This window comes from Cornus florida, unplaced genomic scaffold (assembly GCF_030987335.1).
Source record: "Cornus florida cultivar Cherokee Brave unplaced genomic scaffold, ASM3098733v1 CherokeeBrave_3.0.0_Hap2_Chr06, whole genome shotgun sequence".
In the NCBI taxonomy this organism is placed as follows: domain Eukaryota; kingdom Viridiplantae; phylum Streptophyta; class Magnoliopsida; order Cornales; family Cornaceae; genus Cornus; species Cornus florida.
The window spans coordinates 95326449-95398537 of NW_026775576.1; the positions used below are offsets into that span (position 1 = coordinate 95326449).

The 72089-nt window shown below is 33.7% G+C and overlaps 5 protein-coding genes and 1 pseudogene across 7 annotated transcripts in view; 3 read left to right on the forward strand and 3 right to left on the reverse strand.

Annotated features, from left to right (window-relative positions):
- Window positions 1-4438: 4438 nt before the first annotated feature.
- Window positions 4439-5294, reverse strand: LOC132315043 (protein S40-4-like). The gene has a single exon (XM_059813805.1). The coding sequence runs from the start codon at window positions 5163-5165 to the stop codon at window positions 4662-4664; it is 504 nt and encodes a 167-aa protein (XP_059669788.1). The 5' UTR covers window positions 5166-5294; the 3' UTR covers window positions 4439-4661.
- A 1776-nt stretch (window positions 5295-7070) lies between these two features.
- Window positions 7071-7875, forward strand: LOC132313049 (large ribosomal subunit protein uL11). Its single transcript, XM_059811663.1, has one exon. It carries the CDS (start codon window positions 7132-7134, stop codon window positions 7630-7632), a length of 501 nt encoding a protein of 166 aa, XP_059667646.1. The 5' UTR covers window positions 7071-7131; the 3' UTR covers window positions 7633-7875.
- A 10049-nt stretch (window positions 7876-17924) lies between these two features.
- On the forward strand, window positions 17925-39777 carry LOC132313051 (aquaporin PIP2-2-like). Of its 2 annotated transcripts, none has more exons than XM_059811665.1 (4): window positions 17925-18344; window positions 18614-18909; window positions 19010-19150; window positions 39575-39777. In XM_059811665.1, the coding sequence occupies exons 1-4, from the start codon at window positions 18047-18049 to the stop codon at window positions 39686-39688; spliced, it is 849 nt and encodes a 282-aa protein (XP_059667648.1). In that variant the 5' UTR covers window positions 17925-18046; the 3' UTR covers window positions 39689-39777. The 2 variants fall into 2 exon arrangements, with proteins under 2 accessions (XP_059667648.1, XP_059667647.1); XM_059811664.1 differs by lacking the exon at window positions 39575-39777 and adding an exon at window positions 19281-19673 and having other exon boundaries at window positions 17936-18344.
- LOC132313050 (large ribosomal subunit protein mL102 (rPPR5)-like) lies at window positions 21997-25598 on the reverse strand (annotated as a pseudogene).
- On the forward strand, window positions 31468-39566 carry LOC132313791 (probable aquaporin PIP2-5). The gene is made up of 3 exons (XM_059812737.1): window positions 31468-31637; window positions 38454-38719; window positions 38925-39566. The coding sequence occupies exons 1-3, from the start codon at window positions 31468-31470 to the stop codon at window positions 39263-39265; spliced, it is 777 nt and encodes a 258-aa protein (XP_059668720.1). The 3' UTR covers window positions 39266-39566.
- A 30705-nt stretch (window positions 39778-70482) lies between the features above and the next one.
- Window positions 70483-72089, reverse strand: part of LOC132313052 (auxin response factor 16-like) — a 3454-nt gene continuing 1847 nt past the window's right edge. The window contains exons 3-5 of one of the 2 annotated variants that reach the window (XM_059811667.1): window positions 71359-72089; window positions 70976-71255; window positions 70483-70832 (exon numbers count right to left, since the gene is read on the reverse strand). The exon at window positions 71359-72089 is cut by the window's right edge and continues 113 nt beyond it. In XM_059811667.1, coding sequence (XP_059667650.1) covers window positions 70792-70832; window positions 70976-71255; window positions 71359-72089 — 1052 coding nt within the window. In that variant the 3' untranslated portion in view covers window positions 70483-70791. The other variant, XM_059811666.1, reaches the window with a different exon arrangement.

Genomic DNA, 72089 nt, shown 5'->3' on the forward strand with positions numbered 1-72089 from the left:
ATCGTGTCTTTTCAATAATCTCACCCTCATTAATGAGGAGAGAGATTATTGGGGGCAGATGAGGACACCAAAATGACCCGGGCTTGGTATGATCTGTATTGCAAAGGACAGGTCGAGTATGGACAAACAGAATGGAGCAAGTTCGCGCGGGATGGGCCCAGGTCCATAAAGTCATTACAGAAGCCCATATTAAAATGAGAAAAGTTAAGTCCAGGCAAAAGGGAGCAGATAAGGCCCAGGCCAGAGGAGGTTGTAACCGTCTATAAATAAGGGAAATCGAGAGGGAAAAGAGGTTAGAAAACATTGGGAGTAAAGAAATTCTCTCTCTGTAATTGGGGGAAATTCTTTGTACTTTCAGTCATAAAACATAAGTTGTGTCTTCTTTGTTCATTTCACAAAACCATATTTTTTTATATAATTTATAAACCATCTTTAGTCATACTCTACCTTAAATGTGCCCATAGAAGTTATTTGCACAATGTTGATACTTTAGGAGCGTTTTCTTTGTTATAAATGTTTCAAGTACTAATTTAATTGTTGGTGTGCACTAGGCTGACGCCATGTTGATGTTGGGGATAATTAACTTCCTTCAACCCATTCAACGGTTGACTGTTGTTGAGAGTTAAATCTCTCATTAGTCGTATACAACGAAAGCATCATCACGTTACATTAACACAAACATATATAGGATAACAATCATACACATTCAGGTTACGTTCGTGGGATATAGGATAACAATCATACACATCTAGGTTACGTTCATGAGAAAGAGATTTCACTATTATGAATCAATGAAGAGAATATACAACCACATGTCAAAACTTACTTGGAAATTACATATACTCTCCCCACAACACTCACCAGCTTAAACCCCCTATATCTTTTCTCTTTTCTCCATCTCTAAACTTCTCACACCTATCTTTATTTATATTTATAGAGTCTTCAAACTCAATTTCTTATTGTACAAGTATTCCTTAACTTGCTTAAAAAGAGTTATCACAACTCTAAAATATAAACATAATATAATACAATTTACTGTACAACACACGAATCCAATTGTTGATGGCAATCTCAATCACCTTCTCATTTCTTTTGTAAGAAGACGTTCGATTTCATATCATACAGAATTTTCATAGTATACTGATACAGAATATTAAAATGAAAAAAAAGAAGTTAAAGCAATAAGGAAGCCCAAGAGATGAGGTTAAGCTATAATAAAAATAAAGATAATTACCTCCTCCGGCATTTCTCCTAAACGTGTTGAAGAAGGTAACAGAAGGGAAGTCAGAGTTGAACACAACTATCAAATACTCTTCCAAAAAAAAGGAGAGCTCAACACAACTACCAAATACTCTTTTATAAAAAAGGAGATTGGACAACTCAAAAGATACGATATAATACTAAATACAAAGTCTTTTCTTTGATATATAATCATTCAAGTACTAATTTGATAGTCCAAATGTACCCAGGTAGCCCCACGCAGGTTCCACTCTCGGTAATCATTTTTTTCTTTTCCTATTTTTTTTTTTTTTTATTTTTGCGAAAATGATTTTGATTTTGGATCATCTAGAATTTTGCATCTAACAATTGGCGTCGGGAATCATTAGTCATTTGAAAAATTATGGTTCAAGTGAATCTAGGGTTTGGAGCCCACTCTTCCATAGCTTATGACTATCATAGAAGTTATAGCCTCATAGTTTTGGTAGTATATAATATGAGAATTTTTGGAGTTAAGTAAGGCAGTCCGATTTGCCTTCAAAATCGTGATTTTATGGTCACAATAGTTCAAAAAATGCTTTAGTATTTTAAACATATCTCATAGAATGCTCGGAGTTTTGAAGCGATTCAAATTAGGTTGAAAAGTTAATTCACTTATTCAAATTATATCCGAAGATCAAAATTTTGAGTTCCAGTAAGTTAATTCTATTTGCCTTCACAGGTTTGGTTTTCTGGTAACAGTACAATTCAAAACATGCTTAAGTATATTGAGAATATCTCACAAAATGCTCGGAGTTGTAAGGTGATTAATTTTAAGTTGGAAGCTAACTCAATTATCCATGTCATATCTAGAAATTAAAATTTTTGGAGATCGTTAAGATCCTTTTCGGATGCTTGAAGTTTCTTTTCCTGTTTAGAATTTTTGCTAGGAAAAGCTTAAAGTGATTCGAGCAAAGAATTCATGTCAATTAGCAATATACAAGTTTCCCCAATGTATGAATTCATGTTCTTCCTTTCTCTAGGATTGATTCGTGATGACCAACTCCATTGGTATACCCGTTTTTCCTTAAATAACGAGTAGTTACAAACCCTCTTATCAAATGGATAAATGGATGAGCTGAGTAAAGTTCAAGATTAATATGAACCGTCTCATCAAAGGGGCAATCAGAAGTGTAGGTATTTTGCTACTACTACTACCTCGTTTTTAATGGGGTGAGCTAAGTTAAGCAATCGACAACTACTCCAATATTAAAAAGACGAACAACGAAATGATTACTCCTCTTATAAAAGGGGCGAGTTGAGTGACACTCGAGACTAATACTCCTCTTATTGGAGGGGAAGGTTGAAAGAAACTCGAGATAACAACTCATTTCCTTATTAAAAGGACGAGCAGAAGTGAATTACTACTCCCATTACTAAAAGGGCAAGCCAACTAAAGTTGAGAATAATTACTCTTCTTAATAAAGAGTCATGTGATATACCCAAATTGAAAGCAACATAACCTACAAAAACCAGAGTAGAACTTAAATGTTTCATTCGAAAAAATAATACATTACAAAAGACCTTCAAAGAGACAATAGTTCCAAGTCGAACACACGTTGGTCGAAGGTCAGAGGTAAAACGTGATCTTAGAAAAGTTTACATGTCAAAAAAGTCATTTAATCCAATGGTGCTTTATCACTTGACATCATGGTCCTATTCCTCTGGAGAAATTTTAAATTGTGGAATCAAAATGCATGATTTTGAGGTTCACAATAATGGCATGTTTAAAATATAAGGAGAGACCAAAAAGTGACTTAGCATTCCTTATGCTTAAAGGCAAGCTCGGGAACGGGGTAACTGATATGAAATATTAATTCCATAAAAAATTTAAAGTGACAAAAAAGTTTAAGGGATGAGGTAAGTTACAATAGAGATAAAAATAACTACCACCTATTATATCTCTTTTAAGTCATAATAAAGAAGGTAATGAAAGGAAAAGTGAGAGTTGAACACAACTACCAAATACTCTTATGAGAGATCAGAAGTGACTTTACGTCCCCTATGCTTGAAAGGCAAATTGGGAAATGGATCGGAGCAACTCATATGGAATGTTAAATCAATAAGAAAGTTACAACGACAAGAAAGCCCAAGAGATAAGATAAGTTGCAATAAAAATAAAAGACAATTCTATTATATTTCTCCTAAATAGTAGTAATGTAGAAGGTGACAACCCATTAGAAAGTGAGAGTTGAACACAACTATCCAATACTTTTCTATATATAAAAAAATTGGAACAACACAATATATTACATAAATTAAGTCCAAAAATCCCTCTTTTATACATAATCGTTCAAGTACTAATATGATTATCAGCAAAATTCCGCATCAAAATCTTGATCAGCGCACAATATTGGCCATGTTCTTTTTAACTTATTTAATCATAATGAACGGATAATGCGGATCAATGTGGTGATTTTTATTTATTTATTTATTTTATATTCGTCATTAATCAAGGCAATGGAGGACAAGTTCAAATGAAACAACCTTTTGCAAAATCAATCAGCCCCTCTTGTCTGTTTGATTGTTTTTTACAACAGGATTAGGTGTGTATACTCATTTATTTATTATTTGTTAAGCACTCGATTAAGATAATACGGATAGGTTTGCAATCACTCTATTTTTGTCATTGAGACGATCATTTACTTTTGATCTGCCCAAAGCATTAGGAGTAATAAGCAAAACAAAATGATAAATTTTGAGGGGGAGAAAATGAAAAGGATGGGATACTTTTATTTATTAATTTATTTTGTGGGTAAATAAAAAGGATGGTATAATGATTTCCACTTGCACTTCACTTTCATAAACCAAATTCAAAGTCAAAATAATTGAAAGTCAATATATTTGGTAGCTTACAACATATGCATCATTGACAAATACGAACCCTAGAAGAAAAAGTTATGTTTGTATCCAAACAAACAAAAACAAACAAAATGGGGTTCAGATTAGATCCATTCATTATTCAAGAAATGAAGTTTACTTCAAGGACTGTTTTAGCTCTCATGTGTCTTTCTTACCTACCTCCAAAAACAACCCATTACTGCTCATCATCCCCTTTCCCAACGCCCCCTACACTCTGCTATTCTGCACTACCTTCTATATACTACCAAAATCAAAATTACAGATATATACACACACTGACACACACACAAACTATATTGCTATCCAATAAACAAAATGATGAGTGAAATTTTTTCCTTACATTCTCAGAGTTATAAGTACATAAATGAGTGATCCTCTGAATCAAAAGTCAACACACCCAAAAACCAGAGGATTTAACTTATAAGAAACAGAATTCCGAAAAAAAAAAAAAAAAAAAAAAAATAGTTTAGCAAGTGACAACAAAGAACAATTAATGTAAGGCCAACAAATAATTCATATGACAGTACATAGTTTGATGTTTGCTAATCTTCAAATCCAGTTTGCTTCCATATAGCATTTCTAACCTTACTCAAGTCTCTCCCTTTAAGAGTCCTCCCAATACCTTCATGAACAGAGAATGAAGCAGTCCTAGTCCTTGCCAAGTATTCATGAGGAGGCAGCCTAGCATCTTCATCGTCACCCTTGTCGTCCTCATCGTCGTCGTCCTCCTCGTTCTCACTCCTCTGCTTTCTACTGTATTCACTAGGGAGGATCTTGGACCAATCCGGTATGTTCACCGGCAATGATGTCGCTATGGATCTCCGATCAAGGACACTGCTGATCAATTTAGCTGGTTTTCTTGATGTTCGTGAATTGGGTATTGATTTCTTGTGTTCGGATACGATTATTTCATCAGAATTAATCGAATTCCAGACATCGGCTTCATCGAATTCGAATTGGGTATCTGAAGTGATCGAATTGTTTGTCAGATCACTCCCCATAAAGATGTACTTTGGTCTCTCAAGGTAGCTCTTTCTTGCTGCCATTGGAGAGAAAATGTGTAGGTAGGTGATCGTTGTGTATGTTATTGTTTTCACCCACTGATTTATTGTTGGTTGTTTTCTTTATATAATGGATGGTGTAATACTACCCCGAAAAAACAAAAAAAAAAAAAAAAAAAAAAAGTCGTCAATGTGTTTATTTGTTACTCCTTTCATCTCAAATTAAGTGTCATCTTTAAGAATGTGAGCCAGACCACACTTAATTTGGAAGAAAGTAGCAAACCACAATTATGTGGGACCCACATGTAACAATACCATTCATATATATGTATCTTTAATGTTAGCCTCGTAAATTATGTCCAAATATAAATTTTCAATTTTTATATTAAAGAGATTATATTATAGGGCAAAGTACAAAAAATTCCCTTTCACTTAGTAACATTTTTCAATAAACTCCTTATCTATTTTTTTTATCAAAGAACCATTCGACTTGTATCATTTTTTCCAATAAATCCTCTTATTTAATTTTTTACCAAAGAATCTACTCAACTATTTGAAGGGAGTAAAGGAGTTGATATTTGGATCAAAATACCCTTTTATTTAAATCTCAATTCTCCCGAAATTCAAAAATTCATATCCACAAATCGTACATTTAAAAATTGTAAATATATATGCATAGAAAGCTTAAGAAATAAGGATTTCAGAAATTAAAAAATGTAACCAAAGAAAAATAGCCAATCTAAAAATTTACTCTAACAATTTTATTTTATTAAAACTTGAGATATTTGAAAGAAAATTTTCAGAATTATTCATTTATATATGGTGCCGAATATATAAAAAAAATTAGCTCCAACAGAGATCAATTTAATGAGATATCACATTTTGCGCCAAAATATTTTCATTCTTTTATAGACTCATCATTTAAAAAAATAATTAAAATGAATATTCGGTCTCTATTGGGGTTATTTTTTTTTTATATATGTTATACTCCATATGAAAATGAATAATTCTAAAATTTTTCTTCTATTTTTCTCTGATTATGAAGTCTTGTAAAAAAAAATCTTATACTTATGGAATCCGTGTTTTACAAGCTTTTTGTGCATATATTATTTGCAATATTTGGTGATACGGTTTTGTGAGATATGAATTTTTGAAGCTCAAAAAAATTAAGATTTAAATAAAATGACATTTTTTTTTTTTTTTTTATCAAAATATCAACTCTTTTACCTCTTCGATAGTTGAGGGAGGTTTTTTGATAAAAAAATGAACAAAAATTTACTGAAAAAAATTATAAGTCGAGAGAGTTTTCTATACTTTGCCATGTATAATAATGAGGTAAGAAGGCTATTGAGTTAGCTCTCAACTTCTCTTTTCAAAATAAAAATCAATACTTTATTGATATTATTGTATGTGAGAATTGTTTACCTAATAAGCAAAGAAAAATCATTTATAAATTCTGATAAATCATATATTTTTTAAAAGTGATATCTCTATACCTTACAAACTCTTAAATTTTTTGTCAAAATAAAAATAGATATGACAAGATCACAAAGTTATCACTTTCAATGACATAAATAATTCAAATCATTAATTATATTTGAATTAATTTGAATAAAATTTCATTTAGTTTTACCGAATTATCTAAGTGTCAAAAAGACCAATACAATTCAAATCGAAGTGTTATAATTACACGTATATTTATTTATATTCAATTTCATTTGTTTGTTAGGGGCAAATTTCTCTTTTTCAATGTTATATATATATATTTTATTTATAAATTTTGTTTATCAGACCATATATACATGATCGCCATGGTTACTTGGGCCTCCACAACCCAACCCACCCTCACGAATACGGGTCATCCACTTCCATCCAACCGAAATCCAAGGACAAACAAGTCATTTCAGACGACCTAATGCAAAACCCTAGCTTATATCAATGCCCAAACCACTGCTTCTCTGACGCCTCCCCTTGATTTTTCTCTCTACAAGCACCATCACATTGCCGGAAAATGCCGCCGAAGTTCGATCCATCTCAGGTCGTGGATGTCTACGTCCGAGTCACTGGCGGCGAAGTCGGCGCGGCGAGTTCACTCGCCCCTAAAATCGGCCCACTCGGCCTCTCTCCCAAGAAAATCGGTGAAGACATCGCCAAGGAGACCGCCAAGGACTGGAAGGGTCTCCGAGTCACCGTGAAGCTCACCGTCCAGAACCGCCAGGCGAAAGTCTCCGTCGTCCCCTCCGCCGCCGCTTTGGTCATCAAAGCCCTCAAGGAGCCCGAGAGGGACCGCAAGAAGACGAAGAATATCAAGCACACTGGCAACATATCGCTTGACGATGTGATCGAGATCGCGAAGATTATGAAGCCGAGATCGATGGCCAAGGACTTGGGTGGGACAGTTAAGGAGATCCTGGGCACGTGCGTGTCTGTCGGGTGCACCGTTGATGGCAAAGACCCCAAGGATATGCAGCAGGATATCACCGACGGCGATGTCGAGATTCCTCTGGACTGATTGTGATGATTGTGACGAATTAGGGTTTGTTTTTTATATTATGTTGTTTTATCAATCTCAACTTATATAATGTGCCTTTTCAGTTTTGGCGTTTTGATGGATCTATTTTCTGTAGTTCTACTTCATATGAATCTCCGATTTTTGAATGTTTGAGCTCGGATTATTGATTACCATTTGATGCGGAGACATAATTTTATATTATTAGCTTGTCGGAATTTAATATTATCCACATGAATTTGATGAGTTCTGTTGGTAAATTTTGTGGTACATTTTTTTTATGTTTGCTGATGAATGTAATGGTTTTGATTGCTTTGTTTACATTGAATGTCTGCCATAGGTGTATTTGTATTGAACTATCCATTAATGTGATGGTGGATTTTGTGGAAATTTGTTGGAATAGTGATTTGTAGTCGTCTGATGATGTTGAAATCAGAAATGAGTGTTGGTTAAATTACCAAAATTGTCTTTTTATTGAGGTATTGTTATGAAAAATTGAAGATCTAATTGTTATTTCAGGCATATGTTAAAGTTTTTTTAGATTGTTAAAAGTGATGAAGGGTTTATTTTAATTGGGTAGGTGATTGGACCCTAGTAGCACGGGGACGCTGATGAGTAAGTAAACAATGGCGTAACTCCATATGAAGCCTCAACTACCAAGAAGTTGGGATTTTTAGGCATTTAGCTGTGATGATGATAAAACCTCCTTTAAATCAATAGGATTCCTTTGTTTTTGTTGTCTTTTGCCTTCTCACCATGTTTGCAATGCCTTGGATTGGCATAAAATATTTCTGTATTGCTGTTCTTGGTCCTTTGAGGGATCATAAATCATGTTATAACAAGTTTATCCGCTTAGGCTACTGTACTTCTTTCACATGAACATCTAGGATCAGAATGCCACATGCATTGCTGCTTTATTGTCATGAATTTTTCATTAATGAGTTTGTCAGGAAGAATTATCCTATGTTATTTCTTGAAGACTTGTATTGATATCTTAGACTAGAGAAAACACCATAATCATTATCAGGATATGTTAGTCACTTGAAAATATTAGTTTGTCCATGGATTGTCTTGGAGGGTTTGCTTCTTTATAAGTGATCATTGCTATATAACTTTACTATTTCTTTTGTTTTAATTGGAATAAGCTGCATTGATCTTTTTTTTCAATTTCTTGGAGTTTGTCAAAGTTTTTGTTCTATCCGAAATAAAACAAATATTCAAATAATTTTTGTGTTATCGATCTGCCATTTTTCATGTCCTATTCTCTATGGTCATTCTACTGGTAGGCCTCAACCTGTTAATCTTTTTTGTTTTTTGATTATGAAGGCTTGACTGATTGGAAATCTGGAAAATAATAAGTAATGTAGAACCTTTTAGAGCTTTTGGTTTTATATGTTTACGGTTCTCGTTTAGCTGGTTGATTTTATTTTTTTAGTGCTGTGATATTACATTGCATGAAATAACTAACTAAGCAATCCTATTATATGCATGACTGCATGAAGCATGTCTTTATTTCAGTCAAATAAGTCCCAAATTCATTAGCAAAATACCCATCCTATTACCCTTTTGGCTTTGTTTCTAGAGATATCTTAATTGTAAAGCATTCATATACAATTATTACTCTCTGGTTGGAGGCTTTGTAGAGTCCTAGGTTTTAGGGCTTGTGTGCAAGTTTAGTTATTATTGTCAACCTGTGTTTTGAATAATAACCTAATTGGCCCAGGCTTGAAATCTAGATATTAACAAATTTTATGATTTATTGTTTGAAAATTTAGGGAAGGGGGGATGTTTTACTGTAGTTTTTGAACTGGGCTTCATTTAGTGGCATTACATATAATTCGTACTGTCCACTATTTCCTGTTCAAATACTCTGATGGAAGCATGGTAAGAACTAAGAATTTGAAGGCTTCTATTCTTTCTGAGGATTAAGATGATGAATTTCCATTCTGGTACTGGCAGAGTCTTCAATTCTTTTTGTTTAATTTGGGATTCCCTTTTGTTGTGGTAGATTCCTGTTTATCAGTTGCTGCTCAGAATACATATGTTCATTCGGTACTTAATTTTGGTCCGGTAGAGTTTCCAACATACCAGCCAAAGCCCCCTATAAAGCCAAATAGGTATTGGAAGGAGGTTTATGTGGCTGATATGTATAATCCTGTTCTTGACCAATTGATTTGCCTGACCTATTTCGATCCTTTGATACCGATTGATCGAAAGAGGTTGGAACGATTGTGAAAGAATCGGGAAAGCTTCGTAATTGAAGAAGTTTCATTGAAGGCTGTCTGGATTGAGATCTGGGTTTGCTTCTCCCATTTCAAAACTCCCATCCACCCCGACCTCTATTACCAAAGTTTGAACCATATCCTCCCCTCCAACGGGAGTCTGTTACTAAATCGACTACAGCCCGTAACAAAACATATACATTTTGACTATCTTTGGCAAATGGATCTTATTCCGATTGACAGAGGGCGCAAGAAAGACAAGAAAAGTTCCATTTTCTGGAGTAATAGAAACAAAGAGAATAAGCAGGTCCTCAGTCTGATGCTTGAACCTGAAATGCATAAAGCACTCATGAAAACTCTGAATAAGGGTGGAATCCCACACCTAGCAGCCACCAGCTATTGGGTGAGCCACTTGCAACGCCTAGGCAAGATTCAGCAGCCCACAACTCTTCTCTTTGCCCGTCAAGCGCAAGAAAGGGTTTAGTGCCTTGAGGGTTCCTGGATTGGCTAAGAGTCTTAGAAAATGCAAGATCCTCCACAAATGCTCCAGAAGAGCAAGAAGAAAGGTAGGCGGCCAGGGGCTATATAAATAGATATTATATTCAGTTTGAGGAATTGCTGTTAGCAATGTCATGGTTGGTGTTGTATTAGGGGTTCATGGACTCAAAAGGGGCTTGGTATATTCCTAAATCTGGTTGAATAGTTTGCTGCTCTATTGTGTTCCTACATATATAATTTAAGCTTTGAGATTAACTAGGTATAAAGACTCCCGAGAGATCCCCTTCTTTTTATGGAATCACAGTTGGCTTTTTGGTCAAGAATAAGTCACTAGAGCGTTCTTCTCACTAAGCTTATGTTCGAAACCTTTTCCTTTCTCTCTCTCAATCTGATAACAATAAGAGAGGAACTCTGTGAGAGGGTTCTCATTATAGCTTTTTGCTTTCGGTTGATTGCTAGTGTACTAACTGAAATATTTGTGTGATGGACATTGATAGACCGATCTAATTGTTTTTTTTTTGTTTCCGGGATACTGCTAATGCATAAGATTATGGCAAGCTCGAATGAAAGTGGAGCTTGTTCATGATATTCAGCTTAATTTTCAGTGATTCGTTGAGGTATATCTTGTGAGTTAGAAGTCCATTTTAGTAAGGGGGAAAATGAAGACGTGTTTGTACAACGATGCATGCATGTGTACCCTTCTTCCTCTGTAGGGGGTTACAAAAGGTTTCTTCAACCAAATAGAATAGTATGAAAAGAATATTTGACGCCACTCGTGGTCAGAGTGTAGTGGCTGTTGGTTGCATTTGACAAGTGCAATTTCGGGGAGCATTGGTGTTAAAATAAATTTGCTATCCGAATGGAGTATATGATTAATTTTATGCTTTGATTTGTTTCGGCAGATTCATGTTAGTCGGTTGCTGCTCAAAATACATATGTTGCAGCAACAGTGGAATCCATTGATCCCAGATTCAATTCTTAATTTTAGTCCGGGATCCCATATTCGATTCTTAATTTTAGTCCGGGAATAGTTTCCAACACGTCTACTGAAAAGAAAACGCATGTCTATATATATATATATATATATATATATATATTTACTATTTTGTGTGGGAGAAATTGCTCTTAGCAATGTTATAATTGGTGTTTTGTTAGAAGAGGTTTGGTCGTAAGACTCAAAAGGGGTCTTGGTAATTGGTATATGATATGTCCCTATGCCTGGTTGTAATAGTTTGTTTTAATAAGCTGGTGGACCCTCTCAGGCATCACAGTTGGATTTTTACCCTCTATTAGAGTATTCTTACTATGCATAGCTATTGAATTGAAAAGTTCCTTTCAGCCTCTCAATTCGAGGAGTATGAGATTGGAATCTCAGTGCGAGGGTCCTCATTGTAGCCATTTACTTCCGAGGATAATTGTGAGTGTACTCCTTGAAAGGGTTGTGGCAACTCTGGAATCTGGATGTTACTGTGATGAATTTTTCAGTAATGCCTTAGAGGTATATTTTGTTTGTTAGAAGATACGCCTTTTCTATAATTTGGATGCTTTTGAAATACATTTGAGCTTTAAATTGATCTTGAAGCACTGTATAGACACATTGACAGGATTAAGAACGTGAGTTAGGGTCCAAGAGCAGCCACAAAAGTAGTTCTCTCTAATTTTTTCTGTCATAGCAAAAAGGTACCCCAATAGAATTTGGGTCTTCCCTTGTACAATGTATGGTCCTCTTCAAACGTAGTGAAGCCCTCTCCTAAAAGTGAACGAGCTTTTCTGCAAAGAGTCCGGAATAATGAGCCCTTACCACTCAAGGACTACCAACTCATGTGAGGCATTCGATTAACTAATAATTTCTCCTTTCCTTTGGGTTAATTACACTCACATTTTGGGTTAATTACACTCACATTCCTATTGTAGGTCCATTTTTTCAACACAAAAGTTGGGAATTTATTGTGAAATCAAACTAAAAGGATTCAAAGAACTCCAACAATTCTCGATATTAAAATCTGTTCCGTAATTGACACATGAAATTCCCACCCACATCGTGTGAAGACCCAATCTGTATACACTTTATGTACTTGTTTTAGGGTTGTTTGTCCGGACTTTCTGTAGTCTCAAAATGGGCTTCTAAGCCCAGGAAGCCCTTTACCTTAGCAATAATAGTGAGTGTTTGGTGAAAATTTTAAAACGTACTTATAAAAGAATCTGGATCTTTCAGATCCACTTCCCTCTATTGCAACATTTTTTTTTAGTAATAAATTCTAAATTCCTATGTTGTTCAATTATTTAAACCTATTTTCCTGAATCCATCTTCTCTATTTGGTCTCTCCATAAATTCTTTGAATTTCTAGCACTAAGCTCCCCGTCCTCCTATGCTTCTGAATTTACTTTGTTAAAAGGGTAAACTACATGTTTCTCCTAATCACGGCACGCATTCTCTTTGATGAGGCGAAAGAGAACAGTGACAATTGCTGAGAGCGACTTGTAAGAAATTCACCGGCGATCCACTGATGCTGACCCAGTCGGCAACGGAGATGAGGCAAAAATTCGAATTGAAGAGAACCATGACCACTGACCACAATTATAAATTATATATCTGTATATATGTCTGTATTTATGTATATATAGAGAGAGCGAGAGAGTTGGAGAGAGGGAGACTGTGTGTCTGAAAGGGGGGCTCCAAACCAACTGTCATTAGGTGGTGAATTTCTAGAGAATCGATGGATCTATTGCACTGCTCTTAAAAATGAAATCTATAATCAACTAATCTTGAGGGTTGTAGATTGAAATATGTATAAAAATGGGTCTGTCTAGTTCATTTTAATTGATTATGATATTCATAGGTTGTGGATTCTTTTAGAGATTGAATCCGGGATTAAAAATTCGTGATAAAAGCTGCTAGAATTGTTGAAAAAGGAAAAAGACAACAAATTTTCCATCTAGATAACTTCAGAGACGGTCACCGGAACAGTGAATTCTAGCACGCCGGTGAGTAATATGACTTTAACAGCGGACTACTTTTGAACTTAGTAACTTCCAGCTGATCAAAAATAAATACTCATCTATAATTATATATATATATATATATATATATATATATATGATATATATGCATACATTGTTCTTCTTGACGTTGTTAGCTTAGAGAGAAAAATAATTAATGTGGAAGAGATGAGGGGTTAATGGGTTTAGAAAAATAATTAATGTGGAGGAAATGATGGGTTAATGGGTTTAAAGGAGGAGGGAAGAGTTTCATTTTGTGTTTACTGCATTCTTCAACCTCGGTTAAACAATGACAATGGAGATGGGTTGAATGGAAATGGTAGTGGTACAAAGGAGATGGTAAGGGTTCAGTGCTTTTACTTTGTGTTTTTTGTTTTTGTTAATGTATTGTAGTGAAGCAAAAGCACCAAGCATGCTTGGTAATATTTGTTGTGCTTTTGAATAGTACTGAAGCTTTTGTTTGCTTTCAGTGTAGTAAAGCACTGTTTAAAAATAAAATAAAATAAAAAAAAAATCGAAAATAACATTTTTAAATAACCATTTAAAATTTAAAATTTCAACATTTTTTACTAAATATACTTTCATGTTTTTGCTTCTATCAAATAAGCTTCTAAACAGTGTTGAACACATCTTTAAAAATAGAAACATTGTTTTTACTTCATGTCAAAGCAAAAACACAAAGAAAGTATAATTGCCAAACGAACCCTAAAATTGCCTAATAAAATATTTAGTAGCTAAATGACTTTTAAAAAATACACACGCCAAATATCTTTTTGTTATAAATTCCTTTTAGCAGAATCTCTTGTTAGAAGGAATTATCAATCAAAACACTTTTAGTGAAGCTCCCACAAACACCACCTCCGTCTCCTCCAATATTTCATTTAAAAGTATATTATTCAAAATTTCATTTAATCCCATCTTCTATGAACATTTTGTTGCAATTGTTAGTAACTTCACCCAATTTATTGCTAATATTCATTCAAATGAAATGTTACAGGCAAAGAAGTTGTGATCCAATATCATGCCAAATATATTTATATATTTATTTGAATACTATAGTGGGAGGTCCTAGAATTAAAACAAATAAAAATTTTATAAACGGTATTAGTGCCTTCGAAAAGAGTGTGCAAAGCAACAGGATTGAGCCTGGTCAACTTAGAATGCTGATCCCAAGAAGCGATAATTGTACTATTCCAAATGGTTTACTTACTTTCTGTTTGGGCTCAAAATCTTAAAACTTAAAACTAGCCAACTTGTATCAACTTCTCGATCAACGGCCGAGTTTATTATAAGGTGTGTTTCTAAAATAAATCTACTTCAACAAAAAAATGACAACCGACGGCCGAGTTTATTATAAGGTGTGTTTCTAAAATAAATCTACTTCAACAAAAAAATGACAACCGACCACTAAATTAAAAATCAAAACATGCTGGGACACAATTTTTTTAGCATAATTTGCCCGTGTGTGACACGTGTCTGGCCACCAACCAAGAGTTCTAAATTTGTCTTCGTATTTTTTCCAATTAATACGTTTAAATAATAACTTGGATGATGATTGGTGATTATAACAGCATTTAATTTAGCACTAATTATTGGGGAGGTCATGGACAGAAGGGGGCTGTGGGTTGGGTATACGTGTCACAAAAGTAGTGGTTGCGAGAATCAAAGACTCATGGTCATGGACGGTGGTGGTGAATGAACGATGATGGTCGGTCACTGTGATGTTTCACAATACTCTTGTGGATTGGACCTGCTGTCTACGCCCATCATTGGAATTGTGGGGCCAATCATAATTCAAATTTAGGTAGTGTGGAAAAAAAATGCTACTATTAGACAAGTAATGTTTACATGCGCGGAATTTATGGTTCCCAAACATATGACTCTCATTTGTAATTTTATCACGGTCGCGAACCGTTAATGGTCGTAATTATATAATCTCAAATCACAAAATAACTTTTTGAATAAAGTATATTGACACTCTCTGAGATTTGTCAAAACACTTAGATGAAAATTGACCTATTTTAAAATAATGACACTCCCTCAAATTTGATATAGTTACCAAAAATACCCCAATGGTAATTAATTAACATTTTTACCATTTGATTTTTATATTGGCCAAGTTTAAATGTTGAAATGACAATTATAACCTCATACCCTTAATCGTTTGTTTCCTTCTCCTCTCTGTTATCTCTTCCTCCCAACACCATAACACACATACTGTTACACAGATACACATATACAGATACATATATATACACACACAAAGCTGATCTTGCTTTTTACAGAATAGTGAATCCATCATCGTCGGATTTTTCTCTCTGGCCGTACTTGCTAGCCGGCCACCATCATCCAAAGCTGATCTCGCCATCGTCACCATCCACGGCCGAGCCATGACAACACCGTCTTCAGCCTTGCACATCACTAAGCTCATCGCCGCTTCCATCACAGCCGACATCATCAAAGCTGAAGCTCTTCGCTATCACCCTTATCTGCGCCGCCACCGATTCATCTCTGCCATCACCCATTAGAGGAGGCAAAGTCGGCTTTGAAGCCAAGGATAATAACGATGAATTCGCATCCGCCAGATCTGTTCGGACCCACCTGTTGAAGAAATTGGCAGCGCCTGTCCCCGCCGGCACAGCTCCGGTTCTGCCTATATTCGACGCGATGGCTCCCGGACGGTCCCTAACTCCGGCGCTTGCCCTTGGACCAGGAGGACCTCACAACACTTCACCGCCGATCTACTTGTCTTCTTCATCGACGGTGTCTTCGATCCATCGCCGGTCTGCTTGTCTTTGATCCGCCAGAGATGTTGGCCTTTTTTGAGTTTCCGGCTGTGAAGAAAGAGTTGAGGAAACTCACAATCCTGCGCCTTGTGTGTGTATATATATATGTGTGTATGTGTGGTTGTGTGTATATGTGTGTGTATATATATATATGTATCTGTATATGTGTGTCTGTGTAATAGTATGTGTGTGTTGGCGTTGGGAGGAAGAGATAACAGAGAGGAGAAGGAAACAAATGGTTAAGGGTATGAGCTTATAATTGTCATTCCAACATTTAAATTGGTCAATATAAAAGTCAAAGGGTAAAAATGTCAATTCATTAACGTTGGGGTGTCTTTGGTAGCTATATCAAACTTGAGAAGATGCCATTGTCCTAAAATAGGCTAACTTTCATCTGAGTGTCCTTTTGGCAAACCTCATGTTTCATGAGTGTGCCTGGTGCACAATGCAAAGATATTATATTACATGTGTACAACACAGACACATGTAATATGTTTAGTAAATCGGATACATTGAATACCTACTCTTTAAATGGAGGGATATTGTAACGGGTGGGCGCTTGCCCATTTACCCAAAAGCTCAAACTGTTAGGTAAGGCTGCATACCCACCCATTTATACCTAATCTCTTTCCCATCCGATTCCGATGTGGGACAAAATGACCCTTATTACATTCTCCCCCACCTAAACTCGCAACGCCCTCGTTGCGGTTGGGCCACCCTGCCTACCCGGGTGGACTCACCGGACGCCTTCCGGGCCGGGCGCTTGGCGTGGCACCAGATCAAGGACTGGGTTTGGCTCTGATACCAACTGTAACGGGTGGGCGCTTACCCATTTACCCAAAAGCTCGAACTGTTAGGTAAGGCTGCATACCCACCCATTTATACCCAATCTCTTTCCCATCCGATTCCGATGTGGGACAAAATGACCCTTGTTACAGATGTAATAGAAGGGTTTTTATCATATATATATATATATATATATATATATATATATATATATATATATATGAAAATTGGTAAACATCAGCAAATGATTTTCATGATTTTATCACTAATGAGACATGGCATAATTAGTTTTCCTTTTCGAAGACGAGAGACAAACTCTCACTCAGATTTCCTTTTTGGAGTAATTTACTTTTTCCCGAATCGTTCAAGGATTTTCTTTAGGATTTTCTTTTGGAAGTTGCCGATGGCAACACAATTTTATTCTAGATTTTTGTTTGAAACCAGTGTGTGTGTGTATATATATATTTATTTATTTATATATTGAAGTGATGTATAATTAACAATAAAGAGAAGTATATTTAAATAATTTTTTATGCATTCCTTTAAAATTATAACTTTTAAATTTAAGATTGTGTTTGTATTTCTTTTGCATAGTTATGACTTGAAATTATAGATGATTATTTAAAATAAAATAAAAATTATATATATGATCGTATCTTGATTTTATCCACTTTAATTCTTAACCGCAATTCTAAATATAGATCTAAATTATTCATTACTCTAGGTTTAGGAAGAGCAAGTATACCGTAGAGGTCATTGAAAGTGAAAGAAATAAAAGTGGAGTATGTTTTACTTCACACACACATACGTGCGTATACATGTTCAGTGGATAGATCTACTTACGTTATTTCTCCAGCTTTGAGATAAATGGATGAGTACAAAAAGGTGGGGTCATTGAAAGTGAAAGAAATAAAAGATAGTGGAAATAAGGAATGGGGCGGCAAAAAACAAAGTTCAATTAATACTCTTAGGACACTACTCCACCATTACCACCACATTACCATATATACAAATATATATATGGGCTATATATAGCTCCTCAACTCTTCTTCCCATCACAAAACCAATCTTACAAAACCAATCTCTCTTTTTAGCATCTTTGTAGCTCACTCACACAAGAAGCCAATGGCCAAGGACATTGAGGTCGGCGAGTTCGCCGCCAAGGACTACCAAGACCCACCTCCCGCACCCTTCATTGACCCGGACGAGCTCACCAAGTGGTCATTCTACAGAGCCATCATCGCCGAGTTCATTGCCACCCTCTTGTTCCTCTACATCACTGTCCTCACTGTCATTGGCTACAAGAGCCAGACTGATCCAACCAAGAACGCCGACGGATGTGGTGGCGTCGGCATTCTCGGCATCGCTTGGGCATTTGGCGGCATGATCTTCGTCCTCGTCTACTGCACCGCCGGTATTTCTGGTGAGTCAATTTGCTATTGGGATTTCAACATTTCTTATAAGCTAATTGCAATTATACTACTAGTTTGCTCAATTTCTCATATTTATGGAATTTTTCAAGAAACATGGAAATCCCGAAAATCATGAATTTGCTCATTTTCTCATTTATATGAAAAAAAATTCTTTGGTGGTTTCATTTTCTTTAGCATAGATGTGGTATATTATTGGTTCATGAAATTTTTGAGAGTTTAATTATCATGTTATTGATCATGGTTTTGCTGAAATGTGCAGGAGGGCACATCAATCCGGCAGTTACCTTTGGGTTGTTTCTGGCTCGGAAGGTGTCTCTGGTCCGAGCTGTGATGTACATGGTGGCTCAGTGTCTAGGGGCCATATGTGGTTGTGCGTTGGTGAAGGCATTCCAGAAACCTTACTACGTCAAGTATGGTGGAGGTGCCAACGGGCTCTCTGATGGGTACAGCACAGGCACAGGGTTGGCAGCTGAAATCATAGGCACTTTCGTTCTCGTTTACACCGTCTTCTCGGCCACCGATCCCAAAAGAAGCGCCCGGGATTCCCATGTTCCTGTAAGTACCATGTGTTTGTATATATGTCATTGTGATTTCAGCATTTGCAAGTTTTAAGAAAATAAAATAGTGATGGACTCGGTTCTTATTTGAATTAAAGGTTCTGGCACCACTTCCAATTGGATTCGCCGTGTTCATGGTTCATTTGGCCACAATCCCAATCACTGGCACCGGTATTAACCCAGCTCGAAGCTTTGGAGCAGCTGTAATCTATGGCGAGGACAAAGCATGGGATGATCAAGTATGTCCCTCCCTCCTCTGCTTATTCTCGTTGTTTTACTTTTTTTATCTTAAATTTCTGTGTTTTTTTTCTTATGATACAAGGCCAAAACTGATCAATTTATATTTGCTCTCTGATGTTATGGTTTCAGTGGATCTTCTGGGTTGGACCATTCATCGGTGCTGCCATTGCCGCGTTCTACCACCAGTTCATTTTGAGAGCAGCGGCACTTAAAGCTCTGGGATCCTTCAGGAGCAATGCATAATATGCATTGGCTGCAGGACAGTTCGAGCAATGCAAATCTCTATGGTCAGAGAGGACTTGAGAAAGTTGTAAATAAGTATTAGCAAGGAAAGGGTGCCAATTTTCTTAGCATTCTGGTCTCGGCTCTCGTTTTTAGTGTGCCAAAATGTTGTCATATGCTCTGTTTTTATTTCCCTTTTTTTTTTTTTTTTTTTTTTTTTTGTTTTTTTTGGTGTTTCTCTTCCTATGTTGTTATGGCTCATGTTTAAGCATTTATATAATAAATTAAGCTTTTATTTTACCATGTCTCAGTCATTTACTTTAGTTATATGGACGTAATCTCTTATTCTGATTCCAGTATTGGTTCCACCTATGTGGGTTTCAGACCATTGCACCAAGAAATGGCTCTTACTTTCATGTTGTGATAAAGCTTTCTGATATTCATGCATTTTAAAGACCGACACACTCCGCGATATCAGAAGAAAACAATTCAAGGGCTGAGTAGATACATTTCGATTCGGGATGAGTTTCATCCCTGGTAGAAAATAAATGATTCCTCCCCTTTATTTCAACCCAACTACAACTCAACTCCCCCTTTGCGTCTCTTTCCCTCATTTGTTTCCTCATCTCTGCCACTTCCTTCCATCTCTTAGCTGATGCATAAATGTCAATAATCATCAGGCATGCACTTGAATTGTGAGGCTCTAGCTCTAAAATCCAACCGGCAGCATATAGACCCAATTCCAACTCACCCCAAACCCTACATCCAGTCAGCAATGTCCTCCAAAAGATAAGTGTGATCTCATTGGGCATTTGCATTATACTGTCATATGCTCTTTAAACAACCCAGAACGTGGAAATAGGTCAACCATGCTGGCATAGTGCTCAGGTCCAGGGGAATCCCATAATCCATCTTCATACTGTTAAAATATTGCTTCCCTTCTTCGACTAAATCACAATGGCTGCGACCATGTAGAAGTCCCAAGAAACTGATACGATCAGGCAAAAACTGAGCTTTTTGCATCTGATGAAAAGTTATTACAGCCTCTACACAATAAACATGCTGCCTAAAACCCATAATCATAGAATTCCAAGTAACATGGTCACGTTTGGGCAAGTCCACAAAAACGCACCATGCATTATCAAAACTGCCTGGTTTTACGAACATAGAAATGGCCGAATTCCCTATATGAAGGTTGCTATCAAATCCTCTTCTAAGGAGTTGAGCATAGACTTGCTCACTAACCGAAAGCATTGCTAGATCAGCAGAAGCAGCTAAAGCACTAGTAAATGAATGTGAAGTTGGGTGCATCCCTACTACCAACATTTCTTTGCAAACACTAAATGTTTCAGCAGGAAATCCATTTTGCTGAAAACCCGATATGATTGAAGGCCATGAAACAGAATTACGCTCAGGCATCTGCCTAAACAAACCCCACGCATCTTTAATTCGCGAGTTTTGAGACAGCGCTGTAACAATAGCCGTCCAACTAACATCTTTATCCACCATGACAACAAAGAGCTTCAATGCAATGTGTGTCTTTCTTTCTTTGGCACAAGTCATGATCATGGAATTCCAAGAAACAAAACTCTTCTCGGGTATTTCATCGAACAGTTCCCTTGCATCCCCAACCCTGTTGTTTTCAATATAGCATTTGATCATCACATTCCAAGAAAGAGGATCTCTGTGACCCATTTGTTCAAAAATCTTTTTTGCATGATCAACTTCTCCTCTTAGCGAGTAATCTGACATTATTTTTGTCAGTGTCACCACGTCTTCCTTCTTTGTGCAGTTACTATGCAATGCATATGCACTATGCCTGTGTTGGGGACGCACTAAAGAAACTTCGTTTCTGTTATGGAGGAATTTGGTGATTATTTGCATATATTTCATTTGGGGTTTGCCCTTATATAATGCTTCAACCATCTTCTTGGTATTGAAAAGCTCATTTGTAATGAACACGAACTAAATATCACACTTGAACTGGATATATATATATATATATATATATATAAATTTTGGTGGGGGCTACCATAAACCCTATCAAATTTTGAGATCCTTCACTAGTCAAGGTAGTACACCTTTGACGAGTATATATATCTTTCAAATTTTAAGCAGTGACACTGAAATTATTAAACATTTTAAGTACACAGTATCTATTAATCTGATGAAAACAAACCTTGAATTTTATTCAAGAAACTCTGATCACTATATTTGTGAAGCTATATAGGGCACTTTCCAGCATAAAATTGAAGATTAAGTGCTTTACAAATGAAGTAGGAAAAGTTCATTTGGTTTTACCAAATTCATGAGTTTGGAGCTCGGCAATAAAATCACATCACAACATAATTTGGTGCAAACCTTCAAACCACATTTTTTCTGTTTATGCAATGATAATTGTTGTTTAATTATTGCGCCATGTAAAATAACGGATTTCTATTGTCAGTAATTTAAGTTTACATATTGGATTATATGGGTGTTATTACACTTATATTAGGTGTCAAAATTGGGTGTTTTTTACTCCTAAATTAGGTGTGTAAATTTGACAGTGTACGGACATTTGCGCATGATTTGTTGATGTTAGTATGAGGTTGGACATTCCCGATTAAAATATAACTCTGTAAATGAATTCCTCTATAGGAAAAAATATTAAGTCCACAATTACAAACAAGTAACTTTCAGAGTAGTGGGTGACCAAAAAAAAAAAACTTTCAGAATAGTGTTTTCAACAATGAGTGAAACTAGGGCTGCCCAAAAAAAAAAAAAAGGGCACTTGAAACATCTTCCATGGGATGCTACAAAAAATAAATTAAAGTGAAGCTCACAACCATGAACTCCCTGATCTTACTCATCAGAAGGATTGCTTCCCATTTAGTAGACTTTCTTCTCTTCTCAGTCGAAAGTAGACTAAATAACAAACATGATGCTTGCATAAATGAGTTAAACCCCTGGATTAAAATGGAAAAATTAAACAGATTACATTCAATTCCTTAACTTATTTTGCTCAAAACGAAACCTCTCGTTGCCTTTCTCAAAGTCCAACTGAACATAAATTCTCACCTTAGACATGCAAGAACAAAGAAAAGCAAATATTGATATCATCATGCCATAGATGCTTGTTTCTTCCCTTTCTTACTGCCAATGGTTGTCTTCCCTCCCACCATCATCCTTGAAAGAATATCAGCTTGTTTCGTATTTCCCTCCGCATTGAGGCTCCTGATCAGACCCTCACAGCTACTCCTATCACTGACTCCTCCTTTCTCCATTATCTTACTCAATATTGAATATGAATTGAGGGTTTTTCCGGCTAACAAAAGAGCATCCAACACCTTATCGTAGCTTGAGGAGTCAATGTTACAGTCTCTCTCCAAACAAAAATCTAAAAGCTTCAGAGCAGCAATGGTTTTTCCTTTCTCACACAGAATGGATAAAAGACTATCAAAATCAGGTGCCCATCCACCATGCATCAGCAGTTCAAGTCTTCCAAGAGCTTCCTCAACATGACCCCTCATGAGCAGAGCTTCCCAGATCTTAGCAACCAAGTCCATGTTCTCCATCACCCCCTTCTCCACCATAGTCTTCATCACCCTGCTTGCTGTTTGAACTCTCTCATCTTCAAACAAACTCTCCATTAACGACCTGTATAGTAATGAATCTGGAAGATGTCCTTGTTCAATCATACTGTCGAAAGCTGTTTTAGCATCTGCTGGTTCACCTTTCTTCAAGTAGCTCTCAATGAGCAACTTGTAAGCACTTCCTTCCGAAGGAACATGTCTCTTGACCATGATCTTCAAAATTTCAAAAGCAGAATCAGGAGTCCCTTCTGTTGAGTGCCCACGGATAAGATTATTGAAAGCAATTGGATCCGGCACACCCTTTTTCATTAATTGTCGGAAAAGGGTTTCACCCTTTTCTGTCTCGCCATTGTTGCAGAGATACATAATTACCGGGTTATATGAACTAAACTCCAAAGTACTCTTGGGATCCAAGATGATTTCCTTCTCAATAAGCTTATCCAACAATTTAACTGCCCTGTCATACACCCCAGCCTTGCAAAAATTCTCAATTACAACGCCATAGTGTCCGGCATCTGTTGGAATGCTTAATCTAGTCATTGATTTGAGCACATCTGCAGCTGCAACTAAATCACCTGCCTTGCACTGGCCAGAGATCAATCTCATGAAGATTGAATTATCCTTAGGAGCAATGTATCTCCCTACCATCTCCTTGAAAATGTTATGAGCCTCACTCATTCTCTCAGCGTCACAGAGCCCAGGTAACAGAGTAGAGTATGTAAAAGCATTCGGTTCAATACTAAAACTTTTGGGAAAATTACATATAAATGGAGTCAAAGTTCCATATTTACTTAGAGGCTGAGTCAAAGTTCCATATTTCTCTAAAATGGATTGCTGAGGTGGCACATGGTTTTTTACTGTTTAGAAATTGTGGTGCCTAAAATACCCTTCCGCGAAGGTACTACTTTTTCTTCGAATGCACTACTTTTTTGAACTGAAGGTACTATTTTTTGGCGTCCAGGTACCATATTTTTTAAACACCCGCGAAAGTACTACTTTTTCTCTGAAGGTACTACTTTTTTGAACTGAAGATACTACTTTTTTGTTAGGGAAGGGCATTTTAGGCACCACAATTTTCTAAACAGTAAAAAACTATGTGCCACCTCAGCAATCCATTTTAGAGAAATATGGAACTTTGACTCGGTCTCTAAGTAAATATGGAACTTTGACTCCATTTATATGTAATTTTCCCAAAACTTTTCATCTCTTCAAACAATTTCAACCCATCATCAAGTCGCCCGACCGAAACATACCCCTTAATCATGATGGTATAACTTATCACATTGGGCTCTATGTTTCTTCCCTTCATCTCCACAAAAAATTTCTCGGCCTCCTCCATCTTCTTGACCCGGTAATACTCACTTATCATAATGTTATATGTCACTACATCAGGCGAAATCTCTCTAGTTTTCATATCTTCAAAGAATCGATTCGCAGTCTCGACCTTCAAAGAAAGGAAGAAACCCCAAATCATAGCATTATATGTCTGACGAGTAGGCATTATATTTTCACTCAACATCTTATTGAAGTACCTATTTGCCATCATATACCGCCCCCTGCGCATAATCACCCTAAATAAAGTATCATACGATTTTGTAGTCCTCTCCACACCCAACTCCTCTATTATCTGAAACAACTTTACACTCTCTTGAACAATTCCCGCCTTACCATAACTATCAATCAACAGGATAAAAAAAATCTTCATTCCATTCCACACCCTTCTTCGGCATATCTAGTAGTATACACCGGGCATGATTGAGCTTCGAAGCTCGACCTAAAATTTCAATTATTTTCAAGTGGGTTGCTAAATTATGCTGGAACAACCCAGCTCGCTCAACCCACCGGAAGAACTGGAGCGCGTTCTCCGCATTCCGGGCTTTATGCAATACACTATAAACAAGCTCGTGATCAAATTTAGGTACTAATTTTCGAATTGAGTTCTGTAAACGAGTTGTCCAAGCCCTCTTTGCCATCATTCTACATATAATATTCTGTAAAGTTTCTTGGTTTCGATGCTTACCTCCTGGGATTCTTCGACTCGCCCTCTCTTCGACCTTCGGGCTTTCCGGCACATCTGGAAATGGCGAAATGGTGGCATCTGAATTTGGGTTCGGGGTTGAGTTAGTGGAGGTGAGTGAAGTGTCAATTGGGGGTTCTGGAGAAGATGAGGAGCAGAAGAAATAGAGGGATTTACGGGAAAATGGATTTGAAAACCTAGACAGTTCAGAGTAAACTCTAGGTTTGAAATGGGATGGCTTTGATGCAGGAATGTAGGCCATTTTTGGGTATTTTTCCTTTGTTGCAGCGTTCAGTTTAGACTTCAGAGAGAGGAGGGATTCGATCTGAGTGTGTTTACGGAGGCGTAGCAGCGGAGCGCTAGGTTTTGTGTTTTCAGGGGTTCAGCGTTTGTACTCTCCTCCAATATTTCATTTAATGCTTGCCTTAGCCACGTAAGAAGATACCTCCAACTTATGATAAAGTGGCCAATAAAATATTAACAAATATTAAAGTTTAAAAATAAAAAAAAATGACGATCACGGAGAATAAAAACTGATCCACATTCCTCTCTCTTTCCATCTCATCATCAGTATTTCCTGGGGCAAAAAGAAATTGAAATTGAAGGAGATGAAGGGAAATTGTGAAACTATAATATCAAAATATGATAGATATCAAAAGGATTCCAATTTAAATAGGTTTTATATTAGTTTTGATCAGATTTGGTGCATAATGGGTCTTTCTCCATTGATGGAGATGTTGGGAATCAACATCGTCTCTCTCCATTGAGAGCATCATATTCCGAGAACGAACCCAGAAATTGCAGGCGAGTACTTGGTCTTGAGTTTGGCAACTAACAATGATTGTTGAGATTGATTGAAATATATGGGTTTATTGTAAAAGAAGATGATGATAGAAGGAAATGAATTACAGACATATATGGATTTTATTTTATTTTTTCCTGATCATATGGTGGATTTGGTAAAAGGATATGGGTTTTAAAACTCTAGGTGGCCATGGGCGGACAGTGGAAGTGACAGCCATGGACAGACACTAAGGTCCTTTGAAGACAAAGGAGGGATATGTATATATATATATATATGTGTGTGTATTTGTATATATATAATTGCGGGAGAGAGAAAGAGGGGAGGATTAGTTTCTATTCCCTAAATTCATAATTTTTATTTTATTTTAAAACTTTAACACTTTTGATGTTTTATTGGGCCAAGAAGGAGGTTCCCCCTTACGCGACCTAAGGCAAGTATTGTTCTTATTGACAAATTGTCTTTTAATTTCATCTTCTATAATATTTGGTTGAAATTGTTAGTAACTTAACCCAATTTATTGCTAATATTCATTCAAATGAAATGTTTACAGGCAAAGAAGTTATGATTCAATATCATCCCAAATATATTTATATATTTAATTGACTACAATTATTGTGCGAGATCCTAGAATTAAACAAATAAAAATTTTATAAATGGTATTAGTGCCTTAAAAAAAATGTACAGTCATGCGTGAGATTGAGCTTGGTTAACTTGGAATGCTAATCCCAATAAGGATAATTGTCCCAAATAGTCTACTTTTTTTCTATTTAGGCTCGAAATCTTTAAAAAACTAGCCAACTCGTATCACTTCTCAATCAAATTGTTAAAAGGCCGAGTTTATTATAAAGGTGTTTCAAAAATAAATTTACTTTAACCAAAAAAAAAAAAAAATGACAACCGACCACTAAATTAAAAATCAAAACATGCTGGGCACAATTTTTTTTAGCATAATTTCCACGTGTGTGACACGTGTCTGGCCACCAACCAAGAGTTCTAAATTTGTCTTCTTATTTTTTCCAATTAATACGATTAAGTAATAACTTGGATGATGATTGGTGATTATAACAGCATTTGATTTAGCACTAATTATTGGGGAGGTCATGGACTGAAGGAGGCTGTGGATTGGGTATACGTGTTACAAAAGTAGTTGTTGGGAGAATCAAAGGAGGTGATGTGGACTCATGGTCATGGACGGTGGTGGTGAATGAATGATGTGGTCGGTCACTGTGATGTTTCACAATACTCTTGAGGATTGGACCTCTGCTGTCCATGCCCATCATTGGAATTGTGGGTCCAATCATAATTCAAATTTAGGTAGTATGGAAAAAATTTGCTACCATTAGACGAGTAACTTCTACATTCTCGAAATTTATGGTTCCCAAACGTCTGACTCGTCCATCATTTGTATTTTTATCAACGTTCAAAATTATATAATTTTGAGTGTGTCAAAACTTAAATGGTCCTAATTATATAATCTCAAATCACATAATAATTATTTATATTTATGCTTTTTAAGTGGAATATAAGATGTACGCGGTGCCCCGTGCACTATGAAGGGATCTCATAATGTTTATGTCTGCACGTGTATAACGCGGATAGCTATAATGTATCCAATGTGTCGAGCATACTGAATACCTATTCCTTAAGTGAAGGAGTGTAATATAAATGTTACATTTTGAGGAGGTATGGTTTCAATTATATACATATATTTATATATCATGATTTTCATGTTATAACAAATTATATTAGTAAAATATAAGAATAATGATGTTGATTTTTCATGGTGATTAAAACTATTAAGATGATAAAAGCATAATTAAGTGTTGTGAGATATATATGTATCACTCGCAAGTGCACGAATCTTTGCAGATAGAGTTTACTTGTAAGGGTGTCGTACCCAAGAGACTTATGTAAATTAAGTTTGTCAACAGATTTCTTAAATTCCAAATAACTTAAAAGTAGGATAATCGAATTGTGATGATTAATTCTAAATTAACTAAGTAAAAAAATAAAATAAACTAAAGAGTAATGATTAAATAGGATGTAGAAAATAGAGATAGAGAACTAGGGGAATAACTTCACCATTAACGTCGTACCACCAGTTAATTGTATCAATTTATTGAAGATATATCATATAACATGCACAGGAAATTAATCATAGCTACAAGCACATATTAATTCAGTTATAAAATAATATAATTTGAAGCTAAGCATGAACTATCTTCGATTGACATAAACCATCTACCTAACTACTTTACTCTAGAATGTAGCATGGTCTATCTTTTCTAGGCACAATCCATCAAATCTCTTGTAACGACCCTAAACTGAATACCGAAAATAATAAATTTTAAAAAAAAAATTCGGCATGACCTCCGCTAAAAATGCTCTTACAACAACCTGTTTAAATGAAAAAAAAAAAAAACAACGGCCTTTCAAGACCTATCCAACCTACCCCAACACACAATACAAAAGAAATATAATGTATTCTTCAATACCACAACATCAACAACCTTCCCAAATTAGCCCATCATCGTCATCCCCTTCAACTTAAGCATTTACATGGTCTCAGTTTATAACAAAAATAATCAAGTATCTTAATTATGTTACAGGGCCATGATTTACAAAAATAAATATTCTTTTACATAGTTTGAGACAATACAAAAAAAATGGATTAAGATACAAAAGATAACAAAATACAACTCCTAATCTTCTTCAAGCTTGCGGGGGATTGTCATCCGTCACTTTTTTTCTGAGCCTTGAAAAATGTTAAATAATAGGGGTGAGCAAAATTGCTCAGTAGGTAATGCCTAAGGCCAGGGCCGACCCTGGCCCAAGGCGACCAAGGCGGTCGCCTAGGGCCTCAGATTTTAAGGGGCTTCAAAATTTTGAGGCCCATGCATGATAGGCCACCAAAAAAAAAAAAAAATTAACCAAATGCAACAAATCTTTTAAAGGGCCTCAAAATTTATAGGCCCATAAATAATGGGCCACAAAAATAAATAAATAAATAAAAATTTTGTAATCCAACAAATCATTTAAGGGCCTCAAAAAAAAAAAAAAAAAAAAAAAAAAAAAAAAAAAAAGACATAAAGAAAAGAAAAATGCCAGTAAAGCAGTTGAACCGCCATTATCATCTCATTCTCAAGAATTTCAACAGGCTCTCAACTCTCAAGTACCCTTTCTCTCTCTCTCTCCCTGCAAGACTGAAGACTACAAGTCTACAACTGCAAGTTTTTTTTCCTCAAAAATCAAAAGTTTAAAACAGAAAATTAAAAATATCACTGTCATCACATCGTCGCCTCTCTTGCCGGCTTGCCATTTGCCTTCTTTTTCCACAAGTCTCTCTCTCTCTTTCTCTCACCCATCCCATTACTTTTTCTAAATTCTAACACATACAGTGATACACACACATATATATTATATATATACACATACTGACACACACTAAATATTTCTTATTAATTATTTGAATCTTTAATTGCAGGAAAATTCGCTTCCTCCATTCAATCTCTCTCTATTCAATCTCTTTTTGTGGATAATCTGCCTCCCTGCCATTCTTAGGTATGTGCTTTCCAATAGTCATATTTAACAATATAAATAAAAATTTCGTACTTTAATTATGTGAATGAGTCCACGACATAAGTTATCTCTCCAAACTAAACATATAAAAATTAAAGGATTTATGCTTTTATTAGGACAAGTGCAGAACTTGTTTACTTCTTATTACAGCATAAATTAATGACATTATAAACAATGAAAAATGATTTTCAAGTCAAGTCAAAAGAAAAGAAAAATCAGAAGATGAATTGCATTATTTATACAATGTTAGCTATAAATTGTTATCACAATTATAACTTTTATTATTATTATTATTTTTAAATTTATGACAATGTCTCAATAAATTTAATTTAATAAAACTATAAACTAATTTAAGTTATAGAATAATAAAAACTGATTTATAATAATTTGGTCTAATGCTCCAATAAATTCTTTAATAAAATATAAGTATATTCAAAATCTTCTTCTGGAGTGAGATTGTAAATTGTAACTATAGAGAAGATGAAAAAACAACAACAATAATAATAATAATAATAAGAATAAATTTATAATGACAGAGGAGAAAAAATATGCTAGGAATTAAAAAATAAAAAATAAATAAATAAAAATTAATAAGAGTCTTAGACAGATTTCTCCCGTACCATCATCATATTTTGATCATTTGATACTTCTAAAAGTAATATTAGGCGCCCGTTGATAGTGAAATTTGTTATTTTGATTTAATTTGTTATATTCTTCTATGTGAACTGTGAACTCAATAAATTTGTTGTAAATTTGTAATACAAGAGTTCCAAACTTTCAATCCAGCAATCCTTCACTTGAAGACATATTATTTAGACATCTCACGATGTATTTTTGTTTTTCTGTAAATCATATCATTTAGACAACTCATGAGCAATCCTTCACTTGAAGACATATCATTGAGCCATTGAGGTAATCTATATTTTCTTTCAGCAAAGCATTTTTTTGTTTTTCTTTTTTTTTTTAAAGTTTAGTTTTATGTTGATTATGTTTCCTATTATTTAGATTTCTAAGATTTCAAGATTTTTTTTACAATTATGTCTACAAGAAAATTTGAATCTGGGTATGAAAAAAAAGAAAAAAAAAAAAAAAAAAAAATGAAGACGAAGAGTTGATTCAATCTCAAAAAGGTGCTATTTATAAGTTTCTTAGGAACAATGCACAAACTGAGAGTTTAATTGATGACTAGGTGAATGAAGAACATAGAAATGAAGAAAATCTCAATGAACATGGATATTTAATGAATGAAGATAGGAATGAGAATCAAAATGAAGAAAATGTAAATGAACTTGAAGATTTGATAAATGAAGAATATTTGAATGAGAATGATAATCTTCTTTTGAACATTAATGATCCAGGAAATTGGAAAGATATTAATAAAAAAATGAGAGATTTATTAGTTGAAAGAGGTCCTCTAAGAGATGCTAAACTTAAAATTTTTCCTAAAAATTCAAAAAATAGACATTTCTCTTCTACATATTACATTCGACACTTGTCAAACGGTGAAAAACATAATAGGAGATGATTAATCTATTCGAGTTCTTTAGACAGAGTCTATTGCTTTTGTTGTAAGTTGCTTAAATGTAACGAACAAAAAACTCAGTTGGCAAATGAAGGAGTCAATGACTGGAAAAATCTTAGTGACAAACTTAAAAGTTACGAGACTAGTCGTGAACACATTGTTAACATGGGGCATTGGATTGAATTAGAAATCAGATTACAAAAAAATGCAACAATCGATAAAAGTGTGGAAGAAAAAATCAACAAAGATAGAAAACATTGGAGGCAAGTATTATTGAGAATAATTTCCGTTGTAAAAACTCTTGCTAGAAATAGTTTAGCATTCCGTGGGGACAATGAGAAGCTTTATGAAGAAAATAATGGAAACTTTTTAAGCATAATGAAATGATTGCTGAATTTGATCCATTAATGAAAGAGCACATTCGTCGAATTCAAAATAAATAAATTCATTACCATTATCTCAGTCACAAAATTCAAAATGAATTTATTCTTCGGATATCGAATGAAATCAAATGTGTAATCATTAAAAGGGTTAAAGAAGCAAAATATTTTTCAGTTATTCTCGATTGTACTCCAAATGCAAGTCATGAAGAGCAAATGTCACTTATATTAAGATGTGTTAATGTTTCAGCAAGTCCGATATATGTGGAAGAGTTCTTTTTAGGATTTCTAAAAGTGGGTGATACATCAGGGCAAGGGATTTTTGATGAACTTGTAGATGCTTTGAAAGCTCTTAAACTTGATATTGGTGACGTAAGAGGACAATGGTATGATAATGGTTCTAATATGAAAGGGAAACACAAAAGTGTACGAAAAAGATTACTAGATATAAATCCTAAAGCATTCTATACGCCGTGTGGTTGTCATAGTCTTAATCTTGCACTTTGTGATATGGAAAACTCTTGTTCTAAAGCATCATCTTTTTTTAGAGTTGTGCAACGCATATATTCATTGTTTTCATCTTCCACAAAGCGATGGAAAGTTCTCACAGACAATGTTAAAGGTTTTACACTTAAGCCACCATCATAAACACGTTGGGAAGGTCAACTAGAAAGTGTTAAAGCAACAAGATTTCAAGCTCCAAATATAAGAAATGCGTTAATTCACTTAGCAAATACTAGTGAAGATTCCAAGACAAAGAGTGATGCTGAGTGCTTAGCTACATATGAAATTAAGAATTTTGAGTTCTTACTTGGTATGGTTATTTAGTTTTGTAATGTTTCCAATTTTCTGCATTTTTCGTTTTTCCGGTAATTCATTGGTGCAAGGGTATTTCTATCTTTTCGCGTTTTGTGGTTGGGTCCAATTGTATTTTGTGCACTTTAATTTATGTGGGTTAAGTGGTATTTGTAGGTGGTGCATTTATATGTATGTGTGTGGTGTGGAATTAAAGTGAAAGAGAAAGGGAAAAGTCAAAGGTTGGTGGTGGAACCCACCACTATTTCTTATGTGGTCTCATTCTCTCTCTCCCGTAATCCCCTCCCTCTCTCATTCTTCTTCTTCTTTTCTTTTTCCTTTTGATTTGCAAGCTTCAAATCTTGATTGCAACTTCAATATTTGGAGTTTTTGGAAGCTGTTTGCGGCAAAACGAAGCTAACGACGAGACCTTTGTATTCATACCAACAATTTTAGCTTTGAGCCTCCCTTTGGATTTCGAATTTGGAGACCCATTTTAAGGGTTTTGCTGAAATCAAGGTAGGGGTTCTTAATCCATGATGTTCTTATGCTTTAATCAGTTAACTCTTCATAAATGGCTAATTAGCATGCTTAATTTGGGTAGTTCTTAGACAATTGTTTAGTTGTTATGTATTTTATTAATTGTGGGATTATGTGAATTAATTGATCTATGTGATGAACATGCTCATGCGTTGAATTATGCATGTTTAAAATGTTAGATTATTGAGGTATGCGAGCATGTGATAGATTCCTTTGAAATTCTTGTGAACTATATTTAATGGACAAATTTGAATTAATTGTGAAATGATGAACATTGTTAAGACATTAATGCATTTATGCATTTACATTGGGCAAGAAATGGGAAGAATTGATTATGAAAATGAAAATGGGGAATTTTGGGAAAGAAGTTTGATGAAAATGTTTTATGAAAACCCGATCGCCGCGGGGGTACCAAAGGGCCGGAGGGTTAATATAGCCTAGAGATAACTAGGGAGATTGCCCTAGCGTGGTTGAGCCAGCTGGGCCCAACATGATGCCACGGGGGTACCAAGGGTCAGGGACACTAGCCAATCCTTCTCTCGTGTCGCTGCGGGGTCATCAAAGGGCGGGTTATATTAACCGTTTAAAAGTGATGGTTTTGGAATGATAATGGGGAGTGACATTGGCATGCATTGCATTTCATTGCATTGAATTGGTTATATTGAATTTGTTATTATGTTGTGTATTCCCGACATGATATGACCATATTTCCTATTGCTCTATTCTTTGTATGGATTCATAGGGACACAAGAGGCGTGTCTTAAGTGCTACCTACTGAGCGATTCACTCACCACATTATATCTAACATTTTTCAGGACATGGCAAGGAGTTGGCGGATGATAATCCACCATAGGCTCGAGGGCACTTGGAGAACATTTTGGATGTATTTTTGTAGAGTTTGAACTTGTTTTAAGTAGTACGTGTAACAAGATATAGTAAGTTCATTTGGTCTGTAATGATGTAACTAGAAGTTTAAACTCATTTTTTATCTATATTATCCATGATATAAAGTCTATGTTTTAAACTTATGCAGTTGATTGTAAATGATGTTTAATGTGACCACGGGTTAGTTCTTTCATTTGTGATCGTAGAGTAACACTTGATTGATGACCTATCTTGAGTTCAAACCCTTGCTAAGTCTCCATTGCTGCTTCTCTTCCATTTTTACAAAGTTGTATGCTAAATTCAGGACCAGGCTCAAAAGAGTCATTTCGGTCGACCAAAATAGCTTATCGGTCGACCGAACCATTTGAACCCTTTCAGTATCTCCTGTTTCAGTCGACCGAAATAGGGTTCAGTCGACCAAACCATCTTCTCACACTCTCAGCTTCTCTCATTTCGGTCAACCGATGAAGAGCTTCGGTTGACAGGTTCAAGAGGGTCTGCTTCGGCCGACTGAAGCTTTACTTCGGTCGACCGAAATGCTTCTGCTTTGGGTTTCTTGATCTTCCTTCTTTGTAATCCACTCTTGACTCTTGGATTTTGTCTTAATCTTTTGGGAGAGCTTAGTTTTGATCCTAAATGTGTTGTTTTGACTATAGAAACGTTAGGTTTGACATAAATGACCTCAGGTTCAAGTCAGGACCCGGTTAACGGTTCGGACCCCCGGGTTCGGGTCGTTACAGGTTTGATATATTGAATGTTATTAACAAAGTAAGCAAAATCATTCAAACAGAGGACATGCAAATTGATGTTGCTATAGATCTCTTAAAAGGACTCATTTCTTTTTTTGAAACTTATAGAGAAAATGGGTTTAAATCTGCTATGATTGAGGCTAAAGAGATCGCAACTGAAATGGAAGTTGAACCGTTATTTCATGAAAGACGTGCCATTCGTAGAAAGAAACAATTTGACGAGAGTGCTAATGAAGAGATGACACAATCGACCGAAAAATCGTTTAAAGTTAATTACTTTATATACATAGTTGATCAAACTCTTTCTTCACAAAAGAGTAGATTTGAACAATTTCAACAATATGATGACTCTTTTGGATTTTTGTTTAATTTGGAGAGGTTGAAGTCTCTAAATAATGATAGTTTAAAGTGTTTATGTCATAACCTTGAAAATATTCTAAAACATGACATGGTTTTTGATATTGATGGGACTAAATTATCTTTAGAGCTACAAGTCTTAAGAGAAGCTTTACCGAAAGAAACAAAAAAGGCAATTGAAGTATTGGATTTTATAAAAAGGTTAGGTTATTGTTTTCCAAATGCTTGCATTCCATATAGAGTATTATTGACTATCCCAGTTACAGTTGCATCTGCTGAAAGAAGCTTTTCATAGTTGAAGTTAATCAAATCTTACATGCGGTCGACGATGACACAAGAGAGATTGAATGAATTAGCTATCTTGTCTATTGAAAAAGATGTATTGGAGAAAGTTGATTTGAGCACTTTAATTGATGATTTTGCAACTCAAAATGCAAGACGGTTACATTTACTTTAATGTAAATTTTGCACTTTTATAATTTTTTTTTTTTTTTTTGCGCTTGTGAAACTTATGTATAGAGGGCCTCACATTTAAAGTTCGCTTAGGGTTTCTCAAATTTTTTTCAATCTCAGGGCCGGCCCTGCCTAAGGCACACCTCTTGAGACCCTGTGAATCTACACAATGAATAAGAATAAGGAAATTGAGATCATACCATGCCGGGAGTAAAAGTATAACTACAATACCACATCATTAATCCAACACCACAAATAAATATGCCATGCACTGAAATGTCGTGCCATGCAATGTCACTTCCCATTTTCCCAAAACCATTTCCATTATCATTTCTAAACCGTTAGTGAAGCCATCCCATGGCAACTCCATGGTGGCATGAGAGGAGGATTAGCTACTGTCCCTGACCCATGGCAACTCCATGGCGTCATTTGGGGCCCAAGTAACTCAACCACAGTAGGGCGGTCTCCCTAGTCCCTCTAGGCCTGACTAATGCTGCGGTCCCTAGGCAACTCCTAGGCGGTCGGGTTTTTTCACAAAATCCTTTTCAAAATTCTTTCCCAAAATCCATTTCATTTCTTTCAAATCAATTTTCCCATTCTTTCCCAATGAATGCATATATGTCTTATGCATTTCAATGACGTACCAATAAAGAAATTTTTATTTCTTACAAGTCAAACATTTACAATATACATGTCTCATCGGAATATTCTAAGAATTTACATCATACTTCAAAATCATAAAATTCAGCATATAGGTATGAAATTTAACATCAATGTAACATGGTCCTTTATCACATAACAACTAACATATATATATACACATCTCATATACAACATATAACAAATATGAAAATAACACAAATTAGAACACAAATTATGAAAAATAATTCACTAAAATCTAAGAGATTGTGGATTAAACACTCCCACCTCAATTTAAGTCAAAACCCCCAATTTCCACCTCAATTTAAGTCAAAACCCCCAATTTCCACCTTAAACCCTCAAAATGGGTCAAGATTTTTCAGACTCCCTAGGTTGCTCAAAACTGAAATTGCTGGTACACACGTGCAGAGCTCGCCATGCTTTCCGTTTTGCCGCAAACGGCACTTAATATGACCAAGAGTTTGAAGATTAATCAAACCTTTAAGGTTGCAAAAGAAAAAAGAAAAACAGTACACACAGAGAGAGAAGACGCGGCAGAGAGAAGAGATTTTTTTTTTTTTTTGATGGTCTGTTAACCCTTAAGCCAAAACATAACTTATAAAAGGGTGGGTCCCACCAAAATTATTTATAATATTATTATGTATATATGCAGACAAATTGAAACATTACATCTCTAACGGATAAAAATCATTGTGTAATCATCTCATTCACAACTACAAGAAGTAAATGAGTTGTGTTCAATCAAAAGATTAAAATATCTAAGACAAGATAGAAAAATATTTGTAATTGAATTAAAACTTTAAAACCGATTCTTGTTGAAAAGTCAATTAAAAATTTTATAGATTATACAATCATGCATGATAAAAATTGTTCTCCAATAATTAAATACAACCAAACCAATGTGTTAAGTTAGGGCTATATCACAACCCTAGCAAATCGTTTAGCTAAGCATGACTGGAGTGAAATTTTTCATGGTTGAGGAAGACATTTTCATCGTCATGGATTGATCCCTTCTTGCTTCTGAATATTTCTCTTCTGATCTCAGCTTCAAGTTCCTCCTAAAATGATGCTTCAATGCTGTAGAGGACTCTCTTTAAATAATAAAAGATCAGTACTAAAGTTCCATTTTTCATATAGAAGACATACATAGAATTCTATCAAATAAGGACTTCAAAATTCCTACAGACTTTTAGCCTAATTTTGACAAGGTAAATAGCTGTTTTATGGAATCATCGTGAATACAAAATTATAGCTCTTCGAATTTCCTTTCAACCAACGCGGAATTTAGCCGTTTTGACACTCGAGGAGAGAGATACCGCCAAATTACCAAAACGGGTTCAAGTTACCAACTTTGGCGAAAGTTTCCTTTTTGGAGAGTGACTTTTCATTTTCTTCTTCTTTCCATTCTTATCAACTTGTGGCATCTTTTGGACTATTTTCTAAATATAATTAGATTTGGATCTTCAACATTCCTTGGTCCTACGGAATGCCATCTTTTAAAGCTCAGAATCACTTGTCTTGACTGATTTTATAATTAAAGTCCTAAAATAAATAAAAATAATAAAACAATATAAAATCACAAATAAACTATTAATAAAACATATAAATAAAAAGACTAAAATGTATAACATTCAGCGTCAAACATTAAGATGACAGAAAGCTTTCAAGATATATAAGAAATACTTTATTTTAGCTCAATGGTCCAAACATACAAACGGAAATGCCCATGTTAGGATAAACAAAAGGAGCATAATCGAGACGCTCCTGCATAGGAGGGAATTGCCTCCTTGGAATTTTGTTTTTTACTAATATACTTTACTAAATTGTTCCTTTTCAGTTATATACCCTACAATATTAGTATTGCTTCTCTGAAATTACTAAAAAAATATCATTATTACCCCCTCTCACTTAATGGTCTAGGTCTGCCCATAATGTTTTTAGTATTAACTACTAATATTTTTTAATTAAGACTACCAATACAACTATTGTAGTAGCGATGTTGATTTTCTTTTTCTTCTTATTTTTGTTATTTTTTTTTATTTTTTCCCTCTCAGCATCCTAAAAACAGAGTTCTGTTTTTTTCTTTTTCTTTTTCTCCAAAATTCAAGCAAACAGCCCTATATTTTTGTTTTCCCCATATTCGAACATTCAATCTTCTCAGGAGAAGATATATCATTTACATTAGAGCCCATTGATAAACTTCTAAATTTCTAGTAGACAAAAGTGGGTGAAGTATGTACCTTTTTTTAAAATATATATATATATATATATATATATATATATATATATATATATATTTTAATTGTTCACGTGCAATTAAACATGCACTTATAGTATTATCTTAGTAGGACTCAGAACAATGAACCACCTTCTAAAAAAGAGATATATAGCATCTGAATTAGACAGAGAGAAATACAATTTGAATTTATCTTTATTGGTAGGGTGGAGTGTGTTTTACTTCCCGCCATGTACGTAGATATATATGTTGAATGGATAGTTCTACTTACATTATGTCTCCAGCTTTGAGATAAATGGATGAGTAGTAAAAGGTTGGGTCATTGAAAGTGAAAGAAATAAAAGAAAGGAAAAAAGGAATGGGCGGCAAAAAACAAAGTTCAATTAATACTCTTTCCACACTAGTAGACCACTACCACCACATTACCTTACCATAAATATATACATACATACGGGCTATATATAGCTCCTCACTTTCAACTCTTCTTCCCATCACAAAACCAATCTCTCTTTTTAGCATCTGTGTAGCTCACTCACACAAGAAGCCAATGGCCAAGGACATTGCATTGACCCGGACGAGCTCACCAAGTGGTCATTCTACAGAGCCATCAGCCCCGAGTTCATTGCCACCCTCTTGTTCCTCTACATCACTGTCCTCACTGTCATTGGCTACAAGAGCCAGACTGATCCAACCAAGAACGCCGACGGATGTGGTGGCGTCGGCATTCTCGGCATCGCTTGGGCATTTGGCGGCATGATCTTCATCCTTGTCTACTGCACCGCCGGTATTTCTGGTGAGTCAATTTGCTATTGGGATTTCAACATTTTTTATAAGCTAATTGCAATTATACTAGTTTGCTCAATTTCTCATTCATATGAAAAAAATTTCTTATCAGTTTCTTTATTGATAAGGCCATAGATGTGGAATATTATTGGTTCATGAAATTTTTGAGAGTTTAATTATCATGTTATTGATCATGGTTTTGCTGAAATGTGCAGGAGGGCACATCAATCCGGCAGTTACCTTTGGGTTGTTTCTGTCTCGGGAGGTGTCTCTGGTCCGAGCTGTGATGTACATGGTGGCTCAGTGTCTAGGGGCCATATGTGGTTGTGCGTTGGTGAAGGCATTCCAGAAACCCTACTATGTCAAGTATGGTGGAGGTGCCAACGAGCTCTCTGATGGGTACAGCACAGGCACAGGGTTGGCAGCTGAGATCATAGGCACTTTCGTTCTCGTTTACACTGTCTTCTCGGCCACTGATCCCAAAAGAAGCGCCCGGGATTCCCATGTTCCTGTGTACCATGTGTTCGTATATATGTCATTGTTATTTCAACACTAGTAATTTTCAAGAAAACAAAATAGTCATCGACTGGGTTCTTATTTGAATTAAAGGTTCTGGCCACAATCCCAATCACTGGCACCGGTATTAACCCAGCTCGAAGCTTTGGAGCTGGTGTAATATATGGCAAGGACAAAGCACGGGATGATCAAGTATGTCCCTCCCTCCTCTGCTTATTCTCATTGTTTTACTTTTTATTTTTTATTTTTTTATTATTATTTTTTTTTATCTTAAATTTCTGTGTGTTTTTCTTATGATCAAGGCCAAAACTGATCAATTTATATTTGCTCTCTGATGTTATGGTTTCAGTGGATCTTCTGGGTTGGACCATTCATCGGTGCTGCCATCGCTGCGTTCTACCACCAGTTCACTTTGAGAGCAACAGCACTTAAAGCTCTGGGATCCTTCAGGAGCAATGCATAATATGCATTGGCTGCAGGACAGTTCGAGCAATGCAAATCTCTATGGTCAGAGAGGACTTGAGAAAGTTGTAAATAAGTATTAATTAGCAAGGAGAGGGTGCGAATTTTAGTGTGCCAAAATGTTGTCATATGCTCTTTTTTCGTTTTCTTTTTTTTTTTTTCCTTCCTATGTTGTTATGGCTCATGTTTAAGCATTTATATAATAAATTAAGCTTTTATTTTACCTTGTCTGAGTCATTTACTTTAGTTATATGGACGTTACCTCTTATTTTGGATCATCTTTCTTTGTGCTCAAGTTCAATTCACTGGGTTGTTTGCCTGTGTGTTTTTTCTTGCGAAATCAGCTACTGTCTAATATAAAATTGGATGATAGTGTTAGATGTGTCGGTGTTGCTAGGATTAGATGTTTCTGTAGATGTTGCATGATGTGATTGTCCAAGTACAAATACTTGGACGAATGGATAGGCAGAATACCTAGCATGAGAGAGAGAACTTGGAACTTTTTTGTGATTACGAATGTGTGTTTTTGGAGGATGCCTTCCTGAGGGTCAATGTCATTTCATTGTTTAGCACCTTGATTCTGATACAATCTACTCATTGATAGCTGCAGATATTGTTGCACTTCTGATGATCCCAGAATGTCTTTTATCCAGCCGGCCACTACAGACTGTCACCTTTCTTATTTGATCCTGTCAATTTTATTTTTGAAATTGTTGTACGTGTACCATTTTATTTCTGTATGTTATATCTAAAGTTGATGTATAGATATGCATATGCAAATAAAGAAATATTTTCTGTATGGATGTAGATCCTTTCAATATACTTCATAAATTATACACCACTCTTTTTGGTCATATACTAATACGATGCATTCATGGTTTTTAGAAGCATCTCCAAAATATTATATAAGCTGCAATTTTTTGCATCACATTTGCAGTCATCATGCTTTGCAATGCCACTTTATGGTAGATTTTGCCATTCTTATTCGAATAACAACGACGACTTAGAAAATTAACAATCTGGCCTAAGCACAACCTTCATTGGACCCGTAAATGATCATACATCTTTCTTGTATGAGCAATCCTTTCATAAGAAATCAGTGGTGATCTCATACAAACTGTTTCTAGGTCTTCTTGCTGTTAATCTACTTTAGTTAGTTGTACATTTTTTATACATCTATATTTACTCACAATTTACCTTCCAAAAAAAAAATTTCTACTTTAATTAGCTCATAGAGTGCTAACTCCATTTTTCCATTTGTTTATTTGGTCACAAGAACAGGACACTGGAGATTCAGGTATCAATGTAAAGCGCTGTGAACAAGAGACGACACTAAGATAGATCCATCACCTGAAAGACAAAAATTAGGAGAATATTACAAACTTTTGAAGCATGTTACTATGTTCTGTGAAATAAGGATTTCAAAAATATAAGATTTGTGCAACAATTCGCCGTATCTAGAGATAAATAGGCAATTTTGTTTTATTTTTTAAATATAAAATGCTCGTGATATTTGTAAGAAAATTTTCAAAATTATTCATTTGCATATGAAGTATAACATATACAAAAAAAAAAAAAAAAATTGTAGCCCCAATAGAGGCATCCGTACACATATATCCATTTAAATTGAATCAATGGTATATTATACACATATATCCCCATTGTCGATGCATATTAATATGGCATATATTTGCGCATAATATTTTAACACATGATTTAAGATTTGATCCACTTCTAAGAAAATTTTACAAGATTAATTGGGCGGTGGTTCATTCTGAATTCTATAGGATTTTCTTAGTTCTAATGATTATTTGGATCAAAATTGTAATTTGGATTATAATCAATTATTTGGTTCAATTCTAAAGTGACATATTCTAATGTTTTAATTTTTAAAGATCTTTTGCATGAGGATGTTGAAATTTTTATAAATATTACATTGTTACCCAAAGGAGATGGTGTACTGATGCATTCAAAATATCCATCACTATACTTTTCTTCTATCAATGGAAACAATATTAGAGTTCGTGGACGTGGATACAGTACCAAGAGAAGATTTTATAACCAGATATTTTTTGCCAAGTTAAAAATAAATAAAATATTTTATATTAGTTTTCTAGAGGGAATATCCTATTCACTCATTACCAAATAAGGGTGGCAAATGAACGGGTTGAATCAGATTTGGGCTGAGTTGAAAATAGATGGGTCAAAAATGCACAGAGTCAACTCGTTATGACCCGTGAACCAATTAATTATTATTTTATTTTATTTTATTTTATTTAAATTATATTTAAAAAAATGTATAGGGTCTTAAGACCCATATTGATGTTTAAAAAATAAAATTTTCTTAACAATTTTAATATTTACCAACATGGAAAAGGAAAATGTAATTTGTATATTTGTGAAAAAAAAAAAAAATGACCCGTGAAACCCACCCGACCCACCCATAATATTGATGTTTAAAAAATAAAATTTTCTTAAAAATTTTGATATTTACAAGTATGGAAAAGGAAAATGTAATTTGTATAATTGTATAAAAAATAAATAAATAAAATTGACCTATGAAACCCGACCAACCCGCCCACAATATTGATGTTTAAAAAATAAAATTTTCTTAAAATTTTTGATGTTTACAAACATGGCAAAAAAAAAATGTAATTTGCATATTTAAAAAAAAAAAAAAAATTTGACCCGTGAAACCCTACCAACCAGTTCAAAATTTTGATGTTTAAAAAATAAAATTTGATGTTTACAAGTATGGAAAAGGAAAATGTAATTTGTATACTTGTAAAAATATATATATATTGACCCGTGAAATCCAATCGACCCACCCAAAATATTGATATTTAAAAATAAAATTTTCTTAAAATTTTTTATGTTTACAAACATGGAAAAAGAAAATGCAATTTGCATATTTGAAATATATATATATATATATATTGCCCGTGAAACCCGACCGACCCGTCCAAAATTTTGATGTTTAAAAAATAAAATTTTCTTAAAAATTTTGATATTTACAATGTAATTTGCCTATTTGAAAAAATAAATTTGACCCGTGTAAACAACCGACCTATCCAAAATTTTGATGTTTACAAACATGAAAAAGGAAAACGTAATATGTATATTTGTAAAAAAAAAAAAAAAAAAAAAAAAAAAAAAAAAAAAAGACCGGTGAAACCCGATCAACCTATCCAAAATATTGATGTTTAAAAATAAAATTTTCTTAAAAATTTTGATATTTACAAACATGGAAAAATAAAATGTAATTTGTATATTTGAAAAAATAAAAAATAAATAAAAATTACCCATGAAACCGGACCGACCCGCCCAAAATTTTGATGTTTAAAAAATAAAATTTTCTTTAAAAATTTTATGTTTCCAAATATGGAAAAGGAAAATGTAATTTGTATATTTGTTAAAAAAAAAAAAAAAAAGAACCCATGAAACCCGTACGACCTGTCCAAAATATGGGCTGGATTGGGCTAGCCAAACTTGCAACCCTTCATGAAAGAGAGAAATGAGTTGAGTGTAGTATAAAATAAATGTGTGTTGTGTGTCTATTATGTGATGGGTGAAATATAGGTTGAATATGGATAATCATATCCAACTCATCTTGACCCTCAAATTAAGTGGTTAAAAATTACTCAATCCATTTTTGACCCATCTTAAATATGGTTCACCCTTAACTATTAAAAAGCGGACGGATATGGACGGGTTGATGGTTTCTAACCCATTTTGTCACCCCTAAAATCAAATATACATAATTGTAGTGGTTAAAGTCACGTTGGAACCAAATATATATATATATATTTTTTCTCTTTTCAGTTTTTTATTTTGTTATTATTACCCTCTTATTTAATAATTATATAAAAATGAGAACATTATTTAATTCTCATTTAAGAATTTTTTTTTTTAAAATCTTTTCGTTAAATTTTATAAAAATTATATGGCTGATATAAAAAAATATATAGCAAATTTACTATAAAAAAAAAAAAAGCCATAACAGTTCTACAGTGTTCAGCAAATCTCATGCATCAACATGTGTATAGGCCAAGAAATTGAAGGTTAGTGCAAGTTTTTTTTTATCAAGATAAATGGCCTGAGTCTTTTTTCTTACCTTTTTTTTTTTTTTTGACAAAGCATTGGCAGTCATTTTTTTTTTGTTGTGAGCCTGTGATGGCAAGAAAATATATATAGTCAAATACATTATAAGTTACCTTTCAAAAAATAAAAAAATACATATTATGATTTTTTTTTTGCCTGACAAAACGGAAAAAAAGAGCAGAGAAATCAAAATCAATGGCATGAAGAAGCCAAGTGGGCCAAGAGTCCCACCCAAGATCAGAGCAACAGTATCGCACAGTCCAGTGAGTAAGAAGGTGGGCTGGCCTGTTAGAAGACCTGGTAGTTCAAAGGAGCTTGGTCAGGATGGGTCTTTAAGAGGAATTGTATGTCCTCAGTAATGACGAGATGACATAAGCTAATTCTCCAGAAGGGGAGAAGAGAAACTGACAACATTGACAAAATCTTGTAAAATTAAACCTTATTAAATTATCATAAAATTATTTTCTATTAAAGTTTTAATTTTTTTTTTTTTAATTTTATTTTAAAAATTCATATAAATCATACTGTGTTAAAAGCAACACGAGAAGTAGACACCTGAGAACTCTTAATAACAGCATTTTTGTAGGCAGAACAATGAAAATTAAAAGCCAAGTGATCAATGAGTACAGTAAATTTGAAACCAACATCCGTAGAACTGTAAACTCTAATAAATTAATCAGTTTCATAAATATTAAGATAAAGGATGTAACTACAATAATTTAAAATAGTTACAACACTAAAAGTTTTAGTGTCAAATTAACTTGTGACAATTAAGCATAAAATGAAAGTGGTGGACATAAAACACAAATAGTATAAATAAATATAATGTAAACTAAATAGATCTCAAAATTGAAGTTGAAGCTATCAACTCAAACCGAGTGATAAAAATGTAGCAGGAATCAAAGAGGAAAGAGTGTGTCAATGTATGGATGGAGACGACAGAGTTTAAAGTAACTAAGATAGTCATGAAGCGGCGGACAAGAAAGAGGAAAGGGTGGTACATGATCAAGCTTCTGAAAGGTGTTATCCTTGATGTTGTAGGAGATAATCATATTGGTGCCTACAAATGAAAGTGGTGGACATAAAACACAAATAGTATTAATAAATATAATGTAAACTAAATAGATCTCAAAATTGAAGTTGAAGCTATCAACTCAAACCGAGTGATAAAAATGTAGCAGGAATCGAAGAGGAAAGAGTGTGTCAATGTATGGATGGAGACGACAGAGTTTAAAGTAACTAAGATAGTCATGAAGCGGCGGAAAAGAAAGAGGAAAGGGTGGTACATGATCAAGCTTCTGAAAGGTGTTATCCTTGATGTTGTAGGAGATAATCATATTGGTGCCTACAAATAACACCAGAAGCACTTGCCCTTCCTGTCCATGAATTAAACTAAGCACATAGGCGTCGTTGGGGACAACCATCTCCTGCGATTTTGGAAGATCAACCATCATCCCGCGAAGGTCAATTCGATACTTCATCCGCCACTTGGAGTAATCCTTTTCCATCTCAGAGACGAGGACTTCCAATTTGGCACCATAATCAATGTACTGAAGAAAATGCAAATGACCTCTGGACTCCCCAAAATGCCAAAAGTGAAAATTAACGAATGGTGGAGAGGGCATTGGGCATAATATTTGTTGACCAACATCAAAATACGTGGAATTTTTTCTGGGGGGAAAGGAAATCCAATGGATGGAACCATTGCAATAGACTCCCTTGTTGAACTGCAAACTACTTAATGGTGCGGAAAAAGGAGAATGAGGAAGATCAACAATGCACCAGGCATTAGTTTTGGAGGAATAAATATGTATTTGAACAATATGATGAATTGAAGTCTGAAGCAAAACAACTTTGAAGTGAAGTGATTTCAGAGGATCAAAAACCAAATATAAAAATTCACGAGTAGTGGTAGTGGTAGGGGTAGGGGTAAGGTGGGCAAAAGGCCAGGGAAGAGTAGAGATTTGGTTGGTAGTAGGATTGTAAACGTGGTAAGACGAGGAGCTGCATTCGGAATTAGTTAAAGAGAAGATGAGTAGAAAACCATTACAAGAGTCTATGATTTTAGTAGTATTCATATCAGGTAGTGACTTGTTTTCTTCTCCATTACATCCTTTCAAGTCAAAGTCAGAGTGACGGAGAGGAATGTATTTGTTGTATTCAGTTGAGGATGATTTAGAGGAGAAGAAAAAGCCCGAGATTTTGGGATGACCGTGGAATTTCCAGTGGAGGAGAGAGAAGCGATGAGTGGAGATGAGAGACAGCCATGTTTTACAGACTGACTTGAATCGAATCAGGGATTTCGCCGGCAGACGCTCAAGGATCTCCACAACCAGGTCCTCGTTGCCGCAGACGATTTCTGCGGCACTTATTATATATAGGCAACCAAATCAAATCCTGATCAAATTCACCAAAAAAAAAATTAATAAATCCTAATAGAATACGGACTGACAAGCTAAAAATAAGAAAATTTAAATTACATAATAATATATAATAAAAATAAAACTAAATTTAATACTCCATCACCATGGTCTAATTGGTGGTAAAAGAAAATATATATTTTTCGATAACTTTGAATTTATGTTGAGATGTATTTAATCGTAGAAGCTGTTTTATTTATTTGAATATGTAATCCAGTTTGTTTAAGTTCAACAATCACAGATTTCACAATAATAATATTATAATGTATGATTAATGTTCATAGGGATGAAAAGTTAAGTCTCCCAAGCGCATTAAGGAGTTTTATATTTTATAGCCTGGCAAAAGTCTATTAGTTAGTAGCGGAGGAGGAATCAATCCTAGAATGGTGGGAGACACTTTCTAAGGGCGGACCCTATAACCACTCGGGCAACCCATCACACATTGGAGTTAATTTGCTTGAAATTTAGGTGAAACCTTTTGTTAATGTAGTATTCAATTTTATTATTATTATTATTATTATTTTTTTAGGTGGGATCCTTTTGTTAATGTAGTATTCAATTTATTTATTTTTATTTTTTAAAAATCATAGATTTGTATTAATGGTATGACAAAATTTATATCCAAATGACTCATTCAACACTTAATGAGTACAAAAGTTTTGGCCAAATTATAGGTTTTGTCAAACTATAATCATGGTTTACAGTATGAGTAACGGTTGCGGTGTAATGAATTCGAATAAAGTCTGTGTTATAGTTCTCATGAGTGAACCTAATGAAGATAGTCTGATGGTTTAGTATGGCAAGCTTGATTGCACGTATGTTGGGGGTGGGGTGGGCATGGCCCCCTTAATTTTTTGAATTTTTTTTAATATAGGTAAAAATAAAAATAGTATAGCATGTATGGTCTAAAACTTACCCTCCACCTTAGAGAAAGAAAGAAAATAATAATAAAAAAATCTTCTTTCTTTAATTAGCGTTTAACAAAAGATAGTTTATATATAATCTAAGTTAGAGTCTTGATTTTTTGCTCCGGGAGTAAGAAAATTAATTCACACTTTCTATATAGACCGTTAGATTAAATTTAATGGTCATTTTTCAAACCCACCTATAGCCTTCTCTTTTAACACAGAATCACTCTCACCCTATTTTTAGTTTCTATATTTAATTTTACCATTAACACCTACGGTAATTATTAAAATAAAAATAGAAACCTTTGAAAAAAAAATAATAATATATGTATAAATTGTATGCTCTTTATGTGTAAGCCATTAACATTTTATGATTTTTTAAAATAATTTAAACTCTTTTTTTATTATCACGTTTAAAAATTTTTTTTCATGTTTTTCATCTACACTTTTGACCTTATTATTTTGTCTTGTTCCCCATTTGAATTTGTTTATTTTTTTTCTACGAGAGAATGAGAGTGTAGAGAAACAAGTTTTACACATAAACAAAAATTATATCCTTACAATCCCTTATTTTAATGTAACTTCCGAAAAAGAAAAAAAAAAATTCCTTATTTCATTGCACATATGTGTTGATTTGACTTAAGGAATCACTTCTTTTTTATTGATTTGGAGGATTTTTATGCACACTGCAATCCAAGTTAGCCACAAAGTTTTTTTGTTTCACTCTCTATATAAATTTTGTATGCATATATGTATTTTTGTGTGGTTGTGTGTCTGTTTTTTTATTATTATTATTACTATTTTTGCTTTCTTAAATTTGGATTGGATTAGACTAATTAATTATGATTTTCTTAATCTCTAGAAAATTTGAATTTCTCTAAACTTTGATTGGTATATTGTTGCATTGATTTTTAGTTTATAAGAATACATAGCATTCTTTTCGGATCCAATATATGCATTTTTCAATATTGATTTATTGTTGTTTGTTTTTTATTGATATGATTATTAATTTGTGCAAGTATTAAATTAATTTTCTTATTTTTTATTTATAAATTAAAGTCTAATTTTTTAATTGAATTATTTTTATAATTTTAGCATAAATCTTATTTGTGTTTTTTCAGAAAGTTTGATAAAAAGTTTATTTAAATAACTAGTTTTTTTTTTTAAAAAAAATAATAATAAATAGTAAAATATTTTTGGCTAGGTAATACTTTTCTTTTTCAGTTTTAGCTTGATGTTACTTATAATTTTGGCCCCTAACCTTAAGAACCTCGCTGTGCCCTTGCCCATGTCATCTCTCAATCACGATGTTGGATCACTTAAAGGCATGACCATCAGATATGAGGCTGTAAATAAACCAAAGATTTCCTCCACGTAAGGTTTTGGCTAGTACGTGACATACAACCATAGGCTAACAACCGGCTATAGAAAACCTAAAACCCGTTTCTCTTTGTAATCGACCACCAACAAAAAGAAGTAAAGATTTGTTTGGGGCGATTTTACACCCACAAGAATTAATCACTTGTGAGTATCCTGTGAGTGCTCTTGCAACCATCCATAAGTCGCCACAATAAGAGAGTGTTGGGTTTGTGAGTATAATCCAACAATCTCCCTTGAAGTAGGTTAGGGAATCTTGAGTCCACATGCGGTTTTTTGAGACCAAACTTTAATACTAATTGTTGGGTTTGTGAATATCCAACCCAAAAGATTAACTTATTAAGTAGAGTGACTCTTACTCTTTATAAGTTTTAGATCTTAATTACTTTATCCAACTATCCAACAGGAGATAGAGAAAGGCATTTTTTGTTCATGAAAAATAAGCTATTTTAAAAAAAAAAAAAAAAAAAAATTAATGCCATTATAAGGATATTTAAGACATTTTAAACAAAACAATGGGCATTTTAGTCATGAAAGGGGGTATTTGTAACCACATCAAAACGCCGTGAAAGATTTTTGAAAAATTTCATACTATAATCAAGGCTAACATATATAGAGGGGGGTATGGGCATTTTAGTCACGAAAGGAGTATGGAGGGTTTTTCAGCACCAAATCATCTCTCATCCCTGAACTACGCCTGCTTAGCCCACCTCACCCAAACTTGCAGGATAAGATTGTTTAGCGCCCAAGCCCCTCGGGTGAGTACACACTCTTGCTGCAATCTCTCCCCTTCACCCCAATGTTTGTTGGTCGAGCCTCATCTGGGAATTCCCAGACAAAAACTGCTACTGTGGATCGCAATACAGAGTAAATTAACTCCCCACCTTAGACAGTAAAATCATGACAAAAGTTGTACCAAAGCAATGCCACCTCTGCTTGGCTATGCCGGAAACCCATTTAAACACCACCTTATATAAATTAATTTTAATTCCACTTCAATGTCCAGTGGCGTAGCCACATAGGAATAAGTGGGGGAAGTTGCCCCACTCAATTTTTAATTTTTTATATGGAAATTTTTTTATATTTGTATAATTATTCCCTCTAAAATTTGACAATACACGTGTGTCTATATATATATATATATATAACCAAAAGTTCATTCACGGTTATCTATCAATTTATACTTTTTCAGAAAATAAGATATTTTTTTTCCACTTTCCCAAAATATTATATTCTTTTCCACTTTCCAAAAATAAAAAATAAAGAAAATTCTTTAAGATATTCTATCATACTTTTGACTTTACTACAAACAAATAGATTGTTTCCATTACATTTTCAGCCTTCAAACATTTTCCATAATCCAAACAAAGCAAGCGGAGTTACCAGTACCAATAGACAAAAACTCAATGCAGTGTGGCAGACAGGTAATCTGATATTTTTTTTATCATCTAAATTTTACGATTATTATTTGATATTATAATTTTAATTAAAAAAATTATTAGTTATTACTATCAAAATTATTTTAAGACTTGTTGTTCTTTCAAAATTTAGTTTGTGTAATTATGTTATTAATTATTATTCCTTTAAATAAAACTTAGAATTTTATTTTATTTTATTTTATTTATTTATTTATTTATTTTTTGCTGCCCAAATCAATGAAATCACAGATTCAACTCTATCAAATTTTCTGATGAATTGAATTATCTGGTTATAACAGTTAGATAATTGTGTTATTATTTTTTTTTTTTTCATATCTTATTCTTGATTCATTGAATATGAATTTTTTTTAATATATTTAATTCGTTTCAAATGTATTGAATAAAAATATTATAAATCAATGTTTTAATTTTTACATATATTGTGTTAATAAATATTATATATATATATTATTGCCACTGTCCATGTCTAATGATGTTCCTGGGTCCATATGACTTCTTGGATTTGAACCATTTGCATGTTAATAGTTGGAATATATCTATTGCCACACGCAATCTATGATAATATGGGCCACTGAGTTGCGGCGGTGCAGAAGTGGTTGTTGTAGTTTAGTTTCAAAACAGTAACCGAGAGGGGGTGATTATGCTGGATTAGTCGAAGATCATACCTAGTGAATACAGTACTGAAGATACAGTGCTGAAGACCAGAGGAGAGAGAATAATAGCGACCACGATGACTCTAGGCTGCCTCCTCGTGAAAACTTAGCAAGGACTATGACCTCTTCATTCTCAGCTTGTGAATTAAAAGAAAATTTATTTTTTAAAAATTTATTCAAGAAATTATTAATTTGTTATTTTTTATTGTATAAAATTGAAAAAACAGTGATTGAACATATTAAAATTACCCTTATAATTTTAAATATTAAAAAATAAATGAATTTGTATTTAACCATGTCTATTCTTAGCAAATAAATAGTAAAATTATGAATTATTAAATTTAATAATATAATTATTTATATTTAAAGTAAGTTTCACAATTTTTTTCTAGTTATAATTTTTTAGAGAGATTTGATTGTATGTTGCCAATTATATCTGAACTTGTGAAAAAAAATAAAAAAATAAAAGTTGTTTTGCAGGGAACTTGACTTTTGAAACTCAATATACGCAAAAATATATTTGTGTGTTTTGTGGAGGAAAAATTGAAACTATATTTTGTATTAGTTTAAAAAAATAAAATAAAATAAAATGTAACTTTTCTGGTTGATTCCAGCCAACCAAACCAAGCCAAGACTTAAAATAAAAAGAATTGAGTAAGGTTACAAATGCCATATGGAAGCAAACTGGATTTCAAGATTAGCAAACATGCTATATATGTACCATCATATGAAGTATTAGTTGGCATTACATCAATCGTTTTTTGTTATCTCTCCGACTCTAGTTGTATATATCCATACTAGTGTCCACACACACACACATATATATAAGAAGTGCTAATTACAGTTGCTTTTGCCACTGTCTTTTTTTATGAAAATTAAAAATATAAAATTTTAGGACAAAATTATCATTTAACCTTTTCTTATCGGTCTCCTTTAATTCTACCCTCCTCAGTTTTATCACTTATATCAATAACACTCTAGATTGCCAAAAAACATATGGAATATATTAATTTATTTCTTTTTGGATTGTCAAAACAAATAATATTATGAGAATGAATTATTTTATTTCCTTTTTTAATTATATTTTATATATATATATGCGCTATATATGGTCTATGGAATCACGTTCAATTCAATCACAATTCATATAGTTTTTTTTTTTTTTTTTCACTTAATTGATGTACATGTGTATATATATAATATGTAATATGTATCTATATGTGTGTGTAAATAATTACATTCATATATGTATATGTTTTTTATTTCTATTATTTTCTCTCCTCACTTCATTAATATAAATGTGTGTGTGTGTGTGTGTGTATATATATATATATATCACTTGCTATAAATATATGGCAAGTATATATATAGTTAAAATATAATTTAAAAAATAAAATAAAACAATCAATTCTCATAATGTTACTTGTTTTGACAAATCCAAAAAGAAAGATAATAATATGAATTGTGATTATAGGAATTGAACGTGAATGTATATTTAGCACACATATATACAAGAAGGCTCTCATGCGGTCCAAAGCAAAAGCAACGGACTTTTCAACTGACTAAAAAGTCAATAAGGAAAATTACAATTTATTACTTTATCAAACCTAACAATATTTAATTTATCATAATTAGTCAATACTTTTATTCAATCTCTTTCCTTAATCTCTTCCATTATCATTACAATCTCAACCACTACCGACACCATCACAACCACCATCTTCACCACTACCGTCACAACCCAACTACCAATTTGTTAGAAACCTTTTATTGTTTCCACTTTCCATGGTAGGATTAAGCAATATATGTTTTCGGTTTGAGACTCCACCATTATTGGAGGTTGTGCTTATTCACGAACCCTAAAAAATTGGTATCCTTTAAAAATAAATAAAAAATAAAAAATAAATTATTCATGAAGTGTAGAATAATGGGTCAACGAAAAAAATAAAAAATAAATAAGAGAGCAACAGTTAGGCCATCAGAGTAATAATAATAATAAATCAAAGTGCAAAAAGAAGATAGAGAAATAGATAGTGACCTGGATCCGATTTTGGAAAGTGAATATGGTAGTTGTGTTGTGGCTAGTAGTGAAGATAGAAGAGATTAATGGTATGGATATGGCGGTAGTGGTTGAGATTGTAAGGATGATGAAAGAGATTAAGAAGAGAGAGATTGAATAAAGGTATTGGCTAATTATGGTAAATTAAGTATAAAGTAATAAAGTGTAATTTTCTTAATTTAGTCTGTTGAAAAATCCGTTGTTTTGGACCGTATGAGAGCCTACCTCCACATATATATAGTTAAAATATAATTAAAAAAAGAAATAAAATAATCCCCCACCCCCCCCCCCCCCCCCCCCCCCTTTTTGTTTTGGACAATCTAGAATGTTATTGATATAAGGAATAAAACTATAATTTCGATTGTTATTATTTTTTTTGAATAAAACTTTCCATAAAGGCATGAGACATCTAATAAATAAAAGTGTAATTATAAAAATTATGACCAATAAGATGCACGACTGTGGCAGCCAGCGTGACTGTAACTAGTACTCCTCTATGTGAAATGGTGTTCAGCTGGATGAACATAAAATAGTATAGTCACTTTTATTTTTAGTCTTAAGATATAATCCAACAATTAGGCCTTTCCATTTCAATATTTTAGGAAACCTCATTTTTTTCTGTTATTTTAAAAAACCTTTAGAGTGAATTGACAAAAGTAGGCAATCTCTTTAAAGGAAACAAAAAAATTTAAAGAATTTTGATGGCTCATCCTCAGCAATATGGCTCGTGTGTGTGTATATATATGGGTAAAATACAGCAACGCTCCTGAGGTTTGTCAAAAGGACACGGACACTCAGATAAAAGTTACTTATTTTTAAGACAATAACACCCCCTTGAAGAAATTTCATTCAAACAAGACTTTAAATCATATGAAAAGACAAAATTGCCCCTTAATATTAAATTAAGATTTATTACAAAATATCAAACCTATTGAAATGACGCAATTGCCCCTAAAAGTTTAGGGCCACAACTTAACGCCACTTGACGCCAGATTAACAACCAGTGAATTGCAGACCTGTATTTTTTTTTAACCAAAATTTTGTTCCTGTTTTATTGACTATATTATCTATTAATTTACAAAAAAAAAAAATATGGGTTTTTTTTTTTTAACAAAAATTTAGTTCCTATTTTCTTTACTAAAATGGGGTTTTCTTTATAAAAAAATATTGTAAAGAAAATATGGACTTTTCTTAATGCGGTTTTCTTAATATGTGGCTTTCTTTATTTTTTTTACAAGAAAATTTTGTTCCCGTTTTCTTTACTAATATGTGGTTTTCTTTGTTCATGTTTTTTTTTTTTTTTTACCAAAATTTTGTTATTTTGAGAAATTGTGGCAGAATGAAATTATTATTATTATTTTTAACAAATGAGGGTTATCAATTTTGTTATTACCATAAAAATAGAATGGAAAATAATTAAAATAGCGAATCCAATGTGGGTTATTAAACGGGTTATACGTGTAAACCGTTTAATGATCTATTTACAAAAAAAAAATTTATATTATTTAAATTATTAATAATACTCAATAAAATAATAAACACTAAAAAAAATATAAGTTTTAATCAATCAAATTACTAAATAGTTTATAATTTACAAAAGATTAAATTATAAGACACAATTTTATATAGTAATTTAGAACTTAAACATAAATTTATTTACTGACATATATAATTAAACGTGTATAAACAAGTTACACGGGTTGAACATCTCAACCCAAACACGACACGATTAACCAAACGGGGTTAATCGTGTCAACCCGTTTATGACCTGAACCCGTTTAAAATCAACCCAAACTTATTTAACTCATACCGTATTCAAGTCGTGTCAACTTTTGCCACGCCTAGCTGTACTTTACCCTATATATATATTTATCTATTTACTTTGATTAAATTTATTATTTCAAGCAAGAACGAATTCTTTTCACTGAAAATTTTTAGGTTAATTCTTGGGATATTTATGTATCCAACATAATCTGCAATAAGATTCATTCGTAGAAATTATCATCCGATGTTATTGTCCTATTTTCGGTACCATAACCACCACTTCCTCAATTCGAACATTGTAATCCAATTCGCCATTGAAATTTTTTTTTTTTGGAAAAAAAGTACAAAATAACCAATATGATTAATCATTAATGTATATGTAAAAATAATTTAAATCACTCCTATTTATAGCCTTTTTGAAAATATAATTATTATAGATGAAAGATAAAATTGAAAAACACATGCCCTTTACGGTCTTTACCTTCTTGATGCCGAAACCAGTAGCTTAATGATCACCGAAATTCTTAGATTTTTTTTTTGGGTAAGAGAGTGCCTACTTTTGTCAATTAACTTTAAAGGCAATAGAAAAACTGAGACATTTTCTAAAATATTGAAAGGAAAGGCCCACGTACCATATCATTATATCTCAAGGAACAATACTTTGATCCTCCCGTGTCATCCTCCTAGCTGAGGTAAACCAACATAGTTCGAACACCTGTTTAAAAAAATTAAAAATACTTAAAGATTGGTATTACTCATTTCTTATGGGTTTAATTTAATTTAATTAATTTAATTATTTTTACCTCCTTTCATTCCTTCTAAATCACAACTCTCATCTAACGAATACTCACTCTCCACATTTCACAACGACTTTTTTCATCCCCTACCTCCATTCGCAAATCTCTAATATTCGTTCTTCTCTTCGTAGTGACATCTGTATATGTAAGATAATGTAACAGTACTATAATGTCTAGATATGACTAGACAATGGCTAAAAGTGATTGCTAAATTTTAGTGATTTGTAATATTTGTGATAGTGATTGAATCCGCATATGCAATTCTAGGAAGTATTTATTTCTCTTTAAACTATTTGTATTCTTTTATATTATTGAATGACTGAGAAGGTAATCCAAGGCGTATATTTTCTTGTTTTTGACAAACAATGCTGGCATTAGATAGCAATAATGTTACTATGTAGATAAATTTTGCAACTTATTTAAATTTTGTTTGTAATTCCACCTTATTAATTTTGTGTTTTCATATATAAATTTTTTTTTATTATATATGTTTGATATATAAGACAACATAAAATTCTTAGTTGAGGAATATAGGGGACAAGAGAATGACGAGAGATCACAGAATTGTGATTCAATTCAAAAAAGGGGAAGATGTTTGACTCGTTAAAAATGGAAAAAATACCCATCTTTTAACTTTTTTTAGTTTTTTGAACATGTGTTCTATAATTTTATTAGTCTAACTCACTTAGAGGATGATTTTTATTTTTTATTTTTTATTTTTTTTAAAAATTAAAGAGGATGAACTTCATCTTCCATGGGAGGACCTAAGTATTGCCTTATCCTAAGACCAAGAATAAAAGTGAGTCTATTTTATGCTCTCTTAAGGCTAAGAATAAACGTGAGTCTATTTTATGCTCACTGGAGACGCACGTATGTGAATGATAATCAATATTAATATAATTCAAGTAAAATTAAATAAAAATAAAGTTGAAATAAAATATTATTAAAATTAATAAGATATTTGAAAATTAAAATCAAATTGAGAAGTTCCCTAAGAGTAATACTATATAGGTTTATAGATATATATATTTAATTTTCTAAACTCAATAAGAATTAAACTGTATTATTAAATTTTTTTTTGACAATTCAAATATATATATATATATATATATATATATATATATATATATATATCCACACACAAACACATTAGAATTGTAAAAAAATAAGTTTTATGTAATTTATTTATTTTCAAAATGGTTTTTTTATTTTTTAGAAAAGTAAAAAAACCATAATTTTGCTGTGATACGCAATGGAGGTAGGGCTGCAATTCGGACGGGTTGGGCGGGCTTGGCACTCATCTCGGGATAAAAAATCTTCAACCTAAGCCCAGCCCGAACTTGCCTTAAGCCCGAGCCCAGCCCGAGCCCGCACTAAGCCTACCTCAGAAGAATTTGTGTGTAAAAAATAAATCAATTAATGCTGCATTATGACTTAAACCTGAAACCTTAAACATAAATCTCAAGCACACTACCAACTTGGCTACTACACTTTTGTGACTTAAGTATAATTATAAATATATATAATATTTTGGGGCTCGGGTTGGGCTTTATCCATATCAACCTAAGCCCAGCCCGAATTGAATTCGGGCTCAAAATATATAACCTAAGTCCAAACCGAAATTAGAAAAACATTACCCAAGCCCACAAAATTTTGGGCTGGGCTCGGGTTATTTCAGGTTGGGCCCACCCGAGTTGCAGCCCTAAATGGAAGTCTGCAAATGGGAGCTAGACTACCCAAATCTCACGATTGCATGATAGATGAGTGTAAGGGGCATTTTTATTCCTATGAGAAATACCAAACTACCAGAAAAGTCACATGCCAAATTCATGATAGATGAGTGTAGGAATTTAGATTGTAACCTGAACCGGAGAAGGACAATACTAGTGGTGAGTAGGAAACTTATACTCACCATGTATGTGGCGCAATGCTAAATTAACAAGTGTTCTTATATTTAAAATAATTAAAAATAAATAATTTGATAGTTATATGGGTTAAATCCAAATGGATCCGAATCAAATTATAATTTTCTCTCCTCTTACTCTTTCTCACGCTTCTATCATGTGGAAGCCCTAATCTCATCCGTTCGTTTCCTCTCCCCTTCTCTCTCTCGCTTACATTACTATTAATCATGATGATGATCAAGAGTGATATTTTTCTTTACTACCTTATCAGTTTCAGGGTTGGGAGGAAAAATTACCCATGACTGTCCTCGATTACGCGGTCATCAAGGACAGTATTCTCATTTCAGTTGAAGATACAAATCAAAGTCTGCCTGATCGCAAAACTCAATTATATTGTTATAGAGTCGGGAGTACGAATTCAATGGAGGAGTGGCAGCTCATCAAAAAAAACCAGCGAGGATGAATGGATGATGTATATTACCACTTGGATGGAAAGGCTAAGTATGTTGATGGCTGGGTATATATTTCTGTGAATAAATATAATTTTCTCTTAATTGCGTATCATGTCCGATTTTTTGATGATGGTATCATTCAATCTCTTGCTATTCCACTACTATTTATCAGACTTCAATTTATAGATTTTGCATATCCTCCAACTCTGTAAAAATATGAGCGAGAGAGAAGGGGAGAGAAACAGAACAGATGAGATTTAGGCTTTCACATGACAGAAGCGTGAGAAAGAGGAGATAAGACATAATTAGAATTTAATTTGAATCCATTTGGGTTTAACCCAATAGCTATTAAATTATTTATTTTTAATTATTTTAAATATAAGAACACTTGTCGATTAACATTGCGCCACATACGTTATGAGTATAAGAGCAACTCCAATACTTTCTCATTTAGGCCTCTCAAACTCAAAATAGGAGAGTGGGGTAAAAAAGGGCCTCTCCAATAGGCTCTTATTTGAATTCTCAAAATTTGAGATTCTCAAATTTCTTCTCATATATAGCGGCTGCCATTTTTTTTTGGCAAGTCTCACATTTCCAAAAATGGTGCCGTTTCTCACCCGTCATCACCCACTCGCATCTCTATACATATATTATATATATAATATATATAAATTTTTGAAAAAATATATATATATAAAAAAATTAATTCACAAATAATGGTAAAAAAATTATAAAAAATTTATGTGTTTTTTTTTTTTTTTTTTTTTGTCCTTTTTTAACCAGATATTTTAGATTTGTACTTCTTTTAAATTATGTTTAATTTTAATTTCTTTCTAATGTCTACAATTTGACTTGGAATGTGCCTAATATTAATATTACTATGTAAATATGAATGGTGGGAATGATAGTTGAAAAAAATAGTGGTTGTGTTAAAAAATAGCATTTTGCGTGAAATGTACCATTGAAACAGAATTGCTAAAATGTACCATTTTCACACTGTAACACCTGTCAAAATGTAAATTTGACATGCAAAAATAAATTTTAGCATTATAAATGCTCTAAGTTGCCTACTAAACTACCAGCGAAGTCACAAGCCAAACAGCTGTGTAATTTTAAACGGCTGTGAGCTTCCATACAACCGAGGCACGGGCATGGATTCAGTCCATTTTAGTGTTGGTTCATTTGCTTCAGTTCAGAATATTCATGGTCACGATTTAGCCATATCGCACCCTTAATTATGAATTAAACTCGAGTTTATTTGTTTGTCCATTTTTAGAGCGCCAAATTGTAGTAGATGAAGGCGGGATAATCTCCCAAAAGATAAAGTAAACCCAATCCCTTCATTTACGAAGCTTTCCAAAATAGAGGCAAAATCTTCCCCGCCCCATATTTTCTTTCCAAACATTTGTTCCCAAAAAACATTATGTTTCCAAAAATAGATTTTTCTTTTCACTATGTTTCCACCCTTTAAATCAAATCCATCTATAATCTGTGCTTGTAACAACACAAATTAGGGCTTTGGTTTTGGTCACCGAAGTCGGACACCCGATTGTTGGTTCTGATTATCATGACGAAGGAAGAATGGAAGAGAAGATTAACACTTAAATTAGGGTTTTGATGGTTCAACAGAAAGGTCAGTAATTAGTACTATTGGTTCCACATAAAGATTTGATATAGAGTGCCCACCAAACTCTGACTCGGAGACTTTGTTGTAGTTCATGCCAACTTGCAATTGAAATTTGCAACCGTCTCCTACTACTATAATATATATGCTATATATGTATAGGTGTATCTATATGGGATGGCTTTGTCTCTCTCTCTCTCGGTGGGATTATCTAATCAATTCTCAGGACCAAACAAACCAGACCCTCTAAATCTATGCCTCATTCGGATTTGCTCTTTGCCGTTCTTATATTTTACTTTTTGTCGATCTTCGAATGGGCCAGGTTTTGAGTTTTAATCCATGTTGAATGTTGAGAAATTATTAACATGCAACAATTAGTTCTTGCAATACTGCTTCAATTGCTACAGATGTAAGGATATTTGTATTATACATTAAAAAAAAAAAAATCGGTAATTAAATAAAATGAAAGTCAGCCAAAATTTATTTGGAACCGTTCACGAGGGAAAAAAAATAGTAATATGTAGCGAGTCTTGGCATTGTAGATACATACATTTAAATTCAATTATCTGATTGTTCAATAATTGATTTTTTTTTTTTTTTTTCTTTTTTTAATAGTTAAGAGCATCTCAAATACTGTTTCAAAAGACTTTTTTTTTTAAAGATACATTGTCACTACATCATTAATGTGTAAAATTATTATATATTTTGCACAACTTTTCACATTTCTATTGGTTGAATTTCTTTCCTTTCCGCTTTTTTCCCAACTCTATGATAGCATGTTTTCCAAAAATTTTCTTACATTAGAGAAAATTTAAGTAATTAAATGATCACAAATATAAAAACTTGCCGACATTTCAAACACTTGGGGAACAAAACTTGCGTAGTGTTTTTATTGGCAATGATAGGATTCATTTGATAACAAACAGTAAAACACAAGAAGTTCTGTTAATCTCTAATCTTTGTCCTACCTGTTGGGAAACGTGTAAGTTTTAAAAACTTTTCGAGGGATTTTGATTCATATATCTTGATTCATCACATAGAGACAAGTTTTACGCAAAAATAAAAATATGATGTATCATTCAATTAACAGATTGAATACTTACATCAAAGGTCTGAGTAAACCTTTAAAACTTTCCTCTAAAGTGAATGTTCTCACTTATTGTAGATCCCTTAGCAAGATGCATTCTTCTTGGATCTCCATCTTTTTGGTAATTGTTTTGCCTTTAGGAATCACTCATAAGCCTCCATGAATGACCTTGGAAAACTAGGCTTGTGGAGCCTTCATTAGATGAGAACATAAACCCTAATTTTCTAGAGAGAGAAAATAAATTCCTTTTTCATTCTCATTAAAAATCACCCCCTAAAATATACATAGACCATGTATATTTATAGGCAACATAAAAATAAAGAAAAGGAAACAACAAATCCTTCTCCATCTCTAATTCATATGTCTCAAATCTAATATGATTCCAATATCAAGTTAGGCTATGAGTGAGAATCCATTGGGCCTATTATTTTATTGGCTACAATGAATTAATAATTGACCCGGTCCATGGACCCAATTCAATTAATTCATAAATTAATTTCTACTCCACTAAAAGAAATTAATTGAACTCCAATTAAATAATAAATAACCTCTAAGTCAATATTGCACTTTGACACCTCTATGCATAATTAGTTATCGGATAAATAAAGTCTCCGACTACTTAATTAATATATCTATTTTGGTACCTCTGATTATTTCTGACTCGATCACAATAAAACATTTGTTTGACAAAAATAATAATTTAAATAAATAAATATATAATAAATCATTTTGTCTAAAAACACACGAAGGCCTTCGAATTTACTTTGTGATCAACCATAATCAATATAAAATAAATACAAGTAGCAATGATGCAAATATTTAAAATATAACCCTCTAAATATTAATTACATAACTACCCAAAGTGTCGGTCTAAGGATCCCGAAGAATCCGCCGAACAAATCAAAGTAATTATTAATTAATAAAAGAGTCTATACTTTTCTCATGCTTAAGAGTCAAATGCCATGACGATGATAGGGAGTAATTACATACGACGGCTCTCGCAATATATCTCAACCTAACGCGGATCCAGTTCAAGTCTTAATTAATTATGAGTCCATCCATAATTACCGACTATGAACAATTTATAATTACTATTTATATATCATGCATTGATTGCCATCACATACATATATATAAATATTTCTTGTAATTACATGGACACTATCAATTTCATAGTGAATCGAAACATAATACATTGAATTCACCAATTATATAAATCATAAATATTTCAGATATGTTAGGAACATATGTCACTATAATCCAGATAGGAATTTGCTATGCTAGGGCATATAAATCCCAACAGCTCCCACTTGCCCTCATAGCCAATTCAAATTGCACCTAACTCCAATGTTATCCAGATGATGATCAAAATTATTGATCAATGACACCTTTGATAACGGATCAACAAAGTTGTGTTCCAATGCAATGTTCTAACTACAAGTGCATTTTCTTGCCGGACAATATCATGTAGAACATGATACTTCCTCTCAGTGTATCTTGTTCCTCTATGGAACCTTGGGTCATTGGTTTGGACTACTTCTGCACTATTGTCACAACATAGCTCAATAGGCAGGCTAGTATACTCCACGACCTCTAAATCAGTGAGATCAAACTAATAGGCTTCCTTTGCCGCCTTTAAGGCTGCAATATATTCCACCTACAGGTATAAGTCAGCAGTTGAAATCTGCTTAACAATCTACCAACTGATCTCCCTTCCATTAAGTAAACATACACTAAGTCATGAACCTCATAGTATCTACTTCTGATTGAAAATCAGAACTAGCATACCTGACTAGGACCATATCATCACATCCATAAATGAATATGATATCATTGGTTCTCCTTAGGTACTTAATGATATTTTTCACAATAGACCAGTTGTCAAGCCCAGTATTGGACTGATCTCTACTGACTATCCCTACTATGTAGCGGATGTCCTGTTTGGTATAGACCATGGCATATATGAGACTCTCATATGCCGAAACATATTGTTCCAGTCTCATTTGCTCAATCTCCTTTGATAGTCTTGAAAAACTACTTACTAGAGAGAGCCATCCATATCAATAAAGTAAGAACTCATTCTTTGAGTTATGCATACCAAACCTGGTCAAAACTTTATCAATGTAGGATTATTAAGATAAGCCTATTTTCCTTTTAACCTGATCTTACAAAAGTTTGATCCTAGGAATCTAGCTTACATCCTGAAAATCCTTCATTTAAAAGTAATTGAACAACTACCTCTTTATTGCTGACAAAACTTCCACATCATTCTAAATGAGTAGGATGTCATCAATATATATAGAATTAGAAAAATAATGATATTCCCTTGTACACTCATGATTTATTCACTAAGAAATCTTCTGGTATCTTTTTGTAGATTAACTTGTCTTCCATATGAATCACCCTACTAGAAAGTTCTACAAGATCCCAGAATTTATTAGAATACATAGATTCCAACTCTGATTTCATAGTAACTCACCAAAACGATCTGTATCCATATCGGTTCACGCTTCCGTGTAGCTTACTGGGTCCAACTCATGTTTAACAAGGATGTCCATAATGGTCTCACCTAAAAACATGATTCTGTCGAATTGGATGATAATCCACCCACTACATCAATGTACCGATGCAAGAATCTGTGTAGTAGATGATGCTAACGCATCAATAGGGAATTCATATATTATTCTCAATCTCTATAATAAGTGTGTTCACATGTGGTACATCTGGTACTCATACCATATTCTCTAACATTATGTTACTAGGTATGTGATTCATAATATGATTCTCCTATAGATAAACAGTGAGTGTAAACAATCAACTTTTATCTTTGAGATCATAAAATAATCCATTCTAGTGACTTAAGAGTAGCTATCGAATCTAGCATGCCTATGATCTGCTTCCAACTTACTTGTCTATATCAAACGCACATGTGCAAGACTACCCCATACATGTATGTGATTCAAACTAAGATTTAGTAAAAAACACAGCTCAACGGTATCCTTGAGACAGACCAAGATGGAATGCAGTTCATAATGCGCATCGATGTCATTAACGCTAAACTCTTAAATGAAAGAGATAATGTGGCATAACTGATCATAGATCTAACCATGTTAAGTGGAATTCTGTTATTCCTATTTGACACCTAAATACATTTAGCGTCAATTGCGGAAAACTGGTACATAATACCCTCATTGACCATATAGTCTTTGCACTATCCCAAGAAATACTCATATCCTCGATCAGATCGAAGTGTCTTGATAAGTTTACCTAATATGTGTTCCACATCAGTCTTAACATTCTCAGAATATACCAAGAGTTTAAGACTAGTGTTGCATCAGATAAACTTATCCAAAACGTGAGTAATCTTGCTTGGATGTTCATAAGACCACACGTGTCAGTGTGTACCGACTCCAATTGTCCTTTATGTCTATTTCATCTGGCTGATTAAGCCCTAAGAGTTATCTATCCTTCAAAACAGGGTTCACAAGTTTGGTTTAGGCTCCCCTGCCTCACTAGGTAATTAACCTTCTTTGACCAATCTTTGAATCTTATTTTGATTGATAACAACCCAAAAATAGATATTAAAAATACAATGAGTCAAGAATAACAATTTTTCTCTTAACATTCAATCTAGAAGATGCAACATTAGTTTTTACATCCTGCAAATCTTAAGAGTTTGTGATTATAGTATATTAACCATCTTTCAATGCACCAGAAGCAATAGCATATCTATTTAATTTTATAAAACCAGTTTTACAAAATAACAACACAGTTTTTATAAACCATAAGTGAAACAAAAATTAGATTGCGTCTAACTTCTGTGCATAAAGATAGTTTTCTAATACTAATATCCTCATACTCTCTAATTTCAGATGTAATACTCCCACTGACCTAACTACAACCTTGGCATCAGGTCAAAAAATAAATATATATCCATATCATCAAGGCTTCTGGATTCCTGAAATCCTTACGATGAATTGCAAACATGTTTAGTGGCTCCAGAATCTATCCATCAGGAATTAATAGACGCAACCACATAACATGGCTCAATGATTAAATATATATTTTCCTATGCCACGTCATTGCTTAAACAGTTCGTCCTTTAGTGTTTTAGTTAGCGACAAAAGAAACAGTTTTCTTCGCCCTCAACATACACTGCCTTATTCCCTTTAACCTTTTTGAATACCCATGTTTTGTGCTAGCCTAGTCCTATTATCATCCTTCTTCTTTGCTTTGCCCGTCCACTTGGGCCTAGAAGAAGATGGTATAGACTAGGTTAGATAGATAGGAACACCCATACTCTTGATTATCCCTTCATCTGTTACCAATTCTATAAGAATATCAGCGAGTGTAAACCCAAACTGATTCCTTATTTAGTTCACTCTAACAGAGTCGAACGAGTTTGGTAACAAGGCAATAATCATGTCAACTTGAAACTTACCACCCAAGTCAGCCTTATTGATCTCTAGCTAATTTTTAAATAATAAACAATCATTTTTCAAAATTCGATTTCATACTGGAGTTCCTTAGGCTATCTTGATGCTATTCAAGTTTGACATAGTACTTTGGCATACTCTCTATCTAATCTCACCAAAACATCTTATTAACATTTAACATGATGCTTGAAGAAAATAAAATAATGTAAATGTTAGCTTTGGAGCGTATTCGAGGTAAACTCTAGAATATTGCACCAATTCATCTCATTTGCCTTATTTCACTAATTCAAAGCATTAATGTTCTCTTGGGTATCTTAAAGTAAAAGGATTATGTTTTAAGAGTAGTAAATACATTTGTACCACCACGTTGTGAATAAAATATCTAAATTCCTTTTCTAGTCATTATAAATGAAGTCCACATACATTGAAATTAGCAAGCAGATAAAATGGATTAGACATAATTAGTCTGAATATAAATGCATTCATACAATATGCAAGGTGAATTATTAATACTGTCATGCATGTTTAAAATTAAAATGAATTTGTTTACCATATAATATAATAAATCTCAATCGAACAAGAGATCATTATCATTATTGGTGAACAATCCCTTTTAATTAATGTGGGTCCCTCAACTCTGTAGCATAATAAATCAACCAATCAATATGTCAATAACTTATCCTGTTGGAGGAGTTCATTATTACTATTGTAGAGATTCATTTGCTATTAGGTGAGAATTTCCATTAAAATAATATGTGGGTCCCTTAACCACTGCATGAAAAATCGGATAACCAATACACCAATAACTTATTCGGTTGGCGAAGTTCATTATTGTTATTGGCGGGCAAATCCCATCATCTCCATATTCCTTAAGACAATGTCTTGTCTATCTATATGAAATAATTCCCGATTATATTTAGCCTTTCTAAAATCACCTAGTGTAGACCACTCCGTTGGGAAGCTAACACTATTGATTTTAGATTGAGTGTATAACGTTATTAAAGCTCTAATGAAAAATAAAATATTAAATATCTTGTCATTATAATCTAGACTCTTTAAATCATGCGTAGGGCCTTATTTTTAAAGATCTAATTACAATGAACATTTAATATTATTATTTTTATGAGATAACCATTCTTCTAATATTAAGACTCTTCAAATCATGCGTGGGGCCTTATTTTTGAAGACATAATTACAATGGTGTTAATAACGAAGGCCATGGGGCAATGTATAAAAATCCCCGCTCCCACTCAATTTTTAATCATCCATAATTAGGGTTTTCATTTTATTCATTTACATGATATAATGCATGCGAAACGTCTTGATTTTAATCCAATTAAATTTAGAAAATATTTGGACTTTAAACGATTCACTAATATTTAATTTGAAGCACACTTTAAAAATAATTTACAAAAAATAATTTTGCGTTTCCCAATAAGTGCACTCAAATTAATTAGTAATCAAATCCAATTAATTTTCATAACTTAATTAATATAAATCAAGCCATTTAAATAAATATCATGGATTCAATGCATGAATAATAATTAATTAACAATTATATATTCCATGTATTTCATACATCGCATAAATAAATAAATGACGGATAAAGCAAATAAAATGGCCAATGGAATCAGCTTTTAACATTTAACTACTCTAAGTATTGCGGGAAGATCATCGATCGGCTTGCAAACACCCACATAAGGCTGGAACGCACCGGGAGAAGCAAAACACCGATTGGACGCGCCTGGAGGGCCCCACATGCGCTCACACGCGCTTGGGGCATGTTGCAGGTAAAGACATGCGCCCCCACGCGCTGGCACGCGCCTGGAGCGCGTGGGACGCGCCATCACGCACGTGGGACGCGTCTCCACGCGCTTGCACGCGCGTGGAGGTCATCCAACCTTGGCTGGCGCGTGCAATGCACGCGCCAGCATATGTCACCTCCTGGCGCATGTTCCTTACGCGCCAGGCTCACCCTCTATGCACCATATCTGATTCCAGCCTCCTCCGATGCCTCTTCTCGCCGCCGGCGATGCTCCGGCCATCGGAAAAACGCCGAAAAATTCCAGAAAAATCAGAAAAATTCCCAAAAAATTAAATTAAGCCTAAAAAATTCCAGAAAAATTCCAAAAATTCAGAAAAATTCCAGAAAATTACTGAAGCATAATTTAACCCTTTTGGACCTTCTTGAAGCTTCATAGCATCCTTTGATGAATATTACATGGCTTTAAAAATATTTACAACTTGAAATACAATGGGAAAAATAAATTACATCACTGAACTTTCAAACGGCTAAATCAAAACCTTAATTACATTCATCCAAAGATAAAATTACATTAATTTAACCTATAAACTTCATCCATGGCCCAACCATATATCATCATTCATTCACAATTATTCATACATCATCATGTATCAATATATATCAACATATTAAATCATACATCAACATACATCAATAAATAAATATATATGCATATCAAAATTGGATCCATGAATGATGAATTTTGATAAAAACATGATCTCTAGTAATAAATCAAACCATGCTCTGATACCACTGTTGGGAAACGTGCAAGTTTTAAAAACTTTTCGAGGAATTTTGATTCATAGATCTTGATTCATCACATAGAGACAAGTTTTTACGCAAAAATAAAAATATGATGTATCATTCAATTAACAGATTGAATACTTACATCAAAGGTCTGAGTAAACCTTTAAAACTTTCCTCTAAAGTGAATGTTCTCACTTATTGTAGATCCCTTAGCAAGATGCCTTCTTCTTGGATCTCCATCTTTTTGGTAATTGTTTTGCCTTTAGGAATCACTCATAAGCCTCCATGAATGACCTTGGAAAACTAGGCTTGTGGGAGCCTCCATTAGATGAGAACATAAACCCTAATTTTCTAGAGAGAGAAAATAAATTCCTTTTTCCTTCTCATTAAAAATCACCCCCTAAAATATACATAGACCATGTATATTTATAGGCAACATAAAAATAAAGAAAAGGAAACAACAAATCCTTCTCCATCTCTAATTCATATGTCTCAAATCTAATATGATTCCAATATCAAGTTGGGCTATGAGTGAGAATCCATTGGGCCTATTATTTTATTGGCTACAATGAATTAATAATTGGCCCGGTCCATGGACCCAATTCAATTAATTCATAAATTAATTTCTACTCCACTAAAAGAAATTAATTGAACTCCAATTAAATAATAAATAACCTCTAAGTCAATATTGCACTTTGACCCCTCTATGCATAATTAGTTATCGGATAAATAAAGTCATCAATCCGACTACTTAATTAATATATCTATTTTGGTACCTCTGATTATTTCTGACTCGATCACAATAAAACATTTGTTTGACAAAAATAATAATTTAAATAAATAAATATATAATAAATCATTTTGTCTAAAAACACACGAAGGCCTTCGAATTTACTTTGTGATCAACCATAATCAATATAAAATAAATACAAGTAGCAATGATGCAAATATTTAAAATATAACCCTCTAACTATTAATTATATAACTACCCAAAGTGTCGGTCTAAGGATCCCGAAGAATCCGCCGAACAAATCAAAGTAATTATTAATTAATAAAAGAGTCTATACTTTTCTCATGCTTAAGAGTCAAATGCCATGACGGTGATAAGGAGTAATTACATACGACGGCTCTCGCAATATATCTCAACCTAACGCGGATCCAGTTCAAGTCTTAATTAATTATGAGTCCATCCATAATTACCGACTATGAACAATTTATAATTACTATTTATATATCATGTATTGATTGCCATCACATACATATATATAAATATTTCTTGTAATTACAGGGACACTATTAATTTCATAGTGAATCGAAACATAATACATTGAATTCACCAATTATATAAATCATAAATATTTCAGATATGTCAGGAACATATGTCACTATAATCCAGATAGGAATTTGCCATGCCAGGGCATATAAATCCCAACACTACCAACCAAGTGGTGGCTAAGACTTCTTCTCTTGTTAAGAGATGAAGCTAGGCATGCTGGGTATGCACAAAGATTCTCATCTATATATATATATATGTGTGTGTGTGTGTTGGGTTTGTGGTTCAAAATTATGTGTATAAATGTGTCTCATTAAATAACTATTTTAGAGTTGAGATTGATATAATAACTCATTGCAAACAAGTTGTGTAATTCTTGCTCAACATGAAATTGGGTTTCAAAGACTCTATAATTAGAGATGGGTTTGAATAAGAGATAAAAAATATGTAATGGGTTTAAGGATGATTGTTGTGAGAAGATGAGAGTGTATGTAATTCCCGAGTGTATAGATATATCATCAAAAGAGATGATGAGTAAATGAGTGGGTGAAATTTTGACATGTGATTGTATGTTCTCTTTCTTGTTTCATAAAAGTGAAATCTCTTTTGTAACTTTAGAATTGAGTGAATTATGTATGAGATTGTATTGTACTGTGTGATTGTTATCTCCCTATATACTTGTATTGATCTAATGTGATATTATTTTTGTTTGTGTGTGATAAAGTTGGGATTTAACTCTCAACCACAATAGATCGTAGAGTGGGTTGGAGAAAATTAATTATACATGTATATATGGTACTCATAACTTCTAACACAAATTGGGGTACCGTTCAATTGATTTATACATGTTTTTGAACAATGGCACTGGACTTGACTCTTTTGAGGTGTTCACCTTCCAACTCTTTAAAAAAAAGATTTCTTTACTCTTATAGGGCAAATGAACTTAAGGAAGAAATAAGTGACAGGATGTAATCCTAAAGAACGTATATACAAATCTGAAGGATTAGAAAATGTGTAAAAAGTGACGAAAGTGTGATGAAAAATGACTTCGTTTGAGGGACCTTTTGAAACGAAGAAAGATCCTAAAGAAATGATAGGCCTAGAGAAGTCCTACGAAGATGTGATGAAAATGACCCCATTCGAGGCACCTTTGAAGAGTGAAAGAGTAGTGTCAAATGTCAATGAATGGGAGTTTTGGATTGAAAATGATCATTTGGAGGAATTTTGAAAATGAGAAACATTCAAGATGAAAAGTGTGAATTTAAAAATAATTTTTGCCAGTAATGAAAGATTTGGCATTTTTTATGCTTAAAATGATTTTCATTAATTTATTTTTAAGAAAATTTGTGCTTGATGAAAGTCGTAACATAAATTCCATGAATGATTAACGTTGTGTACCAAGTAAGGTTGGCACGTTGAAAGGTAGGTTATGCAATGGTGTCGTGAAGAATTAACAATCCTTGGTAGATTATAACATATGGCATTTTAAACCAATTCATAAATGCATCTTCACTCTTGTAAGTGAAAATGAATACATTTCGAATTTTAGATTAATATGATATATGTGATGGAATTAATTTTTTAAAAATTTTACTAAATAATCGAAGGTTATTATAAATATTGGGTTGACGTGGAATAACAAGTATTGTTCACATATCGAAAGTTTAAAACAATTAAATTTTGACTTTGGAATTTGAAATGGTGATTTTAAAAAAATTAAGATGGTTTTAGAGTTTGAAAATTAAATTTTTACCAAGTCATGGATTAGTAAATTAACTCGACATAAGATCAGTTTCCACAATGAGAAACTGGGATCCTCAATCCGAATTGGAAGCATGGATCCATCCCTTCCACAAAGGGGTTCCTCATAAGCTTTTTCAAAGAAACATGGGTAAATCACCTAATTTTGGGCAATAAAATTGCAATGCGCAGATTAATTGGATTCAATAGTATTTTTCAATGATGTTTGGAACTCTGAGAGAGTAAGGACATTATTATGCTGAAATTACCTTCTGGGGAGTGGTTCCTGGCATCTTCCACAAACTGGGTATATACAGGAAACTGTGAGGAGCCAAATCTCAGCAAGGCAAATAGAGTGTTTGAATCATCTTGGCCAAGCATTTCTTGATTCTCATTTCAGTTGCCAAGAGGATTGTGTAAAAACAGAAATGTATTTGAACTTGTTCAAGACAGCATTTGTATTTTCAATACTAACATAAAGCACAAGTGATGCGAAATACTAATGTGCTGTAAGATACACTATTCCTTGCTTCGGCGCCGATAGGTCAGCCGTATAGGAGGTCGGCGCCGTGCAGGAGGTCGGCGCCGATTGGTCAGCCGTTAGGAGGTCGGCGCCGTGCAGGAGGTCGGCGCCGATAGGTCAGCCGTATAGGAGGTCGGCGCCGTGCAGGAGGTCGGTGCCGATAGGTCAGCCTTATAGGAGGCCGCGCTTGAGATTCAATATGGACTCCAGAATTTGCCTGCTCAAGCTGCTGAAGAGTGGCGGGGGACGCATATGCGCACTCTTCATCAGCTTTTCCATCGTGATCAGATTTTGAAACTTGCATTGTCAAGCTGCAGAATGCCGGGGCTGGAGACGCATCAGTTGGGGGTTTTGGTATTAAGGAAGGGGACAGGTTTACTAGAAGCATGTCCTCTGCCACCGTGACAAGCCATGCATTTACATTTTGAAGCAGACCACAGTGGTCTTCATCCCATATCACCTGCAAAAGGAAAAAGATATAACTAACTACTACTTAGACTTTAAGAAGGAATAACATTTAGGCAGAGTGCAAAATTTGACCCCAAAAAAAAATCAGAAAATACCTGCGGAGTTCTCCAGGCAGACGCAGGCCAGCAAATAGGATCGAAATCCCCAACAGATGATACAGTTGCATTAAACCAATGTGTCCCCGAAGCATCCTCACTTTCAAATTCCATTTGGATCCTACACCCAACCCACCAAATAATACTCTTTGCAGCTTCGAAAATTGAGGCCTCTACACAGAATTCAGGTGTCAATGCTCGAGGGAAATACTGAACCAGAAACGGCTCTCCATTTGAAGCCAAAGTCATTGCTTCAATGACGGATTCTGCCTTCACCCTCCTCAGGCCTCTCTTCACAATCCCAACAGATATGTTGCCATTTGTAGCCCTCAAGAACACTATCGCATCACCTGTAACGAGCCCTTTGGTACCCACAAAGTTTGCCCACCCAGACATTAGGTCCCATTCTTTACCCTGAACATCTTTTACAATGATGGTTTGGCTATCAACTGAATGTTTAAAGACATTTGTACAAGTGTGGGGAACTGAAAAGGTACTACTGGTTAAATCAGAGTGCGTCAAACATTTTGCAAAGATGGGTGTATCTGGGATTGCTTCATATTGAAAATCAAAATCAGCTTTGTTGCTATTAAGTTTAAGCAAACAAATTCTAGCACAAACTTCCTCGGTTTCATAATCTGCCACAAGACGGACATCCAACACCTTACAACAAATCATTGGTGGAACTTTTGGAGACTTAGTAAAATCAACCATTTCACAAGCATGCTCTG

Coding starts and splice junctions, on each gene's coding strand:
- LOC132313049 (XM_059811663.1), top strand. CDS start 7,132: ATGCCGCCGAAGTTCGATCCATCTCAGGTCGTGGATGTCTACGTCCGA.
- LOC132315043 (XM_059813805.1), bottom strand. CDS start 5,165: ATGGCAGCAAGAAAGAGCTACCTTGAGAGACCAAAGTACATCTTTATG.
- LOC132313051 (XM_059811665.1), top strand. CDS start 18,047: ATGGCCAAGGACATTGAGGTCGGCGAGTTCGCCGCCAAGGACTACCAA. Junction 18,910..19,009: donor CCCGGGATTCCCATGTTCCT/GTAAGTACCATG, acceptor TTTGAATTAAAG/GTTCTGGCACCACTTCCAAT. Junction 19,151..39,574: donor ACAAAGCATGGGATGATCAA/GTATGTCCCTCC, acceptor TTATGGTTTCAG/TGGATCTTCTGGGTTGGACC.
- LOC132313791 (XM_059812737.1), top strand. CDS start 31,468: ATGTCACTTATATTAAGATGTGTTAATGTTTCAGCAAGTCCGATATAT. Junction 31,638..38,453: donor GGTGACGTAAGAGGACAATG/GTATGATAATGG, acceptor GCATCTGTGTAG/CTCACTCACACAAGAAGCCA. Junction 38,720..38,924: donor CTGCACCGCCGGTATTTCTG/GTGAGTCAATTT, acceptor TGAAATGTGCAG/GAGGGCACATCAATCCGGCA.